General features: G+C 38.4%; 2 protein-coding genes across 2 annotated transcripts in view; both read right to left on the bottom strand.

The window, feature by feature from the left end:
* The window catches only part of LOC110572141 (alcohol dehydrogenase 6-like), a 10,321-nt gene extending 8,294 nt beyond the window's left edge, over positions 1-2,027 (bottom strand). The window contains 3 exon segments of the mRNA XM_021680404.1: positions 337-442; positions 1,575-1,667; positions 1,917-2,027. Of these exon segments, the coding sequence (XP_021536079.1) occupies positions 337-442; positions 1,575-1,667; positions 1,917-2,027 (310 nt within the window).
* Positions 2,028-40,943: 38,916 nt separating this feature from the next.
* LOC110572112 (alcohol dehydrogenase 1-like) lies at positions 40,944-59,530 on the bottom strand. Its single transcript, XM_021680384.1, has 9 exons — positions 59,513-59,530; positions 56,281-56,382; positions 53,105-53,243; positions 50,564-50,651; positions 50,200-50,419; positions 49,725-49,985; positions 48,431-48,566; positions 47,411-47,549; positions 40,944-41,022 (listed from the first exon to the last, which is right to left on the bottom strand). Exons 1-9 carry the CDS (start codon positions 59,528-59,530, stop codon positions 40,998-41,000), a joined length of 1,128 nt encoding a protein of 375 aa, XP_021536059.1. The 3' UTR covers positions 40,944-40,997.
* Positions 59,531-72,089: the final 12,559 nt, after the last annotated feature.

Genomic DNA, 72,089 nt, shown 5'->3' with positions numbered 1-72,089 from the left:
CGTGGAGCAGGGAGCCCGATGCGGGGCTCGATCCCAGGACCCTGGGATCATAACCTGAGCCGAAGGCAGACACTTAACGACTGAGCCACCCAGGCACCCCGGTAGAAATTTCTTTTAATTAGTAATTAGTATTACAGTTGTAAATAAGTATCCTTTGGGCATATAGCCTATGCTATATCTCCCTAATCTTTTGTCTGGCTGGATTAAAAGACTGATGGAAATGAAAAAGAAATAGTAGAGTATGTAATTTTCTTTCTGAGTTGAGCATTGTGAAAAGTATGTATAACTTACAGTGAACAGCTTTGATTTTTGGTCTGGAAATATGAATTTTTTTTTTTATCTTTATGCGAACTTCCTTTGCCTTTGGTGGGGCCACTTCTATCTCCTCGATGGAAAATTGTACACCAGGCTTCCAGAGTATGGCTGCTCTGCACCTAAAAACCTGGGAAATAGAATATGGGGGTAGAAAGGGAAACTCCTTAGGCTGAGGAGATGGAAAATTCCTATATTAATGATTATTAGAAGGTTTAGTTCAGTTCTACCTCAAGGCAAAAAAAAAAAAATCATTGCTTAAATATATGCTGTATGTAGCTTCTAAATACCAATTCAACTTTTCTTGTGCTATCAGTTTCTGTATTCAAGTTATTTTTACAATACTAACTATAATTATATAATGCTATACAACAAGGGGGTAGAGGTCATATTTTTGATATTATCATGAATGCAGTTGTCCAGTGGCTCTTTCAGCATGAGGATGGCATTTGCATTGAGGAAGTTGTATGTGATCCTAGGTATGGGAGATAATCAGTTTTAGGGTAGAGGACTAAGTTATGGAGCAGGGGATAGAGACTATTTTGTGGTAATTCATCAAATGGTAGTGGTCACTGGCAGACTAAGGTTAGAAAAGTTGTTGGTGGCAAGGTAGTATTTAGGGGTTCTCATTTCAGTCCACCCCTGTACTTACTATAAATCCTCTTCCTATGTTGTCTTACCTTTCTTTTTATAGATTCAACCACTACCTTTTTGGAGATGACTGTCACAATCTGTATCTATGGATAAACTTGTCCCTAAGCTTTAGACTTACTTATTCATCTCCTATTTGAATGTCCTATAGATACCTCACACTCAACATGTAAACATGAACACATTAGGGATGCCTGGGTGGCTCACTTGGTTGAGAGTCCGACTCTTGATTTCACCTCAGGTCATGATACCAGGGTTCTGGGATCGAGCCCCACATTGGGCTCCCTGCTCTGCGGGAAGCCTGCTTCTCCCACTCCCATCCCTCCTGCTTGTGTTCCCTCTCTCTCTGTGTCTCTCTCTCTGTCAAATAAATAAATAAAATCTTAAAAATAAATAAATAAAATGAGGATGTTAGTATTTAACTTGTAAAATGATGTTAAGACTAAATGGGACAGAGTATGTAAATATCTTGACACCATGCAAGGCACATAATATGTGCTCAAAAATACTAGTTAAAAACTATAGTAATTTCATGTCTTCATAAAGTTAATTTAATGTATACTCCTATATTGACAGGCAGCTCCCTCTTACTGAGCCCTAAGACCACATACCATAGTACCAGTGATTCCCGTGGCCTCAGAGGCAAAGTATACACCAAAGCCTGTCATTTCCACCACCACCTGCTGGATGGGCTTCTTGAGGTTCTAAGGGTTGAGACAATCAGTGACCCCTAATGGTCTTTCCCAGGGAAATTTCCCCTCATTGATGTCCACCCTTGCATGGATGACAATGGCTGAGCCAATTCCTCTTAAGTCCAAAGATAGTGCAGGTGGGACTAAGGGAGACCTTCAAATTCAGAAGATAAACCTCTATTAGTTAAGAAGCACTCTGACAGTATTGCTCCCAGAATGTAGTTGGAGTCACTGAAAAACAACACAAACGTACATTTGAACCTTTGCTGTGTTAAACATAGCTCCAAAGCCTTTAGGCACCTCACTGCTTATGATACAGCCTTTATCCATGAGAACAGTAGCATCAGTTTCCCCCACTGCAATTTCACGCATGACTGTATATTCAGTGAATGTGCTAGTACCATAAAGATGATAAATCTTCCTTCCTCTGCAAGTAAATCTGCTGGTTCCATCTAACATTAATCCAGTGGGAGAAAAACTACTGTTTCACAGATATGTAAAGTGATAAGTAGAGAAATAAAAGATTTTAGCTCCTGGTCAATACCTGTACCAATGAAAGCAAATTGGGTGAAAAGAGGTCAGAGAAATCAGAACTAACTTTTTCTTCAAGCATAAATTGCCCTTATGGAGCAACCTGGAGCCTCATTCTCTGTACTCCGGAAGAAGGAACATTAAGACACTATCTTCTAAGAAAAGAAGAACAAGAAAGTGATTACTGGGTTGGGGGAGGCATTGAATGCCATAAACACTGTATTTATTGATAGGAAATTATTATTATTTTTTAAGATTTTATTTATTTGACACAGAGAGAGAGACAGTGAGAGAGGGAACACAAGCAGGGGGGAGTGGGAGAGGGAGAAGCAGGCTTCCCTCGGAGCAGGGAGCCCGATGTGGGGCTCGATCCCAGGACCCTGGGATCATGACCTGAGCCAAAGGCAGACGCTCAACGACTGAGCCACCCAGGCACCCGATAGGAAATTATTTATAATAAATGTTACCATTTTCTTGTAATGATAGTAATTATTTTTTGAAGTTAATTATCATTTCACTTTGGAATGGAAACAAATCAATGTTAATGCAAATGGACCTTCAGAATACAAAATAAAAATTGAAGATTTGTCTCTAATAATACTGAGGTTCAAATGTAATAAAGAGCTAGCTAAGTCTCAGAATGACACCAGTATCTGTGGTATGAGGCTTGTCTGTTTGGGTTAGTGTTCTATCCCAGGAGTCTAGTAGAGCATTGCTTCTAGTATGTGCTTAATAAATAGTTGTTGAAAGAATGAATACTCTAGTGTTAATGCTAGAATTAATACTCATTATGAGGTATTATAAAGAGCCCAGAATTTGAGAAAAGGCAGCCTGTATTTTAATACTAGCCATGCCATTAAGTAGCTAAATCAAGTGACTAATGTAATTAATTTGCTAAAGCTTCTATTTTTCTCATACACAAAATGGGAATATCTATGACATATGTTTATTGTTAGAATAATATGTGATATTGTAAAGCAGCTTGAAAAGTGTTTGAAATATTAATTGTATCCAATGCAGAAGTAACTACAAATTCTGGAGCAAACTTTATTATAGATGATGCTTTAGGCAACTTAAAGAATTATCATGTGTATGTATGGGTGTGAGTGTGTGGTGTGTGTGGGTGTAGAAAAAAAGCTGTTAATCATACATACTTTTAGTATGTTGTAAATATTTGTAATTGTTAGTTCAATTTGGGACAATTAAACTAGACATAATCTCTATGGAAATGATTGGAGAAAAATTCTTTTCTATGGGCCCTTTTAGTCAAATACAAAATGAGAAGATCCTGAATATTAGTCTGCTTATTTTTTATATCTAATGTGTGAATGCATTTAAATTTTTAGTCAATATGTGATGAGTTTGGCTCTTTTTATCGTGGTTTGAGGGAAATGTCAGGGAGTGTTAGGAAGGGAGAACTTACTGGGTTGACACCATATCTTGCCCAGTTGCCTACCTGGTTTCACATTGGTTACACTTCTCCAGTACTCTGTATGACTCCATCTCCCCTATGGCCCAAAATCACAGGAAAAGCTATTATCTTTTCACTTTTCAGGATGTGCATATTAGAACCACAGAACCCAGAAGACAGAATCTGAATGGTGATTAAATGATTGGAGATAAAATGCCTTCATAAAATTGGATCCTTCAGAAAAGTGCAGTATTTCCTGGGCTAGGGGTAGAATATATTCTTTAAAGCCTGGGCTATACATTTGACATGTTATGATTATGTCCATTAGTATAGCTATTTCAGAAAAAGGACCAAAACACTTAGTTTGTCTCTGTCTTTATAATTTTCTCAAGGCCTCTGTAACATCACAAACACCACTGAAGTGTTTTCTAGCTCTTTGCCAAGAACGGCTCTGTGAGTTTCTGGGGAAGATGGTGGAGGACCCTAAGCTCACCTTGACCTACAGATGCACCTGGATAATGCCCACATTAGTGTATATAACCCAGAAAACACCTGAGGACTAGCAGAAGAGTCTCCATAGCTAGTTGAAAGTGGTAGAAAGGGTGGAGACATGGTCAGGAAACAAACCAGTGAGATAAACCACAAAAGGGAGGGACACCACAAGCATGGAGAAGGGAGAGGAGCAGACTCCACCCAGCACCCCAGGTAGGGGGGACCTGCACTTGGAAGAAGAATCCCCATAACATTTGGCTTTGAAAACCAGGGGTGCTTAACTTTGTGAGTTTTTACTGTCAGTGGGGGTTAACACTAGGAACTTTAAAAATCAGCTTGCTTGGCGTTGGAAGAGCCAGAGGGTGATAGGAAACTGAGTCCCTGCCCTTAAAGATGCAGCATAACACTTAATCCTGTTGGGATACAGCATAGAAGCAGAAATATGAAAAATACCTGGGGTATATGGGAAAATTTATTTACTAATCTCAGTTTATGCCCAGGAGGGGCAGGGATCTTTAGGAGACTTTTCCAAGAACAAAAGGTGGCAGGCACCATTTCTCACCCTATCCCCCCCCCCAGCCTATATATGCAGACACCTGCGAGAACCAGTGCAAACACTCCACCTAGCTTGTTAACACTGTGCACCTGGCACCCCTATTCTGTGGATCCACTCCATCCAACCTACCCCATTCAACCGGAGTCTGTCCAACGCATCACCTAAGTGTGGCAGTGTGCAAGCAGCCCCTGCAGGGGTGACCACTACTCCAAAGTGATTCCTGCCCTGGGGAGAGGGGGAAATAACCAAATACAGCAGTTTGACTGCAGCCCCAGTAGTGGTCTGGGAGCAGATATCTGGTCTGACTGCAAGCCCAGACCGCCAGTGAAAGTCAGGGGACAACTCAAGGAGAGTGCCCTACAGTTTGGTGTGACCACAGTTCTGGCAAACATCTGGCCTGACCCAACTCAGGCCCAGTTGGCCCCAGACTAACACCTTAACAACCACAGGGACCAAAATCCTGCACACAATAGACAATGAGAGCCATTCAAATGACTGGACTGAAAGCAAACATCTCAACCACAACAGTAAGGTGCACACAACACAGAGACATCCCTGAAGTGTCAGGTTCTGGTTAATATGGAACATTACACTGCAGAGTACTCTAAGACCTCTTCTTCATAATGCCACTACTTTCAAGAGCAGGAGACATAGCTGGCTTTTCTAACTTAGAAACATACAGAGAATTAGACAAAATGAGGAGACAGAAGAGTATGTCCTAAATGAAAGAACAGGACAAAATCATAAGCTAAGTGAAATAGAGATAAGTAATATGCCTGATACAGAATTTAAAGTAATGGTCATAAAGATACTCACTGGACTTGAGAAAAGAGTAGAGGATCTCTGTGAAACCCTTAACAAAGAGATAGAAAATAAAGAAAAATTTAAAAAGGGCCAATCAGGGATGAAGAACTCAATAACTGAAAGTAAAAATACACTAGAGGGAATAATAGACTAGAGGAAGCAGAATAAAGGATCAGTGAGCTGAAAAACGGAGTAATGGAAAGCAATCAAGTTGAACAGGAAAAAGAAAAAAAGAATAAAAACAATGAGAATAGGTTAAGGTAATTCAGTGACACCATTAAGTGTAATAACATTTGCATTATAGGGATCCTAGGAGAAGAGAGAAAAAGGGGCAGAAAATATATTTGAAGAAGTAATAGCTGAAAACTCCCCAAATCTGGGGAAGGAAACAGATATCCAGATTCAGTAGGCATAGAGATCCCCTGACAATATCAACCCAGAGAGGTCCACACCAAGACACATTGTAATTAAAATGGCAAAAAGTAGTGATAACGAATGAATTTTAAAAGCAGCAAGAGAGAAGAGTTATATACAAGAGAAAGTCCATAATGCTATCTGCAGATTTTTCAGCAGAAGCTTTGCAGGCCAGAAGGGAGTAGCATGATATATTCATAGTGCTGAAAGGGGGGAAAAAAACCTGCAACCAGGAATACTCTATCCAGCAAGGCTATCAATCAGAATAGAAGGAGAGATAAAGAGTTTCCCAGACAAACAAAAGTTAAAGGAATTCATCACCTCTAAACCAGTCTTGCAAGTAATATTAGAAAGGGAGACTCTTTGAGTCAGAAGGAAAGACCATAACCAGGGGTAAGAAAAGTAGGAAAGGAAAAAAAATTTACAGGTATATATAAACATAACAGAAGTAGTATATTAATTACTTATAAAAGCAGTATGGAAGGTAAAAGCACAAAGGCTGTAAAATCCCTCGAAATCAGTCAAGGGATTCACAAAATGAAAAGATGTAACATATGACATCATATACCTAAAACATAGGGTGGGCAGTAAAATTTAGTGCTTTCAGAATGGGTTCAAGCTTAACTGACCATCAACTTAAAATAGATTACTATATGCATAGGATATTGTATATAAACCTAATGTTAACTACAAATAAAAAACTGGCAATAGATACGCAAAAAAATAAAAAGGAATCTAAGCATATCACTAAAGAAAGCCATAAAACCACTGGCAAGGAGACCAAGAGTAGAAAGGACAGAAAACTACAAAAACAACCATATAAAACAAGTAACAAAATGGCAATAAGTCCATACCTATCAATAATGGATATGGGTGAAGGATGGATAAAAAAGCAAGACCCATTTATATGCCACCTACAAGAGACTCATTTTGGACCTGAGGACACATGCAGATTGAAAGTGAGGGATGGAAAAACATTTATCATGCAAACTGAAGTGAAAAGAAAGCCAGGGAAGCAATACTTATATCATACAAAATAGACTTTAAAACAAACACTGCAACAAGAGACAAAGAAGGATACTATATAATCCAATCCCAATAAAGGGAACAATCCAAGAAGAAGATGTAACAATTATAAATATTTATGCACCCAACATTGGTGTACCCAAATACATAAAGCAAATATTATTAATAAAGGAAGAAATTTATAGTAAAACAATAATAGAGGGGATTTAAACACCCCACTTAGATCAGTGGATAGATCACCTGAACAGAAAATCAACAAGGAAAGAGTGGCTTTGAATGACGCACTGGACCAAATGGATCCACCACATATATTCAGAACATTCCATCCAGAAACAGTGGAATACACATCCTTTTCAAGTGCTCATGTATTCTCCAGAATAGATCACATGTTAGGCCATAAAACAAGGCTCAACAAATTCAAAAAGATTGATAGCACATCATGCATCTTTTCTGTCCATAATGCAATGAAACTAGAAATCAACCATGAGAAAAAATCTGGAAAGAGCACAAATATATGAAGGTTAAATAATATGCTACTGAACAATGAATAGGTCAACAAAGCACTCAGAGGAAATAAAAAAATACATGGAGACAAATGAAAATGAAATACAGTGGTTCAAATCTTTGGGAGGCAGCAAAAACTGTTCTAAGAGGGAAGTGTATAGCAATGCAAGGCTACCTCAAGAAGCAGGAAAATTAAACAACCTAACTTTACACCTGAAGGAGCTAGAAAGAGAATAAAGAAAACCCAGAACTAGAAAAGGAAGTAAATAATAAAGATTATAGCAGAAATAAATGAAATAGAAACTTAAAAAACCCAGTAGAACAGATCGGTGAAACCAGGAGCTGGTACTTTGAAGGGATCAACAAAATTGATAAATCATTAGCTAGACTCAAAAAAAAAAAAAAGGACTCAAGTGGGGTGCCTGGGTGGCTCAGTCGTTAAGTGTCTGCCTTCAGCTCAGGTCATGATCCTAGGGTCCTGGGATCGAGCCCTGCATTGGGCTCCCTGCTCCGCGGGAAGCCTTCTTCTCCTTCTCCCACTCCCCCTGCTTGTGTTCCCTCTCTCTCTGTGTCTGTCTCTGTCAAATAAATAAATAAAATCTTAGAAAAAAAATGGACTCAAGTAAACAAAACCAGAAATGAAAGAGGAGAAATAACAGCCAACACAACAGAAATAGAAATGATATAGGGGAATATTGTGAAAAATTGCATGCCAACAAATCAGACAGCCTAGAAGAAATGGATATATTCCTAGAAACATATAACCTGCCAAAACTGAATCATGAAGAAATAGAAAATTTGAACAGACCAATTACTAGCAATGAAATTGAATCAGTAATCAAAAAGTGTCCAGTGAACTCCAGCACCAGGTGGTGTTATAGATGAATTCTACCAAACATTTAAAGAAGAGTTAATGCCTATTCTTTTCAAGCCATTCCAAAAAACAGAAGAGGAAGGAAAGCTTCCAATTCATTCTATGAAGCCAGCATTACCTGATATGAAAGCCAGATAAAGACAGTACAAAAAATACAGAACTACAGGCCAATATATCTCATGAATATAGATGCAAAAGTCCTCAACAAAATATTAGCAAACTGAATCCAACAATACATTAAAAAAACCATACACCATGATCAAGTGGGACTTATTCTTGGTATGCAAGGATGGTCTTGTATTGGCAAATCGATTGACATGATACATCACAACAACAAGAGAAAGGATAAAAACCATATGATCATTTCAATAAATGCAGAAAAAAACATTAACAAAGTACAGCATCCATTCATGATGAAAACCCTCAACAAAGGATAGGAAGGAGCACAACATAATAAAGGCCATCTATGAAAAACCCACAGGTAACATCATACTCAGTGGTGAAAAACAGAACCTTTCCTCGGAGATGAGGAACAAAACAAGGATGTCCATTTTCACCACTTTTACTCAACATAATACTGGAAGTTTTAGCCATAGCAGTCAGACAAGAAAAAAAAAAGGCATCCAAATTGGTAAGGAAGAAGTAAAACTTTTACTATTTGTAAATACAATGAAGTATCATAGAAAACCCGAAAGACTCCACCAAAAACTACTAGAACAAATAAATGAATTCAGTAAAGGCACAGATTACACAATCAATATAAAAAAATCTGTTACATTTCTGTATAGTAATAATGAAGTAGAAGAAAATGAAATTAAGAAAACAATCCCATTTAGAATTCCACCAAAAGAATAAAATACCTAGGAATAAACTTAACCAAGGAGGTGAAAGATCTGTACTTTGAAAACTATACAGATGGCCAACAGACATATGAAAAGATGCTCAACATCAATCATCATCAGGGAAATGCAAATCAAAACTGCAGTGAGATGTCACCTCACACCTGTAAGAAAGGCTACAATCAAAAACACAAGAAACAAGTGTTGGTGAAGTTATGGAGAAAAAGTAACCCTTGTGTGCTGTTGTTGGGAAAATACAAAAACACTAAAGGGATACATGCACCCCTATGTTTACTGCAGCATTATTTACAATAGCCAAAGTATGGAATCAGCCCAAGTGTCCATCAATAAATGAATGGATAAGGAAGGTGTGGTATATATACATAAAATGGAATATTATTCAGCCATTAAAAATAATGAAATCTTGCTATTTGTAGCAACGTGGATTGAGCTAGAGAGTATAATGCTAAGTGAAATAGTCAGAAAGACAAATACCGTTTGATTTCACTCATATGTGGAATTTAAGAAACAAAAAAACTGGGGAGAGTCCAAGATGGAGGAGGAGTAGGAGACCCTAATTTCGACCCAAGAATTCAGCTAGATAGCTCTCAAATCATTCTGAACACCTGCTAACTCAACTGGAGATAGAAGAAAAGAATAGCTGCAACTCTACAGAGAAAAGCGACCATTTTCTGCAAGGTAAGAGGTGCAAAGGAGTGAATCCGAGGTGATATATGGGAAGATACACCATGGAGGGGGGGAACCTCCATCAGCCAAAGCTATGGGCAAGTGATATAGCAGCAGAGTGCAAAAAACGGAACTTTCAGAAGTACGCTCCAGTGAGGGAGGTCACTTAGGCTGCTAAGCAGGGACAGAAGCCCAACTGGGACAGTGTGGTCTCAGGATCGATCCTTGGGGTCACAGGAAGCCCAGGGGTGCCTGAGTGTGGCAGAGCCCAGGCATTGGAGTGGGGAAGCCGGCTGCAAAGAGAGCCCAGGAGTGGGCTCTCAGCTTGGGGTTACCATAAACCGCAACTGTGGCACAGTTAGGCCATTGTTTTCCCCACAGGGGCCCAATAAGTGGCAGAACTGGTGAGATGCCCCTTCCTCCCCTGGGGAGGAGCTGTGCAGGAGCATGCCACAGGAATGTGCAGGATTTGGAGACTAGAAACGGGGTCACATGCCTGAGATAGAAACACTGTCACAGGCCAGGCTTTCTCACCATGATTCTTTAGTCTTTCAACTTTAATTTTTTAAATTTCCTTTATATACTTTTTCTTTATAAAATTTTTGTCTTCTTTTTCAACCAATTTCTTATTTTATCAACCCCTTTTTAAAATCTTTTTTTAATTTTCATTTTTACAGTTATGTTCTATCTTTGTATTTAATTTTATTTTTAGTATTTAATCTTATTTTTGTATATATATGTTTTTCTTTCTTTGAAATTTTGGGATACAGTTTTTTCTAACAGACCAAAATACACCCAAAATCTAATGTAGAAAATCTAGAAAATCTGTACTATTCATCCATCTGATCATATTCTCTCTCTCTCTCTGTTTTTTTGTTTGTTTTATTTTGTTAAAGTCTTTTTAAATTTTCATCTTTACAGTTACATTCTATCTTTCACTGTATTTCATTTTATTTCTGTATATATAAGTTTTTCCTTCTTTACAATTTCGAGGAGCAGTTTCATCTAACAAACTGACCAATATACACTCAGGAGATAGTGTATTGCTCTGTTCTTTTCACCTGTCTATTTATATACCTTACTTTTTTTGTTGCTTTTGGGTTTTTTCCTTTCTCTTTTGTTTTTTCTTGTCTTTTAATATCCCATTTTACACTTACATTCTATCCTTTCATTTTATTTAATTTTATTTTTGTACATATTTAAGGTTTTCTTTCTTTAGTTTTGGGATCTAGTTTTCTTAAAAATAGACCAAAACACACACAGAATTGTATTGTTCTCTTTTGCTCACCTGTCTGATTATATACCCTCTCTCTCTTTTTTTAATTCTCCCCAGTTTCAGGTCTCTTCTGATATGTTTAGTGTATATTTATCTGGGGTTGTTATTACCATTTTAGTATTTTGTTCTCTTGTTCATCTATTCTTTGCTGGACAGAATGACAAGATGGAAAAACACCTCAAAAAAGAGAACAAGAGGCAGTACTGACTGCCAGGGTCCTAATCAATATGGACATTAGTAAGATGTTGGAACTAGAGTACAGAATAACAATTATAAAGATATTAGCTGGGCTTGAAAAAAGCATAGAAGACACTAGGGAATCCCTATTTATCTCTGGAGAAATAAAAGAACTAAAATCTAAGTAAGTCAAAATCAAAAAGGCTATTAATAAGATGCAATAAAAAACGGAGGCTCTAACTGCTAGGATAAATGAAACAGAAGAGAGAATTAGTGATATAGAAGACGAAAGATGGAGAATAAAGAAGCTGAGAAAAAGAGATAAACAAGTACTGGATCACGAGGGGAGAATTCGAGAGATGAGTGATGCCATAAAGTGAAACAACATGAGAATAATTGGGATCCCAGAAGAAGAAGAGAGGTGGGGGGAGAAGGTATATTGAAGCAAATTATAGTGGAGAATTTCCCTAATCTGGGGAAGGAAACAGGCATCAAAATCCAGGAGGCACAGAGAATCCTCCTTAAAACCAATAAAAATGTTAACACCTGACATATAATACAGAGACAAAAAGAAAATTCTGAAAGCAGCTTGGAACAAGACGTCTGTAAACTACAAGGATAGAAACATTAGATTGGCAGCAGACGTATCCACAGAGACCTAACAGGCCAGAAAGGACTGGCATGATATATTTAGGGTGCTAAATGAGAAAAATATGCAGCCAAGACTACTTTATCCAGCTAGGATGTCATTCAAAATAGAAGGAGAGATAAAAAGCTTCCAGGACAAACAGAAACTAAAATAATTTGTGATCACCAAACCAGCCCTACAAGAAATATTAAAAGGGGTTCTCTAAGCAAAAGAGCCCAAAAGTAACACAGACCAGAATGGAACAGAGAAAATATACAGTAACAGTCACTTTACAGGTAATACAATGGTACTAAATTCATATCTTTCAATAGTTACTCTGAATGTAAATGGGCTAACTGACCCAATCAAAAGATACAGGGTATCAGATTGGATAAAAAAGCAAGACCCATCAATATCCTATCTGCCAAAGACTCATTTTAGACCCAAAGACACTTCCAGATTGAAAGTGAGGGGGTGGAGAACAATTTATCATGCTAATGGACATCAAAAGAAAGCTGGGGTGGCACTCCTTATATCAGACAAATTAGATTTCTTTTTAAAGATTTTATTTATTTGACAGAGAGAGTGAGTGAACACAAGCAGGGAGAGGAGAAGCAGGAGAGGGAGAAGCAGGCTCTCCGCTGAGCAGGGAGCCTGATGAGGGACTCGATATGTTAGTCATCATACAATACATCATTAGTTTTTGATGTGGTGATTCACAATTCATTGTTTTCGTATAACACCCAGTGCTCCATGCAGTATGTACCCCCCTTAATACCCATCACCGGGCTAACCCATCCTACCAACCCCTCCCCTCTAAAACCCTCAGTTTGTTTCTCAAGAGTTCATAGTCTCTCATGGTTCATCTCTCCCTCCGATTTCCCCCCCTTCATTTTTCCCTTCCTTCTCCTAATGTCCTCCATGCTATTCCTTATGTTCCACAAGTAAGTGAAACCATATGATAATTGACTTTCTCTGTTTGACTTATTTCACTTAGCATAATCTCCTCCAGTCCCATCCATGTTGATGTAAAAGTTGGGTATTCATCCTTTCTGATGGCTGAGTAGTATTCCATTGTAAATATAGGCCATGTCTTCTTTATCCATTCATCTTCTGAAGGGCATCTCAGCTCTTTCCACAGTTTGGCTATTGTGGACATTGCTGCTATGAACATTGGGGTGCATATGGCTCTTCTTTTCACTACATCTGTGTCTTTGGGGTAAATACCCAGGAGTGCAATTACTGGGTCATAGGGTAGCTCTATATTTAATTTTTTGAGGCACCTCCACACTGTTTTCCAAAATGGCTGTACCAACTTGCATTCCCACCAACAGTGTTAAGAAGGTTCCCCTTTCTCCACAACCTCTCCAACATTTGTTGTTTCTTTCCCTGTCCATTTTTGCCATTCTAACTGGTGTAAGGTGGTATCTCAATGTGGTTTTGATTTGAATTTCCCTGATGGCTAATGATGTTGAACATTTTTTCTTCCTTCCTTCCTTCCTTCCTTCCTTTCTTTCTTTCTTTCTTTCTTTCTTTCTTTCTTTCTTTCTTTCTTTTTATTAAAGATATTTATTTATTGAGAGAGATAGTGAAGAGAGAGAGCATGAGAGGGGGAGAGTCAGAGGGAGAAGCAGACTCCCCGCTGAGCAGAGGGCCCGATGCAGGACTCGATCCCAGGACACGAGGATCATGACCTGAGCTGAAGGCAGTCGCTTAAACAACTGAGCCACCCAGGCACCCCGATGAACATTTTTTCATGTGTCTGTTAGCCACTTGTATGTCATCTTCAGAGAAGTGTCTGTTCGTGTCTTCTGCCCATTTTTTGACTTGATTATTTGGTTTTTGGGTGTTGAGTTTGAGTTCTTTATAGGTCTTGGATACCAGCCCTTTGTCTGTAGTGTCATTTGCAAATATCTTCTTCCATTCTGTGGGTTGCTTCTTTGTTTTGTTGACTGCTTCCTTTGCTGTGCAGAAGCTTTTTATCTTGATGAAGTCCCAAAAGTTCATTTCCCCTTTTGTTTCCCTTGCCTTTGGAGCTGTGTCTTGAATTAAGTTGCTGTGGCTGATGTCAAAGAGGTTAGTGCCTATGTTCTCCTCTAGGACTTTGATGGATTCCTGTCTCACACTGAGGTCTTTCATCCATTTACAGTTTGTCTTTTTGTATGGTGTAAGCAAATGGTCGAGTTTTATTCTTCTGTATATAGCTGTCCAATTTTCCCAGCACCATTTATTGAAGAGACTGTCTTTTTCCCATTGGATCTTTTTTCCTGCTTTGTCAAAGATTATTTGACCATAGAGTTGAGGGTCCATATCTGGGCTCTCCATTCTGTTCCATTGGTCTGTGTGTCTGTTTTTGTGCCAATACCATGCTGTCTTGGTGATCACAGCTTTGTAATATAGCTTGAAATCGGGCAACATGATGCCCCCAACTTTGTTTTTCAACATTTCCTTGGTGATTCGGAGTCTTTTCTGATTCCATACAAATTTTAGGATTGTTTGTTCCAGCACTTTTTGAAAAATGTCATTGGAATTTTGATCGGGATGGCATTGAAGGTATAGATTGCTCTGGTAGCAGAGACATTTTAACAATGTTTATTCTTCTGATCCATGAGCATGGAATGTTTTTCCATCTTTTTGTGTCTTCTTCAATTTCTTTCATGAGTATTCTATAGTTCCTAGAGAATAGATCCTTTACCTCTTTGGTTAGGTTTATTCCGAGGTATCTTATGGTTTTTGGTGCTATTGTAGATGGAATTATTTCTCTAATTTATCTTTCTACTGTTGCATTGTTAGTCTATAAGAAAGCAGCTGATTTCTATGCATTGATTTTGTATCCTGCCACATTACTGAATTGCTGTATGAGTTCTCGTAATTTGGGGGTGGAGTCTTTTGGGTTTTCCACATAAAGTATCACGTCATCTGCGAAAAGAGAGAGTTTGACTTCTTCTTTGCCAATTTGAATGCCTTTTATTTCTTTTTGTTGTCTGATTGCTGTTGCTAGGACTTCTAGTACTATGTTGAACAAGAGTGGCGAGAGTGGGCATCCTTGATGTGTTCCTGATCTTACGGGAAATGCTCTCAGCTTTTTCCCATTGAGGATGATATTCGCTGTGGATTTTTCATAGATGGATTTTATGAACTTGAGGAATGTTCCCCCTATCCCTATACTCTGAAGAGTTTTAATCAGGAAAGGATGCTGTATTTTGTCAAATGCTTTTTCTGCATCACTTGAGAGGACCATATGGTTCTTCTCTCTCCTCTCATTAATGTGTTCTATCACATTGATTGATTTGCAAATGTTGAACCACCCTTGCATCCCGGGGATAAATCCCACTTGGTCGTGGTGGATAATCCTTTTAATGTATTGTTGGATCCTATTAGCTAGGATTTTACTGAGGATTTTCAAATCCATGTTCATCAGGGATATCAGTCTGAAATTCTCCTTTTTGATGGGGTCTTTGCCTGGTTTGGGGATTAAGGTAATGCTGGTCTCATAGAATGAGTCTGGAAGCTTTCCTTCTGTTTCTATTTTTTGAAACAGCTTCAGGTGAATAGGTATTATTTCTTATTTGAATGTTTTGTAGAATTCCCCAGGGAATCCATCAGACCCTGGACTCTTGTTTTTTGGGAAATTTTTGATCACTGCTTCAATCTCGTTACTGGTTATTGGCCTATTCAGGTTGTCAATTTCTTCCTGTTTCAGTCTTGGCAGCTTAGAGGTTTCCAGAAAGGCCTCCATTTCATCCAGATTGCTCAGTTTATTGGCATAGAGTTGTTGATAATAATTTCTAATAATTATTTCTATTTCCTCGGTGTTAGTCGTGATCTCTCGCCTTTCATTCATAATTTTATTAATTTGGGTCCTTTCTCTTTTCTTTTTGGATAAGTCTGGCCAGTGGTTTATTGATCTTATTAATTCTTTCAAAGAACCAGCTTCTAGTTTTGTTGATCTGATCTACTGTGTTTCTGGTTTCTAATTCGTTGATCTCTGCTATAATCTTAATTATTTCTCTTCTAATGCGTGGCTTAGGCCATTTGTTGCTTTTTCTCTAGTTCTTTAAGGTGTAGAGTTAGTTGGTGAATTCGGGATTTTTCTGTTTTTTTGAGTGAGGCTTGGATGGCTATGTATTTCCCCCTTAGGACCGCCTTTGCAGTATCCCATAGGTTTTGGACCGATGTGTTTTCATTCTTATTGGTTTCCATGAATTGTTGAAGTTCTTCTTTGATTTCCTAGTTGACCCAAACATTCTTGAGCAGAGTGGTCTTTAGCTTCCAAGTGTTTGAATTTCTGCCAAAGTTTTTCTTGTGATTGAGTTCCAGTTTTAAAGCATTATGGTCTGAGAATATGCAGGGAATAATCTCAGTCTTTTGGTATCAGTTGTGACCTGATTTGTGACCCAGTATGTGGTCTATTCTGGAGCAAGTTCCATGTGCACTCGAGAAGAATGAGTATTCTGTTGTTTTAGGGTAGAATGTTCTGTATATATCTATGAGGTCCATCTGGTCCAGTGCGTCATTCGAAGCTCTTGTTTCTTTGTTGATTTTCTGCTTAGATGGTCTATTGCTGAGAGTGGAGTATTGAGGTCTCCTACAATTAATGTATTGTTATCAATATGACTATTTTGGTTAACAGTTGGCTTATGTAGATGGCTGCTCCCATGTTGGGGGTGTAGATATTTACAATTGTTAGATCTTGTTGGATAGACCCTTTAAGAATGATACAGTGTCCTTCTGTGTCTCTAACTACAGTCTTTAGTTTAAATTTTAATTTGTCTGATATAAGAATTGCTACCCCAGCTTTCTTTTGAGGTCCGTTGGCATGGAAGATGGATCTCCATCCCTTCACTTTCAATCTGGATGTATCTTTAGGTTCAAAACGAGTCTCTTGTAGACAGCATATGGATGGGTCCTGTCTTTTTATCCAATCTGCAACCCTGTGCTGTTTTATGGGAGTATTTAGACTGTTCACGTTGAGAGTGATTATTGAAAGATATGAATGAATTGTCATCATGTTGCCTGTGAAGACCTTGTTTCTATAGATTGTCTCTGTAAATTTCTGTTCTATATCACTCTTGGGGTCTTTCTCCTTTTATAGAACCCCCCTTAATATTTCTCACAGGGCTGGCTTGGTGGTCACATATTCTTTCAGTTTCTGCCGGTCTTGGAAGCTCTGCATCTCTCCATCCATTCTAAATGACAGCCTTGCTGGATAAAGTATTCTTGGCTGCATGTTCTTCTCGTTTAGTACCCTGAATATGTCTTTCCAGGCCTTTCTTGCTTGCCAGGTCTCTGTGGATAGGTCTGATGTTATTCTGCTGTTCCTCCCTCTGTATGTAAGGAATCTCTTCCCCCTTACTGCCCTTAGGATTTGTGAGTTTTACTATTACGTGCCGGGGTGTTGGCCTGTTTTCCTTGATCTTGGGAGGAGTCCTCTCTGCCTCTAGGACAAGAATGTTTGTTTCATTCCCCAGATTAGGGAATTTCTCACTAGGATTTGCTCAGATATATCTTCTAGTCCTCTCTCTCCACCCTCTCAGGGATTCCAATAATTCTGACATTGGAACGTTTCATGGTCACTTATTTCTCTGATTCTATTTTCATGGATTCTGAGTTGTTTTTCCTTGGCCTCCTCTTTTCCCTTTTTATCTATTAAATTGTCTTCCAGATCACTAATTCATTCTTCTGCCTCACTTACCCTAGCTGTTAGATTACCTAGATTAGATTGGATCTCATTGATAGCATTTTTAAGTTCTGCCAATTCACCTTTTATTTCTGCCCTTAGAGACTCTATGTTGCCATTAATCAATTTCTCTGTTCTAGCTATTGTCTTCACAATTGCTAGCCTGAATTTCATCTCCAAGATCTTGGTTATATCTGAATCCATTTGTAAATCTGTGGCATAAGTTATAGTCTCTGAGTCTTTCCTATTTTGGGGGTTCCTCCTCCTAGTCATTCTGTTGAGGGCTAGTTAAGGGAATCTATAGAGTCCAAATTATTGACCACAACCCAAGCAAGATGCACCTGTTTTATGGGGACCTTAGGGTTGCTGGCCTCTTGTTCTCCCAGCCTGTCTTCTGGGGGAGGGGCCTGCCACACTGTTACTCAGGCAACCCTGTTTGGCAGAGTTGCCCTGCCCCCTATGGTGGGGCATGGGCTCAGTGAAAACCGTTTATTTGGGGCTTTTCTTCTTTGGTGGCTTTCCCTGGTGGCTTTCCACATCTCTTCCGAGAGTCAGAGCAGAAGAGACCATTTCCAACCCTCTGCCTCAGAGCAGAGATCGCAGTCTGTTCTTCAGTGAGCTGTCCATGACACACTATCTCCGTTTCTGTCCGTGCTGCTATAAACTGCAGTCCTGGGTTGTGCACCCCTCAGCAGTACTCCCAGTACTCGCCTCCATGTCGGAGCTCGTCTCTGCCCTTTGTGCTTATAAAACCGCCAGCTGCCCCCAGTTCACACACGCCACCCCGCTGCTCCGATTTCCATCTACAGTCCTTTCCCCGCCGCTACTGGACTGCGAGTCTGTGCTCCATCCCCAGCGCAGGAGGCTATTGCTCACTGGCAGTGTAGGATCCCCATGGTCAGGCTCCCTTCCACTGCTGTTTATCCTCCAATATCTGCCCGAAGAATCACGGCTCCCTGCTTCATACCTCGAAACCAACTGCCTGTGATATTCTGTTTATAGAGATCCATATCTTCTTACATCTCAGGCTGATTTCGTGGGTGTTCAGCTGGTAGATATCCAGCTCAATTCCAGGGACCGGTTGGAATAGGGTCCCCTACTCCTCCACCATCTCCCCCAACAAATTAGATTTTTAAACCAAAGACTGTAATAAGAGATGAGGAAGGACACTGTGTCATAATTAAAAGGGTCTATTCAACAAGGAGATCCAACAATTGTAAATAATTATGCTCCTAACATGGGAACAGCCAATTATATAAGCCAATTGATAACAAAATCAAAGAAACACATTGATAATAATACAATAATAGTCGGGGACTTTAATAACCCCCTCACTATAATGGACAGATCATCTAAGCAGAAGATTAACAGGAAATAAGGACTTTGAATGACACACTGGACCAGATGGACTTCACAGATATATTCAGAACATTCCATCCTAAAGTAACAGAATACACATTCTTCTTGAGTGCACATGGGACATTCTCCAGAATAGATCACATACTGGGTCACAAATCAGGTCTCAACTGGTACTAAAAGACTGGGATCATTCCCTGCATATTTTCAGAGCACAAAGCTTTGAAACCGGTACTCAATCACAAGAGGAAAGTTGGAAAGAACTCAAATACATGGAGGCTAAAGAGCATCCTACTATAAAATGAATGGGTCAACCAGGAAATTAAAGGAGAATTAAAAAATTCATGGAAACAAATAAAATTGAAAAACACAACAGTTCAAAATCTTTGGGATGCTTCAAAGGTGGTCCTCAGAGGGACGTATTTAGCAATACAAGCCTTTCTCAAGAAATAAGAAAGCTCTCAAGTACACAGTCTAACTCTACACAGAACAGCAAATAAAGCCTAACCTGGTAGGAGAAAAGAAATAAAGATTAGAGCGGAATCAGTGAAATAGAAACCAAAAGAACAGTAGAACAGATCAAAGAAACTAGGAGCTGGTTCTTTGAAAGAATTAGTAAGATTGATAAACCCCTAGCCAGACTTATCAAAAAGAAAATAGAAAGGACACAAATAAATAAAATCATGGATGAAAGAGGAGACATCACAACCAGCACCGAAGAAATACAAACAAGTAGAAGAGAATTATTATAAGGAATTATATGCCAACAAATTAGGCAATCTGAAAGAAATGGATGCATTCCTAGAGATGTAAAAACCACCAAAACTGAACCAGGAAGAAATAGAAAACCCAAACAGACCCATAACCACTAAGGAAATTGAAGCAGCCATCAAAAATCTCCCAACAAACAAGGGCCCAGGGCCAGATGGCTTCCCAGGGGAATTCTATCAAACATTTAAAAAAAATTAATACCCATTTTTCTGAAGCTGTTCAAAAAATCGAAATGGAAGGAAAACTTCCAAACTCATTCTATGAGGCCAGCATTACCTTGATCCTAAAACCAAAGACCCCACCAAAAAGGAGAATTACAGACCAATATCCCTGATAAACATGGGTGCAAAAATTCTGCCAAAATACTAGCCAATAAGATCCAACATTGCATTAAAAGGATTACGCACCACGACCAAGCAGGATTTATTCCTGGGTTGCAAGTGTGGTTCAACATCCACAAATCAACCAATTTGATACACTACATAAATAAAAGAAAGGACAAGAACCATATAATCTTCTCAATAGATGCAGAAAGAGCATTTGACAAAATACAGCATCCTTTTTTGATCAAAACTCTTCACAGTGTAGGGATAAAAGGTACATACCTCAATATCATAAAAACCATCTGTGAGGGCACCTGGGTGGCTCAGTCGTTAAGCGTCTGCCTCCGGCTCAGGTCATGATCCCAGGGTTCTGGGATTAAGTCCCACATTGGGCTCCCTGCTTGGCGGGAAGCCTGCTTCTCCCTCTCCCACTCCCCCTGCTTGTGTTCCTGCTCTCGCTATCTCTCCCTCTGTCAAATAAATAAATAAAATTAAAAAAAAAAACCCATCTGTGAAAAACCCACAGTGAATATCATTCTCAATGGGGAAAAACTGAGGACTTTTTACCTAAGGTCAGGAACATGGCAGGGATGTCCACCATCACCACTGCTGTTCAACATAGTATAGACGTCCTAGCTTCAGCATTCAGACAACAAAAAGAAATAAAAGGCATCTGAATTGGCAAAGAAGAAGTCAAACTCTCACTCTTTGCAGAGGATATAATAGTCTATGTGGAAAACTCAAAAGACTCCACCCCAAAATTGCTAGAACGTATACAGGAATTCAGTAAGTGGCAGGATATAAAATCAATGCACAGAAATCAGTTACATTTCTATACACCAACAACAAGACAGAAGAAAGAGAAATTAAGGAGTCAATCTCATTCACAATTGCACTCAAAACCATAAGATACCTGGGACCAAAGTGGCAAAAATTCTGTACTCTGAAAACTATAGAATACTTATGAAAGAAATTGAGGAAGCCACAAAGAAATGGAAAAATGTTCCATGCATGGATTGGAAGAACAAATATTGTTAAAATGTCTCTGCTACCCAAAGCAATCTACACATTCAATGCAATCCCTATTAAAATACCATAAGCATTTTTCTCAGAGTTGGAACAAACCATCCTAAAATTTGTATGGAATGAGAAAGACCCCGAATAGCCAAAGGAATGTTGAAAAAGAAAACCAAAGCTGTCACATTCCAGACTTAATTTTGTTATTAATTGGTTTATAGACTTTGCTCCTCCCAAGTTAGGGACATAAGCATCTATAATTGTTAGATCTTTCTGTTGGATAGATCCCTTTATTATGTTACAGAGTCCTTCTTCATCTTTTATTACAGTCCTTGGTTTAAACTCTAGTTTGTCTGATATAAGGATGGCTACTCCAACTTTCTTCTGATGTCCATTAGCATGATAAATTGTTCTCTACCCCCTTACTTTCAATCTAGAGGTGTTTTGGGGTCTAAAATGAGTCTCTTTTAAGCAGCAAATCAATGGGTCTTATTTTTTTTAATTCATTCTGATACCCTATGTCTTTTGATTGGAGCATTTAGGCCATTTACATTCAGAGTAATTATTGAAAGATATGAATTTAGTGCCATTGTGCTACTTGTAAAGTCGCTGTTCCTTTAGATTGTCTCTGTTTCTTTCTGGCCTTTGTTAATTTTGAGCTCTTTCTCTGCTCAAAGGATCACCCTTTAATATTTCTTGCAGTGCTGGTTTAGTGTTCACAAATTCCTTTAGTTTTTGTTTGTCTTGGAAACTCTTTATCTCTCCTTCTATTTTGAATGACAGCCTTGCTGGATCAAGTATTCTTGGCTTCATATTTTTCCCATTTAGCACCTTGAATATATCATGCCAGTCCTTTCTGGCCTGCCAGGCCTCTGTGGACAGGTCTTATGTGTCTACCCTTGTAGGTTAAGGATCTCTTGTCCAGAGCTGCTTTCAGGATTTTCTCTTTATCATTGTAATATACAAGCTTCACTATAATATGTTGAGGTGTTGACCTATTTTTGTTGATTTTGAGGTGGGGAATCCCTGTGCCTCTTGGACTTGAATGTCTGTTTAGTTCCCCGAATTAGGGAAGTTCTCAGCTATAATTTGTTCAAATAAGCCCTCTGCCCCTTTTTCCTGTTCCTCATCTTTTTGGGACTCCTGAAATAACAGATGTTATTTTGCTTTATAGAATTGCTGAGTTCCCTAAGTCTACCTTCATGATCTAACAGGTTTCTTTCCCCCTCTTTTCAGCTTCCATATTTTGCATAATTTTATCTTCTATACCACTGATGTGCTCTTCTGATTCATTCATCCTTGTTTTTATGCCTCTACTTGGGACTTCATCTCGGTAATAGTATTTTTAATTTTGGCCTGACTAGGTTTTAGTTCCTTTATCTCTATTGTAAGGGATTCTGTAGTGTCTTCTATGCTTTTTCAAGCCCAGCTAGTATCTCTATAATCTTTGTGTTAAATTCTAGTTCAGACATCTTATTAATAAGTGTATTGATTAAGTTCCTTCCTGTGAGTACTACCTCCTGTTCTTTCTTTTGGAGTAAATGTCTCTGTCTCATCATTTGGTCCAGAAAAGAAAGGAAGAAAGAAAAAGAAAAACAACAACAACAGTAATAACAACAACCACCACAACAAAAACTTCAGGAAGTGTTTCTGGTGTATGCTGTGTACGCTGTTGTTGCATTTTGTCTGCTCTTTCCCCCTGGTCCTTCCTCTACAGAGTTCCTCCTTCCTTGTAGTGGGGAGTGTTTGGACCTTTAACTAGGTGTGCTTTGGTTTGTTTGTTAGATAAGCTCAGAAGAGAAAAACAACAAAAAGTCCTGATCCAATATAAGAGAAAAGTTAAAGGAACAAAAATGCAAACAGACAAACAAAAAACTATAAGCCTGATTCCAAAGAATAAGAAAGAAAGAAGAAAAAAAAAAAAAAAAAGGAAGGAAACAAGGGGGGAAAAAAGCCTGATTTGAAAAATAATAGAAGGAAACAAACCAACAAATGAATGATTATAAGCCTGATACAAAAAAAAAAAAAGATAAAGAGGAAGAAAATAAAAGAAAAATAAGAAATAAGAAATAAAAAAATAAAGAAGTTAAAAATTTTAAAAATCAAGGGAAAAAAAAAAAAAGAAGCAAGCCTGATCCTATTTCCACCAGAAGCTAATGTTTTTTTGGAGTATTCTTTAATCAGTAGACTTGGTAGATGCAGGGGCCTTTGTTGCTCTTCTGAGGGAGAGGCCTGCTGGGCAGGTTCACAGAGGTGCCTTTGTAAAGATGCCCCTGACAGGTGCAGGGGGGCAGGATCTAGTGTAGTGGACTCCAGCCTCCACTGGAGGTGCTGTGTTTCTCTCTGATGTCTGACTGCTGGTGGGTGGGAGGAGGGAGAGGTGGTGGAGGAGGAATATGGCGTCCCCTCATCCTTTCATCCCCAGGGAGGGGAACCCCTGACCACCGATGTTAAAGAGGCCCTCTTAGAAGGGCAAATGATCTCCTGTGCCCTGGGCTTTTGTCAGTTTCCTGCCCTTAACCTGTCTGTGCCTATGCCATTTGTTGGTTTGGCCAGTGCCATGTGTTTTATCTCTGGCAGGTGGCTGGGATTCAAAACTCCAAGTTTATAGGGCCTGGCAAGGCCCACCTGTTGGCCCATTCCCCTCCCCCAGAGGAGAACCTTGCAGTGTACCCAGCACTGTCCTGTTCCAGAAAAGCAGTCACACAGTTCACACAGAGGCTAGAATTTATTGTGAGGCTCAGTGGAAAGCTGGAACCAGGTTATCTGCCATCTGTGGGTGACTCAGTCCCCTACCCCGTTCTGTCCCAGAAAGGCAGTCACAGAGGCTTGAGCCTATTGCGGCAGACAGTGAAAAACAGCAGCCAGGTTATCTGCAGTCTGCCTATGTCTCTGCTCTCTGTTCACTTCTGTCCCAGAAAAGCAGCTGCTCAGTGTGCACACGGTGGTTTAAGCCTATTTTGGCTCACAGCGAAAAGTTAAGAGGTTATCTGCCCTCTGCACACACCTCTGACCCTGCTGTTGAGCACCACTCACTGGCTCCTGGCTGGCCTTTTGTCCTTGGAGAGGCAAAATACGCTCTTCCAAATATACTCCGAGAAGGGGAGACCTCTCTCTGTGGGACCCAGGGGAGCTCCTCACTGGGGTTTATTGTGTAATACCTACCTGCTATGCTCACTCTGTTCTGCTCTCTCTCTCTCTCTCTCCGTGACTTTGCTCTGTGGAAGGGTTCCCTCCCCTTCCTGGTCCCACTGCTTTCCTCTCCCCCAATTCATGGCTCCAAACCTCACATCTGCCACAATGTCTCCCTCCAACTGTGCAGATTGTTTTCTTAATCCTCAGGTCATATTCCTAGTTGTTCAAAATAGTTGGATGTTGATCTAGCTGTGTTTGAGGGATGAGGCAAGCTCAGGTTCCCCCTACTACTCCATCTCCTACATGAATTCTTGATTGCATAAGCCAGTAACATTTCTGTGACTTTTCAAGCCTGCTTTTAATTTTTCCTTTAATGGGGATGTAGCAGAATTTTGAGATCCATGGTCATCTCCCCATATATTAATCCTCATCTGCAGCCAAATTATTCTAATCCTCAAAAGAATTTTTCCAGGAGAGATGTTTCCATCTCTAAAGATTTGTCTTCCTTTGCAATAAAAGAGTATTTGAAAGAATTTTCTGGAAGCTGTTTTATTTTTATCTCCTTTGGTCTTCGTTCATTCCACACATATTTTATTTTGCATCTACTCTGTGCCTAATCCTCTGCTAGGCACTGGTAATCTATGGTGAGCTTGATGAATAAGATCCTTGATAACAAGAAGTATTCATTCTAGTGGAGAGGGAGGGCAGAGGTGGGGGAGGCACTGAACAAGTTAAACATACATAAATCAATAATTTCTTATAGAGGTAAGTGCTGTGAAACCGGGTATTGAGGTAGGCACTTGAGGGTGAAGTTGTTTGATAGGGTGTCAGGGAAGCCTTCTTTGAAGAGATGATAATTAAACTGAGACCTGACTGACCAGAAGGAGGCAGCTTTGCAGAGTTCTGGGAGGAAAACATTCTAGGCAGAAAGTTTTCCCTTGATAATTGGTTATCATGTTTGGCTGCTGACTGCTTAAGCCCTTACCCATCTATTTTCCCTTCTTGCCCCACATATCATCAGAAATGCTGCACACTGTCTCATTTGGTGATGGGGGAACGTTCAGACCACATGCCCTGGTCTGCCCTTATCTTGACCCACCCCTTAATCCCAGTAAAGAGCAAAACCAGTCATCCCACCCTGTTCTCTCAAGCCATTTTTGATCCTGCTGGAAAGCATGCCTGTTCTCCCCAGGAAGCCTCATTATGTTGTTTTTTAAATATATATTTTAGGGGTGCCTGGGTGGCTCAGTTGGTTAAGCGACTGCCTTCGGCTCAGGTCATGATCCTGGAGTCCTGGGATCAAGTCCCGCATCGGGCTCCCTGCTCAGCAGGGAGTCTGCTTCTCCCTCTGACCCTGCCCCCTCTCATGTGCTCTCTCTCTCTCTCTCTCATGCTCACTTTCTCAAATAAATAAATAAAATCTTAAAAAATATATATATATTTTATTTATTTGTGAGAGAGAGAGCATGAGAGAGAGAGAGTATAAGCAGTGGGGAGGGGCAGAGGGAGAGGAGAAGCAGACTCCCCGCTGAGCAGGGAGCCCGAGGCGGGCCTCGATTCCAGGACCCTGGGATCATGACCTGAGCCAAAGGCAGATGCTTAACCCACTGAGCCACCCAGGCACCCCTCATTATGTTAATAATAAATCTTTTCATACCTTCTTGGTATACACATGACATCATTGGTCCACATTTGATTGGATTTTGAGTGATAAGTCCGTCCTATCTCAACAGGGTGTGTGACAACAGCAGTTCCTAACCACCACCACTGGGGTATCTTTTCTTGCTTTGGCTTGCTCATTTGCTCTGCTGCTAGCTGGTGAGTGCATACTTTGAGCTGTTGCTTGCTGGCTAGCATGCTTTTTGAGCTATGCTGGCAAGCTTATACTTTGAGCTATTGCCTAGTGTTGCATTTGCTGAGTCCTGTGGAGTCTCTGTTATAGATTTAACTGTCCTAAGTCACAAGCTTTGATAACTTCCATTTGGGGAAAGGATATAGATGTGGAGTCCTCCTTAACTTGGCCCTGAATTGTGCATCTTGGCCCAGACCTACCTGCATACCTCAGATTGAATCATGCATTTCGATTCCAGGATAAGCCGTGGCTGATGCTAGGATCAGGGGAATGATTCTTATTCTGTGATGATGACTGTGTATCTCAGCCAGGTGTTGGTGCCATTCTATAGAGAACTCAGGAGAAAGACTGATACTCTCTTCAATGTACTGGTTATTTGGGTGGTTGCTTGTGTGGAGGAAGAATAGTCCCCGTGTGGTATGTGAGGTCCACATTCCTAAAACAGATTGCTCACTAGGACCCTGTGTAATGCTGTGCCGCTGTTGCTGCTTATGCCTCTGTCATCAACAAAGATCCTGTTTCTCAGGTGATAGGGCAGAATACCCATGGCTTGGCCAAGGTGTTAATTCAAACTTAACTTAAGTCAGGGGGTCCTTAAACCCTACAGAGCAGCCATTGTAATGAGCGAGGCCCCTAACCCAAATAATACAGATTTGAGGCTCTGGAGGAAGAAACCTATAAATATAAACAGAGTAGAGAGAACTCTTCAAAGTATAGTCAATTACCACCAAAAAAAGACATCCACAATTTGACCTGATTAGAAATCCAAAATTACTAAAAAGATTATACAACAGAAAACAACACCAGAAAGGTTTTGTACCCATATAATGTAGGTTCTAAATTAACATCTCCTGAGATGCACCAGATGGCAAACTTTTCTGGACTTAATACTAGGGCTCAAAGTATAGTTATACCTGTGGATTCTACTGAATTTAAAAGTTCCCTATTCATGGGGATCTTACTAAATTGAAATAAAGCACATCCTATACTCTTAGGGGATTTGCCAAATATAAAACAGAGGAAAGTTAAGTATTTTTCACTTTAACAATCAGAACTATTGCCTTGTGTAAATTTCCCATGGTTATAAAGCTCCTTGTTCTAAAATATCTCCTGGGCATGGAGATATTGGGCATGGACACTCTGGCCTAGCAAGTAATAATTAAATTAAATTAAATTAAATTAAATTAAATTAAATTAAATTAAATTAAATTAAATTAAATCTTTGGTACTTATAATTGCCCTGACAAAATAACCTTTTCCCCCTACTTGAAATATTTAATATGGCACAATATAAATTAGAATAGGGCTTTTAAAGATTGAAACCCATTATAAAAGACCTATGTAGAGAAAGGATGATTATTCCTGCTGTTTCTACATTTAACTGTCCCATTTGGCCTACTCTCAAACCTGGCAAGAATGAATGGCTTTTCATAGTGGATTACCACAGTCTGAATGCTATGGGCACCCATTAAGGCCTCTGTACCAATATCATTGAAATTAAAGACTACATGCAATTAGTAACTGGAAAATATTTTGGTCTTATAGATTTGACTAATGCATTTTGTTCCCTGCCTATTTCAAAAGGCTTTTAGTTGTGGTTTACCTTCACCTTTGAAGGGACACAGTATCCCTGTATTAACCTGGAGCTATCTATTCATGTGATGCTTTAATAGCCCTGGCCATTGCACACCATCCCTGTAGGCAAATTCTTACCTGCATCCACCCTTCTCTAGGAACATGGGTATATTACATTGATGACATTCTTCTCTGAGATTCATTTGAGACACTCATTAAGAATATAAAAATATTCACCAATTTGTACACAAAAAAGAATGGATCATTGCCCCATGCTTAGTAACAGACTTCACCACTTCAGTAACATTTTGGGGTATTATTTATCAGTCAAGGGCCTCTCCATCTCTCATACTGTCAAGAAAGAGTTACTGACACTCTCAGCACCCATAATGTTAAAATAAGCTGAACATCTTTTAGGCTGTTTTGGATTTTAGAGGCAATATATTCCTCAAGTTTTATTTAGGCCAGTTTATACTGTTACTTGACAAATTAGCCCCCTTTGAATAGGACCCTCTATAACAAAGCTCTAGAATCTCTTTAAATTGCAGTATAAAAGGCATTTCCATCAATGCCCACCAAGACTCCTTTTGTAGAGGCCTTAACAACCTCCCTTCTTGCCTCCTGGGGTCTCTGGACTGCCTCTGATGGCCATAAATTGTCCACCTCCCTTACCAGCCTCAAGCTTCAGGCCACTCAAAATACCATAATGGTTTACCTAATAGTGTCTTCTGATACAAGAGACTGCCCTCTTAAATCCCACACTATATGCCATTTGAGTGACAACTGCTGGCCACATACTAGGGTCTTTTGGTACAGAAATTTTTACAGGCCCTGAGTCTTTGACCTTCCATACCCAATTGCCTATTAACCCTGTGTTATGGAAGCAGTACCCTACAAGCATGACATGACCTCTAAATCCTCCTTGCTAAAATGAAAATAAGGATTCTACAGGATAGGGCCAGATCTGGACCCTCTGACATATGCCTCCTGCAAGAGAGGGTGGCCTTCTATCCTTAGTCCCTTGCCAAATGCCATAGTGCTGGAGGAAGTCACCCATTTCCTGGATCCCTTGGCTACATGGGGAGCCTCTTGAGATCAACTGAATGAACAGCAAAAGGAGTTTGTTTGTTTTACAGATGTATGATGGTGGCTGTACCACCATCATACATATGGAGCTCCAAGGAGAGTTGTCGATTTTCATTTCTTACCATCAACATCCCTGGTAAAGGGTGGGACTCAAGGGTCAGCACAATTGGCCAAACTTCAGGTAGTCATCTTTGTAATAGAGGATGTCCTGGGCACAGTTGTCTCCATATGCACTTTCATACAGATTTGCACACTCTTGTCAATGATATGACCATCTGGCCCAACTAATGGCAGCAACAATTCCTTATCCAAGATTGCTCCCTCTGAGGAAAAGAACTGTGAGAATTTCCTGCTTCACAGATGTGCAAAAATATAAATCAAGGCCACAAATGGATATGTACATGTTAAAGCCATAATGAAGGACTTATCCAGACATTGCCTATCACCCAGATTTACAGACATTATTGATAGTAACCAAATCACTGATTTCTCTTCTTAAAATACACAATATTAGGCTCTTGAAGAAGGCAGTCAGTAGAATTTTTACCTCTTTTACCAGGCTCAGGCTTGCTGGCCATGTAGGATTCCATAATGACTTACATTCAAATTCAACTAGATTAAACAAACAGAAGCCCTATGGAACTTTTACCCTAGCCTCACCCTTTAGCCACAATAAAAGCCAAAGATAATCAGCTCAACCTTCTCTCTTGTGTTATTTTTGGACATGGTTGAGAGTCTGCCAGGAAACCTCATTATATGAATAATAAAAATTTTCAGTTTCTCTTGGTGTGTGTGACATCATTAGTCTCAACATTTTACCTATTAATTAAGATATGGATAAAAGTAACCAGTTGCAATTTGGCTACTTTTCTATTTTTAGTCAAAATTTTAATTTTTGTATGGGTTGCTGCTCACTTTGCTAGTTAATATCTGAAGGGAAGAGTAACATTTTGACATGTGTATATACCTATATACCTATATTTTGGATACTAACCCTTTATTGGGTATGTCATTTGCAAATATCTTCTCCCATTCTGTAGGTTGCCTTTGAGTTTTTGTTGATTGTTTCCTTCACTGTGCAGAAGCTTTTTATTTTGATGTAGTCTCAATAGTTTATTTTTGCTTTTGTTTTCCTTGCCTCAGGAGACATATCTAGAAAGAAGTTGTTATGGCCTATGTCAAAGAATTTACTGCCTGTGTTCTCCTCTAGGATTTTTATGGTTTCAGGTCTCACATTTAGGCCTTTAATGCATATTGGATTTATTTTTGTGTATTTTGTAAGAAAGTGGTCCAGTTTCATTCTTTTGCAAGTTGTTGTCCAGTTTTCCAACACCATTTGCTGAAGAGATTTTTCCGATTGGATATTCTTTCCTTCTTTGTCAAAGATCAATTGACCATATAAGTGTGGGTATATTTCTGGATTTTCTATTCTGTTCTATTGATCCATATGTCTGTTTTTGTGCCAGTACCTGTTCTGTTTTGATCATTGCAACATTGTAATAGAGCTTGAAGTCCAGAACTGTGATGGCTCCAGCTTTGCTTCTCTTTTTCAAGATTGCTTTGGCTATTTGGGGTCTTTTGTGGTTCCATACGAATTTTAAGATTGTTTGTTCTAGCTCTGGCCTCTTTTTTATGATATCTTTGTCTGGTTTTGGTACCAGGGTAATACTGGCCTCATAGAATGAAGTTAGAAGTTTTCCTTCCTCTTGTATGTTTTGGAATATTTTCTCCAAAGAAGACATACAGATGGACAACAGACACATGAAAAGATGCTCAGCATCACTCATCATCAGGGAAATACAAATAAAAACTATAATGAAATATCACCTCACACCTGTCAGAATGGCTAAAAGCTGTTGTAAAAAAGAATGAAATCTAACCATTTGCACAAAATGGATAGAGCTAGAGAGTATAGTGCTAAGTGAAATACATCAGTCAGAGAAAGATAAATACCATATGATTTCACTAATATGTGGAATTTAAGAAACAAAACAAATTATCAAAGGAAAAAAGAGAGACAAACCCAGAAATAGACTCTTAACTATAGAGAACAAACTGATGGTTACCAGAGGGGAGGTAGGTTGGGGGATGAGTGAAATAGGTGATGGGGATTAAAGAATGTGCTTATCATCATGAAACATAAAATAAGATGATTTAAAAAAGAAAATTAGTCATGTGGTGTTTCAAAACTGTGTGTAATCTACCCTTTTCCAGGCATAAGTGGTTTGACCCTGCTATACTGTTTATTTGTATAGATTTTCAGCATCAGATTACTTTCAGTGTATTTATTCTGGGCTGTATGTGACAAGTACAGTGCAAATATAAATCAGCTGTATTATTGCAAATTCAAATGGTATATGTAAAATTTACACCCAGCCAAAACAAAAACAAAAACAAAAACAACCCCAAAACAAAAAAATTTGAAATTGGTTTGACTTGCTTCCTTGAAGTATTTAAATACAGATGATTTCAATTGTTTGAGATCGGGCTAGAACTTAGAAAGCATACCAACAATCAGAAATTTAAGATTATCAAAATATTGACCTTGTAACATCCATTGACAGAGTTTCTGAAATTTCACTCTGGATCCAGCTGATAACACAGAAGGACTTCTATGTTCTGAGCCAATCAAGATGCAAATAGTCTTTAGAATGTGGGGTGGGAAATCATGAGCAATCACTTCAAGTCACTACATCTCTAGAAAATAAAAAGAGTTTGGAAATACAGAAAAAAAGTATTCATACATAAATAAATCTATTTCTTTCAATAACATTCTCATAACTACATACATTTCTTATGTAAACCACCTTGAGATTCCACTGTGTATTTAAGGTGCATTTTAAGCACTCCAACTATCCAAAGAAGCTTCCTTCTCTGCTAGTGAGTAGATGAAAGAGAGAAGCCTGGCCTCAGCCATCTTTCAGTGCTCTGAGACTTCTGAAGGGAAAGATCTTGCTCTTGGTGTCAAGGGGTATCTCATCTTCTTAAGTTCACCATTTTCGGTGAGTATAGATTTGAAACAATTTGTAGAAGTCTCTCCAGTGAACAACCTCTCCTCTCTCAAAGAGACCTTCCTTGAGATTGGGGATTGTCCCTTCTCTAGCTGGCTTCTCTTGAACTCACACTGTGAAGAACATGGGTAGAGCTAAGCTTCAAATTAGCCATCATATTAGGTAGAATAAACCTCAGAATAACTTCATAGTATTAGACAATCAATGATATAACAATAATGCCAAATGCCTATCTACAAGCCCTTATTTCTATTTTCTCCCCTTACTATATTGGGAGGTACAAAACCACCTGGTTCTCCTCTGAAGTTAGACTTGGAGCTTTGCAAGAGGTCCCTCCTTGGAGATGGATATTAAAGCAATGCACATACACATGCACACACACATTTACATAGAACTCTGGTCAGCCTTTCTGTCATGAGAAAAGCTAATAGGGAAGCATATCAACCTAAACAACAGTAAAGAAAAACATCTACCTATAATCAGCCTAGTCATTCATTCTTGAATCAGAATGCACCACACATAAAATACATAACTAGCAGCATATATATAACAATGGAATATTATGCAGGTATTAAAAAGAGTGAAATCTTGCCATTTACAACAATATGCATGGATCTAGAGGGTATTATGCTAATAAAATAAGCCAGTCACAGAAAGACAAATACCATATGATTTAACTCATATGTGGAATTTAAAAAACAAAACAAATGAACAAAGAAAAAAGACAAACCAAGAAACAGACTCTTAACTATAGAAAACAAACTGTTGGCTGCCAAAGGGGAGGTGGGGGGGATGTGAATTAGGTGAAGGGGATTAAGAGTACACTTATCTTGATGAGCACTGAGTAATGTATAGAATTGTTGCATCACTATATTGTACACCTGAAACTAATATAACACTGTATGTTAATTATTATACTGGAATTAAATAAATAAAAATCTTTAAAAAATACACACCTAGCAGCACCAATTATGAGGAACAACAATCCACACACACACACGAAAAGTATAGCAAATAGAAGAAGACTGAGTTTTTAAAAATCTAATGTATGTGCTTAGAGAGGATACAGATATTTGTTTTATGAAAAAAGAGGATGCTGTGAAAAGGGAACAAAGAAGAAAGCATTCTTGTGAAGTTAAAACGTGATTTCTAAAATTATAAAATAATAATGATGATGATGTTGGAAATCCTTGAAAATCATCTAATAAAGGGAACCCCCCCAAAAAAACCCAGAAATTATGACAGGAAAAAAATAAAGGGGAGCAACAAGGATGTCAGGCAACTAACTGAAATATTAGAGAAGAAACAAAAAGGAAATTATAAAGAAATAAATAGAATATTTCTCAGATCTGGAGGTATAGAATACTTAAAAAAAAAAAAACCTCATCAAGTATTCAAAACAATTAAGGATTTGTATGTAGAATTAAAGTGGTGATAGTAGTCATCCTTATCTTGTTCCTGACCTTAGGGGAGAAGCTCTCAGTTTTTCCCCATTAAGTATGATGTTAGCTGTGGGCTTTTCATATATGGCCTTTATTATTTTGAGATTTATTCTCTCTAAACCTACTGTGTTGAGGTTTTTTTTTAAATCATGAATGGATGTTATACTTTGTCAAATGCTTTTTCTACATCTATTTCTGCATCTCTTGAAATGATCATGTGATTTTTATTCTTTCTGTTATTGATGTGATATAGCACATTATTGATTCGTGAATATTGAACCACCTTCACATCCCAGGAATAAATCCCACTTGGTTTTGGTGAATGATTTTTCTAAGGTATTGTTGGATTCTGTTTGATAATATTTTGTTGTGGAATTTTGCACTTATATTCATCAGAGATACTGGCCTATAGTTAGTTCTCTTTTTTGTGTAGTGTCTTTATGTGGTTTTGATATTAGGGTAATGCTGGCCTCATAGAATGAATTAGGAAGTTTTCTTCCTGTTCTATTTTTTGGAAAAGCTTGAGAAGAATAGGTATTACTTCTTTAAATGTTTGGTAGAGGGGTGCCTGGGTGGTGCAGCAATTTGGGCATCTGACTCGGTTTCAACTCAGGTTGTGATCTCAGGGTTGTGGGATCGAGCCCTACATCGGGCTCCAGGCTCCAGGCTCAGCAGGGAATCTGCTTAAGTTTCTCTCTCTCCCTCTCCCTCTCCCTCTGCCCCTCTCCACTGCATGCTGTCTCTCTCAAATAAATAGATAAATCTTAAAAAAATGTTTGGTGGAATTCGTCTGTTAAGCCATCTAGTCCTGGACTTTTTTGTTGGCCATTTTTTGATTACTAATTCAATTTCATTGCTGGCAATGTGTTTCTTCAAATTTTCTATTTCTTCCTGTTTCAGTTTTGGTAGGTTATATGTTTCTAGGAACTTACTCATTTCTTCTAGGTGGTCCAATTTGTTGGCATATGATTTTTCATAATATTCTCTTACAATCTTTTGTATTTCTGTGGTGTCAGTCATCTCTTTCATTTCTTGTTTTATTTGAGTTTTCTTTTTCTTTTTGAAGAGTCTGGTAGAGATTTATCAATTTTGCCAATTTTTTCAAAGAACCAACTCCTGGTTTCATTGAGCTATTCTATATTTTTTTAAATTTCTTTGTCATTTATTTCTGCTCTAATCTTTATTATTTCCTTCCATCTGCTGGTTTTGAGTTTTGTTTGTTCTTTTTCTAACTCCTTTATGTTTAAGATTAGGGTTGGTTTTTTTTTAAATAAAATAAACTTTTTATTGACATGTAAAATACGTACAGAAAAATTCACAAATCCCGACTGTGCAGCTTGATGAATTATCACCAAGTGAACACATTCATGGAATCATCCAGGTCTAGAAGTGAAACACTTCATCAGCATGTCAAGGGCCTGCTTTACACACTTTCTTAATCACTAACTCCTACCTAGAGATAATCAGTATATTGATACCTAATATCATAAATTAGTTTCATCTGCTTTTTAGCTTTATACAAATACAGTATATATTCTTTTGTATCTGGCTTCTTTTGTTTAACATCAGTTTGCAAGATTCATCAAAGTAATTGCTCTAGCGTAGTTCACTTATTTTCATTCCTGTATAGTCCTCAGTTCTGTAAATATGCCATAATTAATTTGTCCATTCTACAACTGATAGACATTTGGGCTGTTACCAGATTGAAAATATCATGGGTAATGCTACTTTGAACTTTCTAGTGCATACCTTTCGGCACATATACCTCTTAAATTGTCTGTCATTTCATTGTTTTAATTAATAACATCAAATCCATGAATCACATTAGTACATTAGCAAAGTCAAAATTCAAAAAGCTCTTAATGTGTTGCAATAACTGGCCCAAACTAATGAAGTTAAATGTAACAGGGATAAATGTAAAGTTTTACATTTAACTTTAATGAACATATAAGATTACGTTGTTTGAGATTTTTCTTGCTTCTTGCAGTAGGCCTGTATTGCTACCACCCTCCCTCTTAGAACCACTGTTGCTGCATCCCAGAGATTTTCAACCATTGTGTTTTCATTTTCATTTGTTTCCATGTAATTTTTTATTTCTTCTTTGATTTTCTGGTTGACCCATTCATTGTTTAGTAGCAAGTTTTTTAACTCTATATATTTGTGGTTTTTCCAGATTTTTTCTTGTGATTGATTTCTAGTTTCATAGCACTGTTTCAGAAAAGATGCGTGATATGACTTTGATCTTTTTGTATTTTTGAGACTTGTTTTGTGGCCTAATACGTGATCTGTTCTGGAGAATGATCCATGTGTGCTTGAAACTAATGTGTATTCTGCTATTTTAGGATGGAATATTCTTGATATACCTGTTAAATCCATCTGGCCCAAAGTGTAATTCAAAGCCACTTTTTCCTTGTTGATCTTCTGTTGGGATGATCTGTCCATTGATGTAAGTGTGGTGTTAAAGACCCCTACTCTTATTGTGTTTTTATCATTTAGTTCCTTTATGTTTGTTATTGACAGTTTTATGTATTTGGGTGCTCCCATGTTTGGTGCATACATATTTACAGTTGTTATATATTCTTGTTGGATTGTCTCCTTTGTGATTATATGGTGTTCTTCTTTGTCTCTTGTTACGGTCTATTTTATCCTATGTAAGTATTGCTACCCTGGCCTTCTTTTGACATCCGTTTGCATGACAAATTTCTCCATTCCCTCACTTTTGGTCTGCATGTGTCTTTAGGTCTGAACTGAGTCTCTTGTTGGCAGCATATAGATGGGTCTTGCTTTTTTATCCATTCTGTCACCCTATATCTTTCGATTGGAGCATTTATTCCATTTATATTGAAGTAATTATTGATAGGTATGTGTTTATTGCCATTTTGTTACTTGCTTTGTGGTTGTTTTTGTAGTTCTCAGATCCTTTCATCTCTTGCTCTCTTCTCATGGTTTGCTGGCTTTCTTTAGTGATATACTTGGATTCCTTTCTCTTTATTTTTTGCATATCTGTTACCAGTTTTTGATTTGTTACCATTATGTTTGTATATATCTTTTGCAGTCTCTATTGAGTTGATGTTTGCTTACATATGAACCCATTCTTTACTCTCCCCCCACCATGTTTTAGGTATATGGTGTCATACTTACATCCTTTTATTCTGTGATTCCCCTGACTGATTTTTCCAGATATACTTATTTATATTCACTGCTTTTGTGTTTCCTACCTTTTTTTTTACTCTTCCTTGTGGTTTTTCCTTTCCACTCAAAGAGTTCACTTTAACATTTTGTAGGACTGGTTTAGTGGTCATGAACTCCTTTAGTTTTTGTTTGTCGGAGAAGCTCTTTATCTCTCCTATTCTGAATGACAGCCTTGCTGGATAGAGTATTCTTGGTTGCAGGTTTTTGTCTTTCAACACTTTGAGTATTTTGTGCCTCTCTCTTCTGTCCTTCCAAGTTTCTGCTGAAAAATCTGATGATAGCCTTCTGGGGTTTCCCTTGTTTGTAACTGTCTTTTCTCTTGCTGATTTTAAAATCCTCTCTTTATCTCTACTTCTTGCCATTTTAATTACTATGTGTCTTGGTGTGGACATCTTTGGGTTGATTTTGTTGGGGGATCTCTATGCCTTCTGCATCTGGATATCTATTTCCTTCCTCAGATTTGGGAAGTTTTCAGCTATTATTTCTTCAAATAAATGTTCTGCCCTGTTTCCCCTCTCTTCTTCTCCTGGGATCCCTGTAATGTGAATGTTTTTGTTCTTGAAGGTGTTGTTGAAGTCCCTTAATCTATTCACATTTTTTATTATTCTTTTCTCTTTCTCCTGTTCAGCTTGATTGCTTTCCATTACTTTGTTCTCTAGGTCACTGATCTGTTCTTCTGCTTTCTTTAGTGTATTTTAAATTTCAGTTATTGAGTTCTTCATTGCTGATCGGTTCTCTTTTTTTTTAAAGATTTTATTTATTTACGAGAGAGAGATAGAGCACAAATGGGGAGCAGCAGGCAGAGGGAGAGGGAGAGGCAGGCTCCCTGCTGAGCAAGGGGCCTGATGTGAGACTCAATACCAAGACCCTGGGATCATGAGCTGACCCGAAGGCTGCCACCTAACTGACTGAGCCATCCAGGCGCCCCTGATTGGTTCTTTTTGATATTTTCTATCTCTTTGTTGAGGGTCTCACTGGGGTCCTCCACTCTTTTCTCAAGTCCAGTGACTATCTTTATGACCATTGCTTTAAATTCTCTAACAGGCTTATTAGTTATCTCCACTCTGTTTAGCTCTCTTGCTGTGATTTTGTCCTATTCTTTCCTTGGGACATATTCCTCTCTTTCCTCATTTTATTTAATTCTCTGTGTTTGTTTCTCTGTGTGAACAAAGACAGGTATGTCCCCTGCTCTTGAAAGTAGTGGCCTTATGAAGAAGTCCTGTAGTGTCCTGCAGTGCAATGTCTCCTCTTCACCAGAATCTGGCACATCAAGAGTGTCTCCTATGTGTGTTGCATGCACCCTACTATTGTGGCTGAGTTGTGTTTGCCTTTAGTCCAGTCATCTGTGATGGCTCTTTTTGCCCGTTGTGAGCAGGGGTTGGTCCCTGTGTTGTTAGTGGGCCATTCTGGGGTGGCCTTGTGCTTGTGTTGGGTCAGACTAGGCATTTGCTATACCTGCAGTAGCACTGAACTGCAGGGTGCTCTCCCTGCATTGTTCCCTGAGTGACATTCATTGGAGGGTGGGGCCTGCAGGCAGACCAAGATGTCTGTCCCCAGCGCACTGCACAAACTGGTGTGTGTGGTGTTCTTTCCCTCTTCCTATGGCAGGAGTCACTTTGGGGTGGTGTTGACCCCTGTTGAGGCTGATTTGCACACTGCCATATTTATGATGCCACTTTGATAAACTCTTGCCTAGGTTGTGTTACAGGGGGCAGGTGTGCAGAATTCAGGGGTGGGGCATGTGGTGTTTGCAAAGTTTGGGCTGGTCTGCTGTGGGAGGGGACGTGTAGCTGCTTTGGAAAACTCTTGCTGAGCCTGAGTTGGAGGGGGCTGGTCCACAGAAAAGCACGGGGGCAGGGTGCACTGTTAGCAGGCTAGGTGGAAAGTGTTTGTGCTGTGCTGTGTTCTGCAGGTGTCTATGTATCTAGGCTGGGTGGCAGGTGAGGGGAGGAGTGGGATGGAATGGCATCTGCCAGCTCCTTATTTCTTGGAGAAGTCTCCCAAAGATCCCTACACTTCCAGCATACTTTCTGAGATTAGTAAACAAATCTCCTTCCTTTATACCCCAGGTGTTTTCCAAACTGCTACCTCTATGCTGTATCTCAGTGGAGTTGTTTGTCGTGCTGACTCTTTAAAGACAGGGACTCAGTTTCCTATTACCTTCCCACTCTCCCAGAGCTGAGCCTAACAATTTTTAAAGTTCCAGATGTTAAGCCCCACTGATTGTAACAATTCATGAAGTTAATCCCTTTGGTTTTCAAAGCCAAATATTACAGGAATTCATCTTCCTAGTGCAGGTCCCCTGTGCCTGGGATGCCTGGGGTGAGATCTGCTCTGCTCCCCTCTGTGCCCGTGATGTCCCTTTCTCCTAGTTCTAGGGGTCAGTGTAGCTTCCAATTGTGTCTGCCCTTCCTACCCTTTTTGGTGTGACCTCTTTATATTTAGGTGTGGAGAGTCTGTTCTGCATCTCTGGATCATTTTCTGGGTTATTTACACTGATGTGGGTGTTATCTAGGTGTGTCTGTGGGAGGAGGTGAGTGTAGGGTCCTCATACTCTACCACCTTCCTTGGAAGTCCTGTGTACTCATCTTTTATGTTGCCATCATATATATCATTATATGTGTCATATATTTGTCTGAAAATTAATTTTGAGTGCAGTGTGTAAGGAATCCATCTTCATCCCTCTCACCCTCCCTACCCCCAAATTTAGCCACTTGGCCTTACCAAAGCATGTAAATATTTATTGACACTCTATCCTTCTTAGACTGAAGTCCACACATGAGCTAGGTAATGTGAGGGCAATTGGGTTAACTTGATGTCTCTCTAGTCATGTCTGGGGACATAAGGCTCTCAGAGAAGGCGAAGAAAAAACTTTCCATCTAAGTATGTCCTGCTCTTGGCCCTAGTGCGTGTTTCATGTTTCTTGGTTCCCAAGCTTCTTTACAAGTGCAGAGGTCCTCTAGCTTAAGAAACTGTCCTTGATGGCTGGGTACTCCAACCCCAATCTTCTGATAAAGATGCAACAATGCTACCAGCTCTTTTTCTATTTGTGATTTATTAAGAATATGTTCTATTACTGTTTTATTTTCTTTCTCATATTTTCAGTCACCTTGATAGCTTTTAGACTTTATTTAAAACAGTTTTCATTGTATTCTTTTGAAATTCAATTCTTCCTAGTCTTACTTGTTGTTTTATTCTATAGGATGCTTTAATTCTACAGTTAATTTTTATTTATAATTGATTCATTTAAAGTATTCTTTGCTTTATCTTCTTCCTCTTTTAAAAATCCTAATTATTCTTTAAGCTTTTTAGAGATTTTCCATTTTATTCGTATGTTTATGCACATGATCTCCAGTCTTAAAAATCATCAAACAACATGGCTTTTATTTTCCCCATTTTACGGTGGGGCCTTGTGTTTGTGTTGGGTCAGACTAGGCATTTGCTATACCTGCAGTAGCACTGAACTGCAGGGTGCTCTCTCAACTCAGAGAGGGAAGGGGTTGTGAAGGTGAAAGAACTAGATTGTCAGGCTCATATTTAACATAGTCACCTTTTAAAAACATTTTTTTCATGTGTTTTCTTTAATTCTTGGACTTTCTCCCATTATGTCAACTGGCAATTCTGTGCCCAAATATCAGGAAGGGATATTGCAATTAAACAATTATAAAAGGAATTTTCCTCTTGGCTTTTGTGTTTCAAAAGCTGAAGGATTAAGGAGAGTGGAAATGACTCAAGGACAGATGAAAAATATTAGAAAAGAAGCAGGATAAGAAGACCTAAGTTTTGGGGCACCTGCGTGGCTCAGTCGGTTAAGTGGCTGCCTTCGGCTCAGGTCATGATCCCAGGGTCCTGGGATCGAGCCCCACATCGGGCTCCCTGCTCAGCGGGAAGCCTGCTTCTCCCTTCCCCTCTGCCTGCCACTCTACCTACTTGTGCTCTGTCTGTCAAATAAATAAATTAAAAAAAAAAAAGAAGAAGACCTAAGTTTTTCCTTCTGCTCCCAATCTCCCAACCCCAATGAGGAAATGATTATACTGACTCAAAGACTTGAAAAGGAAGTTAGGAGGTTGTAGACATGGAGGAATTCTTCTGAGAGGGTCCTATAGCTGCTACCTAGGGGTGGAGTTAGCAAGATTTCCCAAGTGTGTTTTCGTGTTTGAAAGCAGATGGGAACTATGGCTTGACATTTCATGGGTAGAGGCATAGGATAGTTAGGATTAGGATAGAAAATGGCTTACTGTGTCCTGAGATAGCCTTCCAAAAATTTATGACACCCCAGCATGTTGAGGAAGCAGCAAAAACCTGCAAACTCTTTTGTGGCATGAAAGATACAGAGAAATCTGTGTATTATGGAGGTACTCTGAGGATGGGAACAAGGGATAACTCAGTGATACATTTTATGGACTGGTGACGGAGATCAGTTGGGTTGATGAACATATCAACAATGTCACCACTAAATCCCATCATCTCTCTTCTTAAAGTTATAGAATGAATTATATAACGTCTGTTCTCTAAGAAGTTATTTTATTACAGCTACATTCGAGATGCACTTATTTTATTTTGCACAATTACACTACATTTCCAACTTTGATACTCTTCCTCTGTACTGGAACAATCAGACAGGTGATACAGGAAAGAATGAAATCCCCAAGGATGCCCTTGCACCTTTTATCATCCGGGATCTCAGAACAGCAGAATACAGCGGATGCTGAAAAATAAAAGTGCAATAATAAAATGATTGATTTGCTTAAGAAACTGATTTCAGCAAAGCAATTTTGCACAGTATCATGTGAGGTTACGTTGCCTACCTTCTCCCTTGCTCCCCCTCCTGACTCCACCTTCAACCTAGTTCACCTGTATGAAATACTACCTGATCATCTGATTGGGATCATCATTAATATCACCACCTGGATGCGGTGAAAGCAGGATCAACATCAGGATCCAACATCAGAAAGGAAGTCCTCAGCTTTGAGCCCTGCTCCCTCAGGCTGCATGACCACAAAGACATCCAAACCCTCTGCTACAGCTTTGGATCAGCTTCTGTCAATCCCAGAATCTAGCACTGTGTCTGATTAGGAAAGAAAAAATGCATTTTGGGGGGGGTTCCTTTCCTTTTGTTGTGTGTCTGCTGCCTGCTAGATCCCCTCTCTGCATTCTCCAAAATCTGATTATAAAATTTCAGATGAGGTTTCTTGATTCTTCATTCCCGATTTGTTTGTCTGTTTATTTATGTATGTATGTATGTATGTATGTATGTATGTATATATGTATATATGTATGTATTTATTTATTTATTATGTTATGTTAGTCACCATACAGTACATCATTAGTTTTTTGATGTAGTGTTCCATGATTCATTCTTTGTGTGTAACACCTAGTGCTCCATGCAATATGTGCCTTCCTTAATAACCATCACTGGGCTAACCCATCACTCCACCCTCCCTCCCCTCTAAAACCCTCAGTTTGTTTCCCCGAGTCCATAGTCTCTCACGTTTTGTCTGCCCCTCTGATTCCTCCCCTTCATTTTTCCCTTCCTTCTCCTAATGTCCTCCATGCTATTCCTTATGTTCCACAAATAAGTGAAACCATATGATAATTGACTTTCTCTACTTATTTCACGTAGCATGATCTCTTCCAGTCCCATCCATGCCAGTGCAAAAGTTGGGTACTCATCCTTTCTGATGGCTGAGTAATATTCCATTGTATATATGGACCACATCTTCTTTATCCGTTCATCTGTTGAAGGGCATCTTGGCTCTTTCCACAATTTGGCTATTGTGGACATTGCTGCTCTGAACATTGGGGTGCATATGGCCCTTCTTTTCACTACATCTGTGTCTTTGGGGTAAATGCCCAGTAGTGCAGTTGCTGGGTCATAGGGTAGCTCTATTTTTTTTTTAAGATTTTATTTATTTATTTGACAGAGAGAGACATGGGGAGAGGGAACACAGGCAGGGAGAGTGGGAGATGGAGAAGCAGGCCTCTTGCAGAGCAGGGAGCCCGATGCAGGGCTCCACCAGGACCCTGGGATCATGACCTGAGCCAAAGGCAGACGCTTAATGACTGAGCCACCCAGGCGCCCTGGGGTAGCTCTATTTTTAACTTTTTGAGTAACCTCCACATTGTTTTCCAAAGTGGCTGTATCAACTTGCATTCCCACCAACAGTGTAAGAGGGTTCCCCCCCCTTTTTTTAAAGATTTTATTTATTTATTTGAGAGAGAGAATGAGATAGAAAGAGAGAGCTTGAGACGGGGAAGGGTCAGAGGGAGAAGCAGACTCCCTGCCAAGCAGGAAGCCCAATGCAGGACTCGATCCTGGGACTCCAGGATCATGACCTGAGCTGAAGGCAGTTGCTTAACCAACTGAGCCACCAGGCGCCCCAGGGTTCCCCTTTCTCCACAACCTCTCCAACATTTGTTGTTTCTTGCCTTGCAATTTTTGCCATTCTAACTGATGTAAGGTGGTATCTCAATGTGGTTTTGATTTGAATTTCCCTGATGGCTAATGATGATGAACATTTTTCATGTGTCTGTTAGCCACTTGTATGTCTTCTTTGGAGAAGTGTCTGTTCATGTCTTCTGCCCATTTTTTGACTTGATTATTTGGTTTTTGGGTGTTGAGTTTGAGAAGTTCTTTATAGGTCTTGGATATCAGCCCCTTATCTGTAGTGTCATTTGCACATATCTTCTCCCATTCCGTGGGTTGCCTCTTAGTTTTGTTGACTGTTTCCTTTGCTGTGTAGAAGTTTTTTTATCTTGATGAAGTCCCAAAAGTTCATTTCCCCTTTTGTTTCCCTTGCCTTTGGAGCTGTGTCTTGAATTAAGTTGCTGTGGCTGATGTTGAAGAGGTTAGTGCCTATGTTCTCCTCTAGAACTTTGATGGATTCCTGTCTCACATTGAGGTCTTTCATCCATTTACAGTTTATCTTTTTGTATGGTGTAAGTGAATGGTCGAGTTTCATTCTTCTGTATATAGCTGTCCAATTTTCCCAGCACCATTTATTGAAGAGACGATCTTTTTTCCTAATTTGTCGAAGATTAGTTGTCCATAGAGTTAAGGGTCCATATCTGGGCTCTCTAGTGGCACTACCACTAAATATTCTGTTCCATTGGTCTATGTGTCTGTTTTTGTGCCAGTACCATGCTTCTTGGTGATCACAGCTTTGTAATATAGCTTGAAATCAGGCATCGTGATGCCCCCAGCTTTGTTTTTCTTTTTCAACATTTCCTTGGTGATTTGGGGTCTTTTCTGGTTCCATACAAATTTTAGGATTGTTTGTTCCAGCACTTTGAAAAATGCCATTACTATTTTGATCGGCATGGCGTTGAAAGTATAGACTGCTCTGGGCAGCATAGACATTTTAACAATGTTTATTCTTCTAATCCATGAGCATGGAATGTTTTTCCATCTTTTTGTGTCTTCAACTTCTTTCATAGGTGTTCTGTAGTTTCTAGAGTATAGATCCTTCACCTCTTTGGTTAGGTTTATTCCAGGGTATCTTATGGTTTTAGGTGCTATTGTAAATGGAATCGATTCCCAAATTTCTCTTTCTACAATTACATTGTTAGTGTATAGGAAAGCAACTGATTTCTGTGCACTGATTTTGTATCCTGCCACATTACTGAATTGCTGTATGAGTTCTAGTAATTTGGGGGTGGAGTCTTTTGGGTTTTCCATTTAAAGTATCATGTCATCTGTGAAGAGAGAGAGTTTGACTTCTTTTTTGCCAATTTGAATACCTTTTACTTCTTTCTGTTGTCTGATTGCTGTTGCTAAGACTTCAAGTACTATGTTGAACTATAGTGGTGAGAGTGGGCATCCTTGTCATGTTCCCGACTTTAAGGGAAAAGCCCTCAGCTTTTCCCCATTAAGAATGATATTCACTATGGGCTTTTCATAGATGGTTTTTATGATATTGAGGAATGTTCCCTCTATCCCTACACTCTGAAGAGTTTTAATTAGGAAAGGATGCTGTATTTTGTCAAATGCTTTTTCTGCATCACTTGAGAGGACCATATGGTTCTTCTCTCTCTTATTATTAATGTGTTCTATCACACTGATTGACTTACAAATGTTGAACTACCCTTGCATCCCAGGGATAAGTCCCACCTGGTTTTGATGTATAATCCTTTTAATGTACTGTTGGATCCTATTAGCTAGAAATTCTCCTTTTTGATGGGGTCTTTACCTGGTTTTGAGATCAAGGTAATGCTGGCCTCATAGAATGAGTCTGGAAGCTTTCCTTCTGTTTCTATTTTTTGAAACACCTTCAGGAGAATAGGTATTATTTCTTCTTTGAATGTTTTGTAGAATTCCCCAGGGAATCCATCAGTTCCTGGACTCTTGATTTTTGGGAGGTTTTTGATCACTGCTTCAATCTCGTTACTGACTCTTGGTCTATTCAGGTTGTCAATTTCTTCCTGTTTCAGTCTTGGTAGTTTATAGGTTTCCAGGAAGGCCTCCATTTCTTCCAGGTTGCTTAATTTACTGGCATATAGTTGTTGATGGTAATTTCTGATAATTGTATTTGAGCAAATTGTAGCTGAGAACTTCCCTAATCTGGGGAATGAAACAAGCATTTGTGTCCTAGAGGCAGAGAGGACCCCTCCCAAGATCAAGGAGAACAGACCAATGCCTCAGCATGTAATAGTAAAACTCGCAAATCTTAAGACCAAGGAAACCATCTTAAGGGCAGTTAGGGGGAAGAGATTCCTTACATACAGAGGGAAGAACAACAGAATGACCTCAGAACTGTCCACAGACACCTGGCAAGCCAGAAAGGGCTGGCAAGACATATTCAGGGTACTAAAGGAGAAGAACTCGCAGCCAAGAATACTTTATCCAGCAAGGCTGTCATTCAGAATGGATGGAGAGATGCAGAGCTTCCAGGACCGGCAGAAACTGAAAGAATATGTGACCACTAAGCTGGCCCTGCAAGAAATATTAAGGGGGGTTCTATAAAAGGAGAAAGACCCCTAGAGTGATATAGAACAGAAATTTACAGAGACAATCTATAGAAACAAGGACTTTACAGGCAACATGATGACAATAAAATCATATCTTTCAATATTCACTCTCAATGTGAACAGCCGAAATGCTCCCATAAAACAGCACAGGGTTGCAGATTAGATACAAAGACAGGACCCATCCATATGCTGTCTATAAGAGACTCATTTTGAACCTAAAGACACATCCAGACTAAAAGTGAAGGGATGGAGAACCATTATTCATGCCAACAGATCTCAAAAGAAAGCTGGGGTAGCAATTTTCATATCAGACAAATTAGATTTTAAGCTAAAGACTGTAGTTAGAGACACAGAAGGACACTATATCATTCTTAAAGGGTCTGTCCAACAAGAGGATCTAACAATTGTAAATACCTGTGCCCCCAACATGGGAGCAGCCGACTACATAAGCCAACTGTTAACCAAAATAAAGAGACATATTGATAATAATATGTTAATAGTAGGAGACCTCAACACTCCACTCTTAGCAATAGACAGACCATCTAAGTAGAAAATCAACAAAGAAATAAGAGCTTTGAATGACACACTGGACCAGATGGACCTCATAGATATATACAGAACATTCTACCCAAAACCACAGGATACTCATTCTTCTCAAGCAGCATGGAACTTAATCCAGAATAGACCACATACTGGGTCGCAAATCAGGTCTCAACTGATACCAAAAGATTGAGATTATTCCCTGCCTATTCTCAGACCACAATGCTTTGAAACTGGAACTCAATCATAAGAGAAAATTTGGAAGAAATTCAAACACTTGGAAGCTAAAGACCACCCTGCTTAAGAATGTTTGGGTCAACCAGGAAATCAAAGAAGAACTTAAACAATTCATGGAAACCAACGAGAACAAAAACACATCGGTCCGAAACCTATTGGATACTGCAAAGGCGGTCCTAAGGGGAAAATGCAAAGCCATCCAAACCTCAGTCAAAAAAGCAGAAAAATCCCAAATTCACTAACTTTACACCTTAAAGAACTGGAAAAAAATCAACAAATGAAGCCTAAGCCATGCACGAAAAGAGAAAAATTAAGATTAGAGCAGAGATCAGTGAATTAGAAACCAGAAACACAGTAGATCAGATCAACGAAACTAGAAGCTTGTTCTTTGAAAGAATTAATAAGATTGATAAACCACTGTCTAGACTTATCCAAAAGAAAAGAAAAAGGACCCAAATTAATAAAATTATGAATGAAAGGGGAGAGATCACGGCTAACACCAAGGAAATAGAAACAATTATCATTCCTGATTTAGATGGGCTCACATGCTGGGTCAAAATGAAGAAAGTGTTATACCAGTGTAAAATTTAAAGACCTAGATTCAATTTTTTAAAAAAATCACTTAACAGAAAATGTAGGTAGAGTTGGGGGAGAGAATATGAAAGGGAGATGTGCTTGGAATCAGAATGAGAAAATCAAAGCATTTATCACAGGAGTAATTCCTCTTTACTTATTGTTGCTAGTTCTCTTCTGTGTCTCCAGCATTTAGGACAGTACGGGCAAATATTGCGCTACCACTAAATAAACATTGAATGAACAAATGAACACACTGAGTGAACACTCCATCCCTGCTAGCTTTAGCAGAGTGACTATTTGTCAGAAATGATGTAGAAGGATTTGTGCTCTAGGTGGAGTCTAAACCTTGGCCTTTAAGATTCCTTGCAAGATTGTATGACTCCAGTCATGTCAACTCATTCATTCTAGATCATTTCTCTAACCAGAAAAAAAAACAAAACCATAATTGACCAATGTAGTGTGGAGTGGTTCTTAGTATTATATTGAATTCTCGAACATTTCTTTAAAATAGATGTGGGTATTTCCTGAAGAGGGGCCTACAGGTAAAACCTTTTCTTTTCCTGGTGACAGTAGGGAATAGGGTCGAGCATGTGAAAGATATTGAAGATCCAGGTAGCCCTCTCTTTCTCACAAAACCACTTGGAAATGTTTGAAGAGTCATTTTCACTGTGAATTCAGGAGAACTTAAACAATTCATGGAAACCAACGAGAACAAAAACACATCGGTCCGAAACCTATTGGATACTGCAAAGGCGGTCATCAAATAAAGCACTCACGTTTTTCCAGCATGGTACAACTCGAAAGCTTTGTGGAGTTGGTCAAAAGGCAACTGATGGGTTACTAATGGATCTATATTAATTTTATTTTGCAGGTAGCCAGTCACTAGTTGGGGAATACAGTCTCTGGTTTTATAATCTGCAAAACAAAAAGGCTATTGTAATAAGATTTGAGAAATGCCAAACCAACCAAAGGGAAAAAAATGATGTCATGGAGATTTTCTTCTGAAAATTTGACACTGAACATGGAAAATAAATCATTTATACATCAGAAACCATTGACTACTGTTACTAAGTGTGCTGCTCCAGAAATTCTGTTATCTAGAATTCCTTTGGAGAAAAACTGGGTCAATATTCACATTTTACTGAATTGAAAAATCATCCCTTTAAACTAGAAGTCTCTAGCTCAGTTCCTGGGCTTACCATGGAATAAATATTTCCTCCTCTTTGTATTCACACACATGGAGATGGCATTGGGAACTTACTATCAGAGGAATGGGGACAGATGGGGTTGTTAATTGACTAAAGCTGTTCATCAATATTGCTCATAAATAAGGGCTCTTCTGGAAAGATAAGAGCTGGTGCCAAAATACCAGGTTGGTGTTATATATTTATAAATAATTATATATATATCTATATATAGTTTATATATACACATATATAAATATATATATTATTTATATAGTGTTATATAATTAAGAAGTTTTGCTGCTAAAAGAGCACAACAAACCCACTGGCATGGAATTGAGGTTGACTGACCTCAATTATTGACTGAATTACTTGAAACATTGAAAAAACCCAAAAACTATTTTGCAGGAGATAAAAATTGTATTTGAGCTTAAAAAACCTATTTAATTAAATTAACTGAAATTGATTTGCAAAATTATCCTACTCATTGGAGAAGTCTTTTCTACCATTATAGCTCTGTTTCCTCAAGGAGAGGAATTTTGAATTCTATGTTTCTAAAAAGTCAAAAGGGATTTCATGGAAGCAACCAACCCCTCCTATTCATTGACCTACCTCCTAAGCATACACCCTTCAGTGTCCGTCCAGAGAAAATCACTGATGCATCCAGGGAAAGCTTTGAGTTTAATGGAGGCAGCCCAACAATCAGACAGACACCATAGCTCAGGTGGCAGGAATCCCAAGCAGCAAGCTGATAATGATAATAAGGACCAAAAGCACCTTCCCATGAATAACTAACAACTACCACCAGAGGTGGAAGGAATCACGTTCCTAAATCTTGAACCTCTTCCTGGCCAGATGCTACCTCAACCTCAGTTTCAACACTGCCAGTGATAGGATCTTATTAGAAAACCAGTAGAGTTTAGTGGGAAAGAGCACAGACTGCTAGCTGTCTGACCTTAGGTAAGTTACTTAACCTCCCTATGCCTCAGTTTCTTCATTTGTAAAAAGAAGAATAATACTACCTATGGTTATGAGGATTAAGTGATTTATCATTCTTAAAACATTTAGAACACTATCTGGCATAGACTAAGGAGCACATATTTGTTAAATAAAATTACCCATTGCCTTTGCCAGACCTTCTCACTAGCCATGGTTCTCTGTCTAGATTGTCTTGATTTGTATTAAAACAAAACAAATATATACATATGGGTGTGTGAGAAGCATTATTATTTTTTTAAATTCACTTTTGTAGGGATGTATAGTGTACTTCTTCACATCTATTTATTTTACTTTCTGGTTATGAACCAGAAAAGGTTGACTGAGCCTTTCTGTCTTTCTCCTTTCCTCTGTTTTGCCTTATTTTCTCTTTCCTGTTACCTATATCACTACCTTTACTTCCTTTGTTTTTCAATCAAGTACATTAGGTACACACTGAAACATATTAGATGTCTACATTCTGTCCTCTAAACTGTAAGATCCAAGAGTATGGTACCTATTTTATTCACCCTTGTATCCCTAGAACATAACACATTGATGCATAGGAATTCATTTTTCAAATGAATGAATTGTTCTAATACAGGACCCATAATTATCATGTGAATTAAATAATGTTTATACTTAAATATAAAAGCATATATGCAGAGCTAGGAATAAAGAAAAGGGAGTACTGGTATTGTGGCCTTTTGAATGTTTAAACTTTGTGTACTACAATGACATATTTTTAAGTGTCTATTGCTTTTATTTTTAAAATAAATGTTTTAGAGTGAATTTACATTCTGTTTTTACCTTTGGGGTCCACAGGTCCAAAACCTATGTTCAGGAGAGTTTATACCTATCTACATGAGGATATTTAGCATGTCCCTCCCCCCCATTAAGCATCTAATCACTGTGCCCCAAGCCCACGTACCATGACATCACTGAGTCCAGTGGCCTCAAAGGCAAAGTCAACACCAACTCCTGTCATTTCCATGATCACCTGCTGGACAGGCTTCTTGAGTTTTCGAGGATTGAGACAATCAGTGACCCCTAACGCTCTGGCCCGGGGAAACTTCTCCTCATTGATGTCAACCCCAATGATTCTAGAAGCACCAGATGCTTTACAGCCCATGACAATGGCTGAACCGATTCCACCAAGTCCATAGACCATGCAGGTGGAACCACGAGTGACCTACAAATTCACAAGGCATGTTTGTATTAGGAATCAAACCTGGGCACATATGTAATTAAGAAAACAAACAAACAAACAAACAAACAAACAAACAAAAACAACCACTGAAACTTTTGGAACTGTATATAACAGTTGAACATTTAGACTGGTGTAATTTTGATGTTTTCCAGGCAAATCACTATGACATATACTAACACACAGGTACCTTCCTCACCTTGGCCAAGTGCACAGCAGCCCCGTAACCTGTGGGCACCTCACAGCTTATGACACTGACTTTATCCATAGGAGCAGCAGCATCAATTTTTGCCACTGCAATCTCAGGTACAACAGAATATTCAGTGAATGTGCTTGTGCGTAAAGAGTGATGAATCTTTTTCCCTTTGCAGGTAAATCTGCTAGTCCCGTCCAGCATCAGTCCCGAAGGAGTCAGAACACTGTTCCGCGGTGACATGGACACAGGTGCAGGCAGTGGTACCGACGTATGCAGTCGTAAAGACAGAAGGGAGCCCCTTCAGTTACAGGTCAGCGCTTGTACAATATCAGCAATTTAATAAAAGAGTAAAGGGTAAATTACTAACTCTTGCTTCTCACAGAAGTTTCCCTTGGGATGCAAGCAGGAACTGTATTCTCTACACTGTGGAATAGCGAGTGTGAGGACTTTATCTCCTATATATATAAAAATAATAATACAAGCATTAGTTTAAAATATTATTGGAACTGAAATACAATTGGATGGTTTGAAAACTTGCTGTGGGCAGCTTATGGCAGCCAGGATATGGCAGCCCATTATTGTTTTTTTTCTTTTTAAGTTTTTATTTAAATTCCAGTTAGTTAACATACAGTGTTATATTAGTTTCAAGTACTGTTCTGATGCAACACTTCCATACAACACCCAGTGCTTTTAACAATAAGTGTACTCCTTAATCCCCATCACCTATTTGACCCATCCCGCTGCCCACCTCCCCTCTGGTAACCATCAGTTTGTTTTCTATGGTTAAGAGTCGGCTTCTTGGTTTGTCTTCCTGTGTTTTTTTTTTCCCTTTGTTTGTTTATTTTGTTTCTTAAATTCCACATATAATTTAAATCATATGATATTTGTCTTTCTCTGATTGGCTTATTTCACTTAGCATAATACCCTCTAGCTCCATCCATGTCATTGCAAATGGCAAGAGTTCATTCTTTTTTATGGCTGAGTAATATTCCATTGTGTGTTCTCTATACCACATCTTCTTTATCCATTCAGCAGTTGATGGACACTTGGGCTGTTTCCATAATTTGGCTATTGTTGATAATGCTGCTATAAACATTGGGGTGCATGTATCCCTTTGAATTAGTATTTTTGTACCCTTTGGGTAGATACCTAGTAGTGCACAAAAATGCTCTATCATAGAGTACTTTTATTTTTAACTTTTTAAGGAACCTCCATACTGTTTCCAGAGTGGCTGCACCAGTTTGCATTCCCCCCAATAGGGCAAGAGGGTTCCCCTTCCTCTGCATCCTCACCAACACCTGTTGTTTCCTGAGTTGCTCATTGCTGTTTTGAATGAGAAACCATATAACCTGGTTTTAGAAATTACATTATTCTTTTGGGCAAATAATGGAAATTTGGGGATATTTCTTATGGGGTGGATAGTTGTAGGTCTGCTTGCCCTTGCTCTGGAAATAGAATAATGAAACTAAGACTAAACCTTACAGATGTTATCTAGTTTAACCCTTTTGTTTTCCATTTGAAGGATTTAAGCCCCACAGTGTAGTCACCTGCGTAAAGTGGCCTAAATAGGTAATAACAGAGCACTTTTCATTGAATCTTCTTGCCCCATGATGGCACACTGACCCATAGCAGCCTCTGACATATTTTCTTTAGTGGGGCTAAGTTCCTAGATATGCTAATTCCAGAGAATAAAAGGAATCACTCTCCCTCTGCAGAGAGAGTTCTGAAGAGAATATTGATTATATTTGGATCCCGTCATTAGCTAGCCTTCCTAGGCCTTGGGGTGACAGGCTGGATAGGGTCTGTGAAGAAAATTAATTAACAGTCATCACAGACTTACAAAGACCTGGTCAGAAGTCTACAACATTGTTGCTGATGGCCCTTATAATTTTCCTAACAAAGAACCACCCCCACCCCACCCTTGGTCTCTTGCAGAGTTTAGATGGCATTAAAATCTCTTGTAAGTTTAAATAAGGCACATCTTAACTTCACTGGCCCTTAAAAATTTCAAAGTTCCTGGATCTCAAATTCAGGAGAACTTTTGCTCTCTTATCCTTTCCCTCCAAATGCTCATTGTTTTTCACTGGAATTTTTTTTCTAGCTAAAGAGGATGAGTTAGAGCATATATCTCACATGTTTGCATTATGTTCTTGGAGACATAGAGACCATGCCTTTTACTTTTGTCCCCCTGCTGTGCATAGTATCAGATGCATGGTAGCCACTCCATAATTGTTTGCTAAATGAATTCCCTGGTAAGAGCTTCACAAGTGTCCTGACTATGCACTCTCTTAAATCTCTTTGTGTTCCTGGCTCCAAGTTGTGAGGTTTTGTAGTATCTTAATCTGTGTGGTTGCTTTTATTCATTCTGTTCATTTCAGACGTACTAAGAATAGCTATGTCAAAATCTTTTTTGATAGTCTGGGGAAGAGCATATACTTGATTTCTTTGATTCTTTGAAATATCTTTATCATCCTGTCAATTACAATTCAAATTCTATATTCCAGTTGATTAAAACATTCATTTGTCAAGCATTCTAATGCATTCTAACCCTAGGACAGGCACTGTGCTAGGCATGTGGGGGGTAAAAATATATATAAGAAACAGTCTCAATAGTTTTCAATCTATTTAGAGGTACAATGGTCCTATCTCAAATCTTATTTAGCTATGGATATACACTTGGCTCATCTGTTGCCCCTCTGGATTTCTAGAGAAGACAGTAGGGAAACTGTGACTCTTGGAGTCCCTGGATACACTTAATATAATGATATGTGATTAGTTAGAAGATCTCGAGGCAAACCAGTTTTTTTCTCCTGTAAATATATGTTAATGCATTTAAGTTCCTCTTCTGTGCAAGGGTTGCTCTTTGGGAGGCTTTTTGTGGGAAGGGTTTCATGGCCCCACTTCCTACCTGATTTCACTGAGCTCACTCCTTTGCCAATACTCTCCACAGTCCCAGCTCCTTCATGGCCCGGGATAAAAGGAAAGACTGCTGAGATGAATCCTTTTATTGCATGATCATCAGTACCACAGATCCCTGTAGATGCCATCTGCATAGGAATTAAGTGACCAAGGATCAGTTGGTTTGGAATTTTTCTTTCTTTCTTTCTTTTTTTAATCTGAAACTGATTATTAAAATTTTTTTACATGAATTATGTCATTTGATCCCTATACCAATGCTCAGAGGAATACAGGGCAGATCTTATCATTTCCAATTTAAAGATGAGGAAAGGGAGATTCAAAGACTGAAAATGACTCGTCCAAAGTCACATGGCACATGTTCAGATCTGGAAATAAATTTAGGTTTTTTGAAATCTACTCTGTACATTTATGTCATCAAATAGTTTTGAAATATGAGGGACAGTTGCATACGATGAAGGACTTTTTGCCCACATTATCAATAGCACCGCCATTGAGAAAGAATTTTAAGCCCATATTGTGGAATGTTTTTCCCGTGCTCTGGGAAAATCTGTTTTTAGCATTTCAAACTTGTACGTTGGAAACATTCTTTAAATTAATAATGTAAAAATGAGTTTCAGTTAAAATTAACCATTGCAAAATTTAGTTGACATTGAGAAGTGTGTTTTCTTTTTTTTAAGATTTTATTTATTTATTTGACAGAAAGAGGCACAGCAAGAGAGGGAACACAAGCAGGGGGAGTGGGAGAGGGAGAAGCAGGCTTCCCGCGGAGCAGGGAACCCGATGCGGGGCTCCATCCCAGGACCCTGGGATCATGACCTGAGCTGAAGGCAGACGCCTAATGACCTTGCCACCCAGGCGCCCTGACATTGAAAAGTTTTAAAACTTCTTACTTAATGGCCTGAGTTTTCTTGTCTGTTAATAGGCCTGACCCAACTACACTGATCATAAAAATGAAATATTTCATGTACCATAGCCCCTAAGTTAACTGCTCTGCCCGGAAGACAGCCAGGAAAACATATGCCCGAACATACTGACTAGCTTTCCAGTATGTGTAGTTGGAATGGCAGCATTTATAACGGGAACACTGGGAACAACCATGGTGTCTGATTGTGGCAAATGGCTGAGAATATATCTCATGAGCAATATGCTGTGCTTTGGGTTGCCACAGTGCTAAAATGGCTTCAAGATGCTATCAAAGGCCAGAAGTGTTGTTTCAGGTAAGCAGCAGGCTGGAATCCCCTTGTTAGGTTTGTCCTATATATCAGATAAGAATATGCAGTTATTTTGGGGAAGTCGTCCATGGCATAAGCTGGAGGTGGAATTGTCTGTGCTTATGAACAGATCCAGTCCTTAAGTTTGATTTTGTCTAGGGCTCAGTGCGATATTGCTCAGGTTCTTGCTGCTGCAACATCTACCTTGGTGGACTGTGGATTTATTATTTAGGGGTTAGCCTTTGTGGTGAAGGAGCAGATCAGTGTAAGAAGACAATATTGGCTAATTAGGAAACATTTCAGCGGATGGTGACCCAGTATACAGTAAGCACTAATTGGGGCGCCTGGGTGGCTCAGTCGTTAAGCGTCTGCCTTTGGCTCAGGTTATGATCCCAGCGTCCTGGGATCGAGTCCTGCATCAGGCTCCCTGCTCCGCAGGGAGACTGCTTCTCCCTCTCCCACTCCCCCTGCTTGTGTTCCTGCTCTCGCTATCTCTCTCTTGTCAGATAAATAAATAAAATCTTAAAAAAACAAACAATAAGCACTAATTAAAAGCTGTTTGGATACATGATAAATAGAAAAACATAGCTTCTGTGAGACTGTGGACTTCGAAAAACAAACTGAGGGTTTTAGAGGGATGGGGGGTGAGGGGATGGGTTAGCCTGGTGATGGGTATTAAAGAGGGCACGTACTGAATGGGGCACTGGGTGTTATACGCAAACAATGAATCATGGAACACTACATCAAAAACTAATGATGTAATGTATGGTGACTAACATAACATAATAAAATAGAATTTAAAAAAAAGAAAAACATAGTTTCTGATTGGCAGTCAGTTACTAAACTCCTTTCTCTGTGTACATTCTTATCACTTTTCATTTTGTTCTTTACCATCTCTCACTGGTGAAATAAAATCTCTAGCGTAACACTAGACATGGAGTTGATATATTTAATGTTAGTTCCCATATTCTCCTGTTTTGTCTTTCACTGCCCATCTGTCTTTTTCTACTTTCCTCCTTCCTTTCATTGCCTTTCCCTCTGTCATCTTTCCAATTCCCTTCATTTCTTTTCTGTTGTAACCATCCTCCTATACCTTCTACTTTGATTAGATATAGTATGGACTAGAAGCATGTGGCTTTCAGTATTTGTTGTGTTCATTAAATCAAGTGTTGAATTCCTGGTCTCAAATTAGAAGATAGGTGAAGTTAATGTTTAATAAGACTTAACACAATAATACTCCGAATATGAGTATTTAATGATTTTGTAAAATTTGAAATGCATTGATTGAGAGGTGATTTGAGAGTGGTAAGGAGCCTTTGACAGGCCAGTGTTCTCCCATCCCTGGTCTAAATTCTGTTCAATAATGGTTAACTCTTCCAAGTCGCTTTGGAGACTATCATGGAGTCCTAGCTGTTCATTCCTAGAAACTGAAATTTACCACAGAATGAACTTTTTCAGACAAACTCTGAGATTATTATAATCTATGAGCCCAAAACAATAGAGGTAGAAAATTAGTCTGGTAGTCACTGCGTATTCATTTGTTGATATCAATTTTGCGTCATAGAAGTAGGGGGAAATGCACTTCTTGTCTCCTTTCCCTCAAAAATGAAAAAAAAGTTACTACTTAAAGCACGTTCTAGGTCACGTTGTGAAGTATATAGGCCTATGGTATTATATAATTTAAGTAAAAATTTCAATCCTGAAAAAATAATTATGGTGGATGAGTGAACTACTAGTATTTTACAAGTATTAAGAATATCTTAAACATTTATTACCTCTATTCATTTATCTTAGTTTTAAAATTTCTTCTTTTACTAAGAAAAGTGGACAAACCCCAAATGCAAATTTTATACATATTATATATATATATATATATATGTAATATATATATGAAATGAAACAGGATTTCCTTACATTTACCTTCAAAGGTAAAAGTTAAAAGACTTAAGTTTACCTTAATTCGAACTTCCCCAGCCTTTGGTGGTTCAACTTGTACTTCCTCAATTGAAAGAGTAGAATTTGCCACCCAGGCAATGGCTGCCCGGCATGTAATTGTCTGTTGACACAACAACAATAAAATGACATCATTTAATGAAAAAATTTAACTTTTATTCTGATCATGCAAATGACACTTATTTGTTACAATTAGTAAAAATACAAAAATCAAAAAGAAACAGAAGAAAGATCATTGCAATTTCAGATACAACCTGTTGAAATTTTAGCATATTCCCTTCCAGTCTCTTAAGACAATTCTGATGTAGTTGAGATTGTATCTATAAGCAGTTTTGTATTCTGCTTTTTTGCTAGTAACAGCCACCATATAGTGAGCATTTATTATTTACTTGTAAGTAAGCATTTTCTCGTGACTCCAAATGCTTTGTAATCAGAAATTTAAATGGCTACTTTGTATTTCATCGTTTGAATGTGTCCAATTTGCTTAATAACTATCTAGATATGTAATTACTTCCATTGTTTTAACTATTCTAAAGTATACTGTGATAAACAACTTTGTTCATAATTTTGACTTGTCTGGTTTCCTAAAGTAACAATTACTTTGGAAAAGATAGAGACATTGTTAGGGCTAAATTGATTTCCAAATTTCTTTACAGAAATGTTGAATAATTTGGCACAATTCCTAGAAGCATAAAAGAATATCTGTATCATCATTTATTCCACCCTTATTAGCATTGACAGTAGTCGTTAAAACCAAAGTATCTAATAGGTACAAAAAGCTAGCTATTTTTTTCCACTAGTATTTTTTGAATGCTAATCATGTTGAATATTTTTTATGTTTATGTTAGTCATATGTATTTTCCTGTTTTGTGGAGTGTTTGGTCATATAGTTAATATAAGTATCTACTGGCATCTTGGAGTTTTTCTTATTAGTCATTTGACCTCTTTACACATTAAAGGAGTGAGTTATTATCTGTCAGCTTGTCGTACATGATTTTCCCTGGTTGATATTTGAACCTTAATTTTTATGAAGTTACATGCATGTGCATGCACACACACACACACACACATTTTAAAATTTGGCTAGTTGAAGTATCTTTTCCTTTGTTATTTATTCCATTTTTATACTTTGGAGATTCTCTCCATATAGAGACTAAATATTTATCTTCTTTCTGGGTTTTTATAGTTTGATTTTTAAATATTTAACTCTTAAATCCAACTTAAAATTATTTTTTTGTGTGATGTGCCATCATAGACTCTAAATGAATTGTCTTAGCATGAACTCTTGATTGTTTCTCTCATTTCTGCTTAAACTAGCCCCTTTACTACAGAAGTTCTTACATTTACAGGTTAGGTTGCTCTTTGGAAACTGTTTCCTATCGTCCCATTTTTCTTCCTGGCAGTTCCTGCAGCGGCATCTTTTTTTTTTTTTCCTGCAGCGGCATCTTGATGATTTGAATACTTTAAGTTTTTTATTTATCTTAATATCTGGTGGGGTTAGTACACTTTATAATTTTATGTATATTCCATTTGCAAGTTTACTGCACTAGTAATTGTAAGTTGTACTGAGCTGACTAAATCTGTTATGTCGTCAAGAAATTTAGATCACCACTAGAGGAGTTAATATATATCTTATAATACAAAGAAAAGGGACAAATGCCAGAAGAGAAATTAAAATAAATGATACCAAAAAACAAAATTACTTCTGGGATGCCTGGGTAGCTCAGTTGGTTGTTTCTGCCTCTCAGTTTTGGCTCAGGTCATGATCTCATGGGTTGTGGGATGGAGCCCTGAGTCGGGTTTCTTGCTCAGCTGGGAGTCTGCTTGAAAGATTCTCTCCCTGGGCGCCTGGGTGGCTCAGTTGGTTAAGCGACTGCCTTCGGCTCAGGTCATGATCCCAGGGTCCTGGGATCGGTCCCGCATCGGGCTCCCTGCTCTCCAGGGAGCCTGCTTCTCCCTCTCCCACTCCCCCTGCTTGTGTTACCTCTCTCGCTGTATCTCTCTCTGTCAAATAAATAAATAAAATCTTAAAAAAAAAAAAAAGAAAGATTCTCTCCCTCTGCCCTACCCCTCCCCACCACATGCCGCCCCCAAAATAAATAAATAAATCTTAAACAAAAAAGGAAAAAACATTACTTGTTTCAGGATGAAATAATTCTGCTTTTACCTGCTGAACTCAAGTAAAAATTTATGAAAAAACTTTTGTAATTTCAGAATGATACACACTCAAGGCAAAAAACTTGGAAAACTCAGACAAAGGTAAAAAGGAAAAACTGCAAGTCTGGCACCCATATATTACTATTTGTAACATTTTAGGGTGTTTCCAATTGATAGTCTATGTGTGTTTGTGTAATCCTACTAAGAATACTGTTTTAGAGTCTGCTCTTGCATTTTGCTTTATAAATGTTTTCCAGGTAATTTAAAATGATCACTTAGGACTTTATTGACTAATGTATCATAATTTATTTAATCAGTTTATTAGTATTTGACACATCTTCCAATGTTATACTTTTTTTTTTTTTGAGAGAGAGAGAGCGAGCGAGCACGAGTGTTGGGAGGATCAGAGGGAGAGGGACAAGCAGGCTCCGTGTGGAGCACAGAGCCCAACGTGGGACTGGATCTCACCACCCCAAGATCACAACCTGAGCCGAAATAGTCAGAGGCTTAACTGACTGAGCTATACAGGCGTCCCTCCAGTGTTATGTTCTTAAAAACAACGCCACAGGGGCGCCTGCGTGGCTCAGTCGGTTGGGCGGCTGCCTTCCGCTCAGGTCACGATCCTGGAGTCCCGGGGTCGAGTCCCGCATCGGGCTCCCTGCTCGGCGGGGAGTCTGCTTCTCCCTCTGCCCCTCCCCCCTCTCGTGCTCTCTGTCTCCCATTCTCTCTCAGATGGATAAATAAAAAATCTTTAAAAAAAAAAACAAAACAATGCCACAGTTAACCTATTTATAAAAACAACATAATTATTTCCTTTGAATAAACTTCTGGGTCAAATGATAGGCAAATTTTTAAGACATTTGATACAATATTTTCAAACTATCACCCAAGAAATTTCTAGCAAGTTATTTTCCCACCAGTGATGTTTGAGTTTCTGCAGGTGGGAAACATTAGGTATTGTCATTAAAAATCTTTGCTAATCTGATTGGAGAAAATGGTGTCTTAATTTTGTTTCAGGGTATGTTTTTAGATAACTAATGAAAATGATATAGATCTATTTTAAAGGTAGCACTTACTTTGCCTGAAGTGTCCATGATGAATTTTCTTTCCATGGTGCCTTACAGGTATACCCGAGAGAACTGTACTTCTTTGACTCTGCTCCTGGACAACCTAGACAGAGTATTTGTAATGTTTGCATACCAAAAGTTATTAAAAAATAATTACATAATCACACATCAACATGGGGAAAACCAGACAAGTGAAGTGGTTGGCAAATATGTGAAGGCGGAGGACAGAAAGGAACATGGGAGTGATTAGGGAGAGAGTGGGTTAAAACAAGGATGCTGAATTAAAGAGAGCTTGAAAGGTAGCAATGCGTGAGAAAGCAATGAAGGGACTATTAAAATGTGAATCAAGGAGTGCCTGGGTGGCTGAGTCCTTAAGCGTCTGCCTTGGGCTCAGGTCATGACCCCAGGGTCCTGGGATTGAGCCCCGCATTGCCTTGGGCTCCCTGCTCAGCCGGAAGCCTGCTTCTCTCTCTCCCATTCCCCCTGCTTGTGTTCCCTCTCTCACTGTGTCTCTCTCTGTCAAGTAAGTAAATAAAATCTTTAAAAAAAATGTGAACCAAGTGATAGAAACTAAGAGGAAGATCAACTACTAGTTAGTTAACAATAAGAATTTCTGGAATGTAGTTACATGAAAGGTATTGCTAGATCCAGGCAATGAAAGTATAACACAGGGTCTCTGGGAGTCTAAAAAGATAGAAAGGCACAAATAATGATACAAAGTACTATAAAAAAGCTGAGAACAAAGTAACAAAGATGATAAATGCTAAAGGAAATATGAGGTCATTTTGACTAATCAGAGAGTTTTATTTAGGTCAGACTTGAGTTGCATCTGGAAGAAAGAATTTATATAAAATAAAATAATGGGTAGCATATTCACAATGGGGGTTTGAGCTTAATTGAGGAAAAGTGAAACTGCATAATGTGGGCTTCGAGTAATGCTAATAATGATGGTGAGCTGCTGTTCCTGATAATGATAAGGATGATGATGATCATCATGATTATCTTTTAATATTTGCTTACTGCAGTGTTTCTCTACATCAGAATGCAAAGAATCCATTGCAGGAGGTTGTTAAAAATTTGTAATTCTGATCCCCACCCTTGATATTCTGGCTTCTGCTGGATAAAGATACCAAGGTAAATACTAGACTAGAAAACATCAAGGCACCACTCATTAATTTGCAGAGTAAGAGTATGAGTTCTTTGGTTGGCTACTCAGGCTGCCCCTGATTCACATCTCTTAGACATTATTTGTCCAGAACTTCCTTGGAGGAGGCCAATGAAGCAGTTTCTCTGCTGAGAACGTATTACCTTCACAGTTCACAACTACTGTAAGGTGAGAATAATTTGGTTAGGAATAGATGTGAGAGTAATTTGGGGCAAGCTTCAATAATTAGTAGCTCTCTAGGTATGGAGTTTTTCTGGCAATGGAACTCTCTTAACCCCCTAATTAGTTGTTTAGAAGTTTCATGGGAAGGGTTTTATATCTACTAATAATTCAGAAATCCTCTCAGGGTCCTGGCCCTAACACTGCTTCTATCTTATCATGCAGTCTAGGGACTTGCCATTCCCCTTAGGATATTTTGAAGCTCTTGCTGTAAGACTTGGACCAGAAACTGGGCTAGGGTGGAGAGGCCCAGCTTCTTTGCTCTGAAACCTGGCCAGGAGAATGCTCTTGTGAGGCATGTCAGGTGACTATGCTTTATATAGGGAGGTATCACCTTTACCAGCAAGATGGTACAAAAATGGAGGTTCTTGGATGGGGTTAAAGGAATTTAGGATTATTCATTCTTCTCTCTCCTTAAATAACCTTGCTCTACAATACCCTGGTCATGAAGCTTTCTCCCGTGCACTACTCTTGGAACCTACACATTGTTCCTGTTCAGCAATTCTTGGATGATGTGATGCTCAGTATTGTCTGAGAAGATTGTGACTTGAAGTGAACGAATGTTCTGATGTGAATGATTTTGCTCAGAAGGGCCAGTTTGGGCTTGTCTCTGCCATAGCATCTTGCTAAAGGCTAAAACATTAGGAAATATTTTTTCTTCCAAGTTGCCTAAATTTAGAGCTTTGGTGAGCATGTGGTCTGAATCCTGAGATGACAGGTGATAATTGACCATTTAATTGCTTTTCTACAAAATCTATCTTCCAACTAAAGGATGGTGGGATCTTCATTGCTTCTCAATCCCCTCCACTCAGTGAGTTCCACAGTTCCTGGATATCAATGAACCATTTCCCTTCTGGGACACAATTTTTGTATTAGGCCTCTTTTCTTTCCAAGTTATGGAAACCCAACATGAACAAACTTAAGGCAAAGGGGGAAAATGTTGACTTAATAGGAATCATGAAAGGAATGAACAACCAAACAAGGTCAAGGGCAGGAGTGCAACTGGAAGCAGAAACTTGAATCAATTCAACCTCAGTAGGATTTTCCCTCTTTCTTATATGAGGCAATGCAGCAAAGTGGTTGAAAGTATGAATACTAGCACTAACAGACCTTCAATCAATCTTTTTTTTTTTTTAAAGATTTTAATTATTTATTTGAGAGAGAGAATGAGATAGAGAGAGAGCATGAGAAGGGGGAGGGTCAGAAGGAGAAGCAGACTCCCTGCTGAGCAGGGAGCCCGATGCGGGACTCGATCCCGGGACTCCAGGATCATGACCTGAGCCGAAGGCAGTCGCTTAACCAACTGAGCCACCCAGGCGCCCCAGACCTTCAATCAATCTTAGTTCCATCTCTTACATGCTGGGACATAAGGGAAGAAATCCAACATCTCTGTACTTCTGTTTCCCCATCAATAAGGTGAGGATGACTACAGTAGTTGCTACCTCATAGTTTTGTTATAAGCATTAAGTTAACAAATGACAATTGTTTAGAACCGTGCCAAGCACATAGGATGGCCTATATATAGGTATTATCTATTATTATCATTGTTATTATGGTGTCTCTGAACACACTGATTGCCTCTTCTTTTTTTTTTTTTTTTAAGATTTTATTTATTTATTTGACAGAGAGAGAGATAGCGAGAGCAGGAACACAAGCAGGGGGAGTGGGAGAGGGAGAAGCAGGCTTCCCGCCAAGCAGGGAGCCCGATGTGGGACTTGATCCCAGGACCCTGGGATCATGACCTGAGCCGAAGGCAGACACTTAACGACTGAGCCACCCAGGCGCCCTGATTGCCTCTTCTTACAACTGTCTTGCTTTTGTCATATAGTGGGAAATATGCCCACAAAAAAAGCCACTTAATTCTTAAATCTAACAATTGCAACAAGAGAGTTCAGATCTGTCTGTCATCTTAAGTCCAAAAATGTAAGGAAGTCTCTCCTTGCTCAGTTTGGGTCAGGTGCTCACTCCTGGACCAATGAAACCTAGCCCAAGTTGTGGAGATGTGGAAGAATTTGGTAGTTGTTATCACAGCCATGTTGATGCCCCTGAGCAGCTGAAGGTGGCTGGGGAAAATCACAGGGCAGATTGGCTTCATTGTAAATTCTGGATCACCAAGACGAAATGAAGTCTCAAAAGTGCTTGGCAATACATCATTTTCCTAGCCAACTTGCTGTTCAATTTCCTGAAATAAATGTCAGTCTTTCAACACTTGTGTTGAATATCTGACCATCATCCTCCCCATCTTTCTCCATCCCCCTTTCCCCCTAGAGATGAACTTACAGTACACCGAAAATTCACCCAGTTGCTCCAGGCAAAACCCTTTCTGTATCCACTTCATTAACACGTTCTGCCAGGCCTGCCTCCAATGTATTTCCCAATTTTGTTAGTGTTTAATGTCTTACTCCCTATCTAGAATACAATTTCTATGAGAAGAGGGACCTTGAACCTTAATATTTTTCCTCTATTCCAAGTGTCTGGAATGGTACCTGATACATAGGAGCTCAGTAAGTATTGATTAAATGAATTAAAGTGAAGTTATCAGAAAAGAACTTCCTTGGATGCCTATTATGTAATGTATGTATTATGCGGTCATGAAACTGCATCCCTACTCAACTTGTTCTTCCCTATCACCTGTCTCTGCTTAGGAAACTCGTTGTTACTGATTTCTTCTGTCAGTGTAACTTGTCAACTTTTTTTTTTTTAAGATTTTATTTTTTAAGTAATCTCTACACCAATGTGGGGCTCGATCTCACAACCCTGAGACCAAGAGTCACACACTCCACCGACTGAGCCAGCCAGGCACCCCAACTTGTTAGCTTTTTAACATAGTCATCCCTCTCCCATTAAGAAGAAAAACAGAAACAAACTTTCCATTTTCTCACATCTCCTTCCAACTACTACTGGGAGTCAGGATGGATGTTATGTGGCTCTCTGAATTGAGGGTTAAGAGTTATAAGCCAAATACTATTAATCTGGGCTTCTGCTTATTGGCCTTGAGGCATTTTAATTGTCCTGGATATAATTGGGACTTTGCAATTTGACCAATTTGTAGGTGGATTTTAATTTTTTTTATTTTAAGGATTTTATTTATTTATTTGACAGAGAGAGACAGTGAGAGAGGGAACACAACAGGGGGAGTGGGAGAGGGAGAAGCAGGCTTCCCGTGGAGCAGGGAGCCCGATGCAGGGGCTCAATCCCAGGACCCTGGGATCATGACCTGAGCCGAAGGCAGACGCTTAACAACTGAGCCACCCAGGCGCACCTGGGTGGATTTTTATATTTGAATAATTTTAGTTTGACTTCATAATCTGAGTAAGAGGATGCCAATGTATAATTTGACTTTATAATTTGAGTAATTTGGACTGCATAGCTTCAAGGAGTTTCTACAGTATTTCAGTAGGTGTTTGGCAGTGACTGCAAAGATAGCAATAAACCAGAGTCGTATCATTTAAGACACAATTTAAGAAAAGATGCTTTACACTCATTTTTTCTTCACTTTCCTCTCACTCCTTCCCACATGCCATCCTGTTTTATACTCCCAGCACTCCATTGAAGCATCCCTATTGGATTTTATTCATGGTCTCCATTTCACTAGAGCCACTGGCCATTTTTCAGCAGTCATCCTGACAGTTCAGTGCCAATGGTCACATCTTCCTTGAAATTCCTCTTTCCTTTGATTTATTGGTTCAACCCTCTTCTGTTTTTTTTCTATAATACTTGGTTGTTCCTTTTCTGACTTTTTTAAAAGTTTCATCTTCCTCTTCTTGACCATTAAGTATTCACACCCAGGTTCCTGACTTTGGCAGAGCAGACTTGCTGAGCTTGAGAATTCAGCCTCCCCTGTCTCTGCTACCCGTGCAATAATCGTAGTAGACTTGATTCTCAGCTGTGGTTAGCTCTTCAGCCTGAGGAGACTGAAAATGAAATGTTTACTGTAGAACTGTTCTTTTATACTTCGTCTTCTTCCTAAACCATCAGCTTCAGTATAGGCGATGTTTAGACAAGATGCTTATCATGTCTCCTTACTAAGGTAATATTTTTTCTCATTATAGGTGATATGTGCTCATTTTAGAAAATTTAGAAAATATAGGAAGTGTAAAGGAAAAAATAAAAATTCTTATAATTACATTACATATTAATCACTATAAATATTTTAGAACTTTTTTCTACATATATAAATTTTATTTTTTTTGAAGTTAATACTGTATTATATATACACAATTTTGTATATAGGTATACACAATTTTGTATTTTGCACTTAAAAAATCTGAAATTATATTGTGACTATTTCCCATGTTGTTAAATATTCTTCTAAAACATAGCCTTTAGTGGCTTTATTGTATTTCATTCATAATTGTATTCCTTTCACAATTTAAATGTACCATTTTTATTGTATTTTTAGGGTATTTCTAATTTTTGATATCATAAGTAACAAATGAACATTCTTACACAAAATATTTGTTTGTATCTGGAATGATTTGCATGAAGTACAGTCCTAGAAACAAGATTGCTGAGACAAAAGAAAAGAGCTTTTTTTTTTAAAAAAACATATATACAATAAAATGCATAAGTCTTAAGTGTATAGCTTGAATGAATGTTTACCTATTTTTATATCTATGTAACCCTCTTCCAAATAGAAATATGGAACACTTCCAGTACCTTGGAGGACTCCCTTTCAGTCAATACTCCACTCAGTCAATACTTTCAAAGGTAAGTGCTGTTCTGATTTCTGTTCTGATTTCTATCATCTTGGCATAATTCTACTGTTTTTGAACTTCAATACAGCATAAGCACACAGTTTTTACTCCTAATTACTTTCTCTCAACAACATACTAAATCTGTGAAATTTATCTGTGTTGTTGCAAAAAATAGTTGTTCATTATTTTTCATTTCTGTGTAGTACTCCATTTTATAAATATACTACAACTTATTTATCCATTTTACTATTTTTGGATTTTTATGTTGTTTCTAGCTTTTGTTATTATAATTAAAGTTGTTGTGAACATCCTTGTACATGTCTTTTGGTTGACACTGCACTCTTTACTTTGTGTAATTTTTTAGGAGTGGAATTTCTGGGTCATAAGATAATCTATATAGATATAATAGACATGTGTCTATTAAAGCTAACCATAAGATTATTCAGAAATTGATTTGAAAATGCAAATGACCTAGAATAGTCAATGCAATTTTGAATATGAATAAAACTGGAGGACTTAACTGCTAGATATCAGAACTTAACTATAAAGTTGTAGTAATTAGGTCACCATGGTACCAGAGCAAGTATAGATAAATAAGCCAATGGAACAGAATAAAAAGTCCAGAAATAAATCCATATACATGTAGTTATCTCATTTACAATAAGAACATCACAGCAATTCAGTGGGGAAAAGGTGGACTTTTCAAATAAATGATGCTGGAGCAATAGGATACCTATCTGAAAGGATAGGTATAGCTGTATTATATATGTTGTCCAGTTTTTATAGTTATCATCAGTGGGAGGTTCAGCCTCATATAAGTGCTCCATCATGGTAGTATTTGGAAGTTTCACCACAATATAATCTTCATGGAGGTCCTGATAAAGATTTTTGCTTCCAGAAAAGTGGAGCCGTATATATTCCTAGAAACATTAAACAAAAGTGTAAATCTTATATAACTTCACTAACATTGAATATTATATCATTTTTATATTGCTCATGTCATTGGGTTTATTGTATTTACTTATGCATCGTAAACTTTAGAGTGAGAGTTTAACAGTGCTTCAAAATTTCTTTTGCTGTTCAGTGTTGCCATTGAGAACAATCATTCTTCTTGATTGCAGAGTAGTGATGATAATGATAATGATGATTGTAACTATCTAATAGTTTTAAGTAATTTACATATATTAGCCTTTGAGAGACAATATGGTATAGTATAAAAGTATTGTCTTTGTGTCAGTAGACCTAGGTCTCAATTCTGGCTGCTCTGCTTATTAGCTTCATTAATTTGGTCAATTCATTATATATCCAAGTCTAGGTTTTCTCTTCTCTAAAATACCGAAGTAGTACCTACCTCTCAGTGTTATGGGGATCACATGAAGTGATGTATGTAAGGTATTGTACATAATAATGTTTTTTCTTCTGCTATTTATAGCTATAGTTTTTAAATGGTTATTATAAACCACGATCTCTATGAAAAACTTTGAAAATATTTCACTTAATCCTTAATTAAACAAATCTGAAATATTGTCAGCATATTTCAGGATTAGTTTTTTGCTGTTGTAAGCTCCAGGTGGGTTGCCAAAGTTCTAATAGTTACTGAGCCAATCTGGTATTTTGTATTGATTTGGATTATATGGAAATAATAATTTTGGTTACCACTATGAACAGAAGTCGTTGGCTTTTTGAAAACAATATGCTTAGATTTACTATGATGAGTATGCTCTTTTTTAAACTTTCTTTTTAAATGTCATATGCAAAGGCAGTAAAAAAGAGAGTCAAGGAAAAAGAATGCAAAAATTTCTGTCAAAACCTCCTTTGCTAGGAGTAATTTTTGACCAGCCATTGTGGGATGAAAATTGAATTTCAAAAGTTTTGAAGTAATATAGTAAAGATGTCATTCTCTCCAAATTGATCTACATATTTAACAAAATTCCTATTAAAGTTCCAGTAATTTTTTGTAGATATAGACAAGATTATTCTGAAATTTATATGAAAAGGCAATGAAACTAGAATAAACAATTTTGAAAAAGAATTAAAGAAGGGAGTTTTACTCTACCTGATCTTAGTACTTACCATCTAGCTACAGAAATCAGGATGGTGTGGTATTACTGGATGAATAGACACATAGATGTCAAAAGAAAAGAACAGAAAATCCAAAAACAGACCAATACAAATGCATCCAATTTGACAAAGTATAAAAGGAATTCAATGGATGAAGAGTAATCTTTTCAACAAATGGTCCTGGATCAATTAGACATTAATAAGCAAAAAAATGAACCTCAACCTCAGCCTCGTACTGTATAGAAAACTAACTCAAAATGGACAATGGATATAAACACAAAAACATAAAATTATAAAACTTTTAGAAAAAAACATGGGAGAATATCTTCAGGACTTTGGGTTTGATAAAAAGTTCTTAGACATGACATCAAAATCATAATTCATAAAAGAAAAATAATGTAAATTGGACTTTATAAAAATTAGAAATTTTTATTTGTAATAGATCTTATTAAAAGAATGAAAAGATGAGCTACACATTGGGAGAAAATGTTGTAAACCATATCATCAAAACAAAGAAACAAACAAAAATACCATATAATCTACTATAGCCTTAGATCTAGAATACATAAAAAACTCTCAAAACTCGGGGTGCCTGGGTGGCTCAGTCGTTGAGCGTCTGCCTTCGGCTCAGGTCATGATCCCAGGGTCCTGGAATCGAGCCCCGCATTGGGCTCCTTGCTCAGCGGGAAGCCTGCTTCTCCCTCTCCCACTCCCCCTGCTTGTGTTCCCTCTCTCGCTGTTGCTCTCTCTGTGTCAAATAAATAAAATCTTAAAAAAAAAATGTTAAAAAAAAAAAACCTCTCAAAACTCAACAGTAGAAAAAAATTCCATGGAACACTACATCAAAAACTAATGATGTACTGTATGGTGACTAATATAACATAATAAAAAAATTATTTAAAAATTCCATTATTAAATGAGCAAAATACATAAACAGATATTTCACTAAAGAAGAGTTCAGCATCATTAGCCATTAGGGAAATGCAAGCTAAAACCATAATATATATACCATTAGAACTATACAGCTATTAGAACAGCTAAAACTAAAAGTAGTGATAATACTGTGCTGAAAAGGATGTGGAAAAACTGGATCACACATGCATCACTAGTGGGAACATGAAATGGGACAGCCATAATGGAAAATAATTTGGCAGTTTCTAACAAAACTAAATATGTACTTACTATATGTACTGGGTTAAATAGCATCCAAACTTTTTGGCAATCCAGAACCTCAGAATGTGACCTTATTTGGAAATAGCATTGCTAGAGATGAATATTTGAATCTCCTCAAAATTCATATGTTGAGACCTAATCTCCAGTATGATGGTATTTGAAGGTAGGGCCTTTGGGGCCTAATTAGGTCATGACAATGGAGCCATCCTTTAAAAGAAACTCCAGAGAATTTTCTTGCCCTTTCTGCTATGAGGATACATTGAGAAAATGGCCATCTATGAATTAGGAAGCAGGCCTTAACCAGGTACCAAATCGGCCAGCATCCTGATCTTGGACTTCCTAGCCTCCAGACTGTGAGAGATAAATATGTTGTTTAAATTACCTACTTGAGAGAGTCCAAGATGGCGGAGGAGTAAGAGACCTTAGTTTCATGTGGTCCCAGGAATTCATCTAGATAGTTAACAGATCATTCAACTCTACAAACAGAAAAGCGACCACTTTCTGTAAGAATGACAAGATGGAAAAACTCACCTCAAAAAAGAGAACAAGAGGCAGTACTAACTGCCAGGGACCTAATCAGTATGGACATAAGTAAGATGCCAGAACTAAAGTTCAGAATAACGACTATAAAGATACCAGCTGAGCTTGAAAAAAAGCATAGGAGACACTAGAGAATCCCTTTCTGGAGAAATAAAAGAACTAAAATCTAACCAAGTTGAAATCAAAAAGGCTATTAATGAGATGCAATAAAGAATGGAGGCTCTAACTGCTAGGATGAATGAGTCAGAAGAATTCATGATATAGAAGACAAAATGATGGAGAATAAAGAAGCTGAGAAGAAGAGAGATAAACAACTACAAGATCACTAGGGGAGAATTCGAGAGATAAGTGATACCATAAAGCAAAACAATATGAGAATAATTGGGATCCCAGAAGAAGAGGAAGGAGAGAGAGGGGCAGAAGGTATATTGGAGCAAATTATAGCAGAGAACTTCCCTCATCTTGGGAAGGAAACAGGCATCCAATCCAGGAGACACTGAGAACCCCCCTCAAAATCAATAAAAATAGGTCAACACCACGACATATAATAGTGACACTTGCAAATCTCAGAGACAAAGAGAAAATCCTGAAAGCAGCTTGGGGCAAGAGGTCTATAATAAGGGTAAAAACATTACATTGGCATTAGACCTATCCACAGAGACCTGGCAGGCCAGAAAGGACTGGCATGATATATTCAGGATGCTAAATGAGAAAAATATACAGCCAAGACTACTTTATCCAGTTAGGATGTCATTCAAAATAGAAGGAGTGATAAAAAGCTTCCAGGACAAACAGAAACTAAAATAATTTGTGATCACCAAGCCAGCCCTACAAGAAATATTAAAAGGGGTCCTCCAAGCAAAAAGAGAGCCCAAAAGTAACATAGACCAGAAAGGAACAGAGACAATATACAGTAACAGTCACTTTACAGGTAATACAATGGTACTAAATTCATATCTTTCAATAGTTACTCTGAATGTAAATGGGCTAAATGCCCCAATCAAAAGATACAGGGTATCAGATTGGATAAAAAAGCAAGACCCATCGATATGCTGTCTGAGTGACTCATTTTTGACCCAAAGCCACCTCCAGATTGAAAGTCAGGGGGTGGAGAACCATTTATCATGCTAATGAACATCAAAAGAAATCTGGGGTGGCACTCCTTATATCAGACAAATTAGATTTTAAACCAAAGACTATAATAAGAGATGAGGAAGGACAACTGTGTCATAATTAAAGGGTCTATCCAACAAGATCTAACAACTGTAAATATTTATGCCCCTAACATGGGAACAGCCAGTTATATAAGCCAATTAATAACAAAATCAAAGAAACACATTGATAATAATACAGTAATAGTTGGGAATGTTAATACCCCCCTCACTGCAATGAATAGATCATCTAAGCAGAAGATCAACAAGGAAATAAAGGCTTTGAATGACACACTGGGCCAGATGGACTTCACAGATATATTCAGAACATTCTATCCTAAAGCAACAGAATACACATTCTTCTTGAGTGCCCATGGAACATTCTCCAGAATAGATCACATACTGGGTCACAAATCAGGTCTCAACTGGTACCAAAAGATTGAGGTCATTCCCTGCATATTTTCAGAGTACAGTGCTTTGAAACTGGCACTCAATCACAAGAGGAAAGTCAGAAAGAACTCAAATACATGGAAGCTAAAGAGCATCTTACTAAAGGATGAATGGGTCAACCAGAAAATGAAAAAGAATTAAAAAAATTCATGGAAACAAACAAAATTGAAAACATGACAGTTCAAAATCTTTGGGATGCAACAAAGGTGGTCCTCAGAGGGAAGTATATAGCAATACAAGGCTTTCTCAAGAAATAAGAAAGCTCTCAAATACACAACCTAACTCTACACCTAAAGGAGCTGGAGAAAGAACAGCAAATAAAGCCTAAACCCAGCAGGAAAAGAGAAATAATAAAGATCAGAGCAGAAATCAATGAAATAGAAACCAAAAGAACAGTAGAATAGATCAAAGAAACTAGGAGCTGATTCTTTTTTTTTTTTTAGATTTCATTCATTTATTTGACACAGAGAGACACAGAGAGAGAGGGGAACACAAGCAAGGGGAGTGGGAGAGGGAGAAGCAGGCTTCTTGCAGAGCGGGGAGCCTGATGCGGGGCTCGATCCCAGGACTCTGGGATCATGACCTGAGCCGAAGGCAGACGCTTAACGACTGAGCCACCCAGGCACCCTAGGAGCTGATTCTTTGAAAGACTTAATAATGTTGATAATCCCCTGGTCTGAGAAAAAAGAAAAGAGAGGACCCAAATAAATAAAATCATGAAAGAGGAGATATCACAACCAACACCAAAGAAATACAAACAGAAGAGAATTATTATGAGCAACTATATGCCAACAAATTAGGCAATCTGAAAGAAATGGATGCATTCCTAGAGACATATAAATTACCAAACCTGAACCAGGAAGAAATAGAAAAGCTGAACAGACACACAACCAGTAAGGAAATTGAAGTAGTAATTAAAAATCTCCTAACAAACAAGAGCCCAGGGCCAGATGGCTTCCCAGGGGAATTCTACCCAACATTTAAAGAAGAATTAATACTTATTCTTCTGAAACTGTTCCAAAAGATAGAAATGGAAGGAAAACTTCCAAATTCATTCTATGAGGCTAGCATTACCTTGATCCTAAAACCAAACAAAGACCCCACTAAAAAAAAGAATTACAGACCAACAT

This window comes from Neomonachus schauinslandi, chromosome 2, assembly GCF_002201575.2.
Source record: "Neomonachus schauinslandi chromosome 2, ASM220157v2, whole genome shotgun sequence".
In the NCBI taxonomy this organism is placed as follows: Eukaryota; Metazoa; Chordata; class Mammalia; order Carnivora; family Phocidae; genus Neomonachus; species Neomonachus schauinslandi.
The sequence above is the reverse complement of the archived record's forward strand: the minus strand, read 5'-3'. Positions and strand labels throughout refer to the sequence as shown.

What these genes read in the sequence shown, in the direction of transcription:
- LOC110572112 (XM_021680384.1), bottom strand. An exon ending in CTGCTGTGCACTTGGCCAAG is followed by an intron (nt 49,986 to 50,199) that starts GTGAGGAAGGTA and finishes GTGAATTTGTAG; the next exon opens with GTCACTCGTGGTTCCACCTG. An exon ending in TTGTACCATGCTGGAAAAAC is followed by an intron (nt 41,023 to 47,410) that starts GTGAGTGCTTTA and finishes TTTATTTTTCAG; the next exon opens with CATCCGCTGTATTCTGCTGT.